Here is a 60,948-nt window from a genome sequence, read left to right on the forward strand (position 1 = left end):
CCGATGAAAAAATCCGAGAAATTCTTCGTAATCGTGATTACGACAAGAAATTTGGGTTTAATATCGATATTGACTCTTTTTCGATTCCGAAAGGGCTTTCTAAGGAAACGATTAGGTTAATTTCTTCTCTTAAGGAAGAACCTGATTGGATGCTTGAATTTAGGTTAAATGCGTTTGAGAAATTTTTGAAGATGAAAGAACCTAATTGGTCTGATAATCGATATCCATCTATTGATTTTCAAGATATGTGTTATTATTCAGCTCCGAAGAAGAAACCGACATTGAATAGTCTAGATGAAGCTGATCCTGAACTTCTTATGTATTTTGATAGACTTGGTGTTCCTTTGAATGAGAGGAATAGATTAGCTAATGTTGCAGTTGATGCTGTTCTTGATAGTGTTTCAATTGCTACTACTCATAGGGAAACTTTAGAGAAATCTGGTGTGATTTTCTGTTCGATTTCCGAGGCGATTAAGGAGTATCCTGATTTAGTTAAGAAGTATTTGGGGAGAGTTGTGGCTAGTGATGATAATTATTATGCTGCTTTGAATTCTGCTGTGTTTAGTGATGGTTCGTTTTGCTATATACCGAAGGATACTAAATGCCCGATGCAGATTTCCACGTATTTTCGGATAAACGCTGTTGAAACGGGGCAGTTTGAGAGGACTTTGATTGTTGCTGAGGATAGGAGTTTTGTTGAGTATTTGGAAGGTTGTACTGCGCCTTCGTACGACACGAATCAGCTTCACGCTGCTGTGGTGGAGCTGTATTGTGCTGAGGGTGCGGAGATTAAGTACTCGACTGTGCAGAATTGGTACGCGGGGGACGAGGAAGGGAAGGGAGGGATTTATAATTTTGTCACGAAGAGAGGTCTTTGTGCTGGGGATAGGTCTAAGATATCGTGGACTCAAGTTGAGACGGGTTCTGCGATTACTTGGAAGTATCCTAGTGTTGTTTTGGAAGGAGATGATACTGTTGGAGAATTCTATTCTGTTGCTTTGACGAATAACTATCAGCAGGCGGATACTGGGACGAAAATGATACATAAAGGGAAGAACACGAGAAGTCGGATTATTTCGAAGGGGATTTCAGCTGGGAATTCGAAGAATTGTTATAGGGGACTTGTTCAAGTTCAATCCAAGGCGGAAAATGCAAGGAATTCCTCTCAGTGTGACTCGATGCTTATTGGCGATCAAGCAGCTGCGAATACGTATCCTTATATTCAGGTAATTTCATTTTCATGTAATCTGCTGTTATTTGCTCTGTCTATGTGCCTATGTTTTAGCAATCTCTCATATGAATCTCGGCGCTTATGAGAATTGGGTATTTTCTCTATGGATATTATGTGTTTTTGAGTGTTTTGAATAATGTTAAGCTGTTGGTCTTAATCTAAGTATAATCTGCGGCGGCGGGGATTGTTGTTTTGATCTGTGCTATTCAAATGAGCTCTAGATTGTGCATTTCATAGTTATTAAAGACGCTAGGGGTCCTGGAGCCTAGGCGCAAGGCACAAGTGTTCTGTCTTTTCGTAGTTAACCTTTCTCAATTCTTTTTTGCTCGAGCCAATGTTCTCCGTCTTCAAAGTTCCTTTCAGTTTTTGTACTCAAAAGCAATTAGTAAGCTGCCTCAGCTTCAGGAATATGAGAACTACTTCTGGCACATTTGCTGTTTCGATATACTTAAACGCATTTGGCTATGGTATCTTTGTCTGTATAACTGAGAGTTTCTGTTGACATTTGTGAACACTTGGGCTTGTTAAAGCATAAGTTGGAGTTAATGATATAATTATGGAGTAAATTACACCCATGGTCCCTCAGAGCTGGTCTTACTTTTCTTGTGGCTCATGAACTTCAAAACCGGACATAAAAGTTCATGAACTTTACTCTTTACCAGCATAAAAGCCCCTTAACTTTTGACCACTGCAATAAATGATGTTCTAAGCAATTTTATTTCTTGAATTGTTGGTTTTGAGGTCATTTAGGTCTTGTTTGGTTAAGAGAGAGAAAATGACTCTTTAAGGAAAGAAAGTTCAGAAAATGACGATTTTGGAAAATGGAAAACGTGGTTCCATAGGAAATGTAGTTCTAAACAACTTTAAACTTGGACTTTCGATTATGAGGTCGTCAACAGTCATTTTCGGGTCGACTTTTATGTTGGTAAAGGGCAAAGTCTTCTTTTGTCGTGTGTTGGAGTTCATGGGCCATAAAGAAAGTAACGCCAAAGTTGAGGGGACATGGGTATAATTTAACCTGTAATTATAGGTCACTAGTGCATTCAACTATTATGAAACTCCTATTCGGTAGCATTTCCACATTGCCTAGCTATTTTTTTTTAAGAAATAATGTTTCCCTGTGTTTGTTTCCGTTTTTGTGCAACATAGATTATAGCCTAATGTCTAATTGTTGTTTTCATGTCTACATATCCATCTTCCATTGTCAAGTATCTTTATTGATGCTTATCGCTATTCATCTTTAAAGATAAAAATATGCTTTAGAAACAATGTCAACATTCAAATTGGAGCTGATGCGAAAAAAGGGGTGCGTAGGAGGTCCGTTGCACCCCAGCCACCGGAATCCATTCTAGGAGGGATGGTTCCAGGCAGCCCTCCATCTAGGAAGAGGGTTTGAAGGTGCCTTATAAAGATGCTTGTAAATATGGTCCCAGAAACATTGTCAGAGCGCCAAACAATGTGCTTAAAGGACCAAAATGCGTGTTCTTTACTCTTTCTTAGCATTCATGTGTTGATGTTGCTTCTTTTGCCTTGTTTATGCTTGCTTAAGTTTTCACAATCATATTGAATTTATTATATGAATATGCCCTTGGTAACCATTACCGGTCCGGTAACAATGGGTAAATTACACCGACTCATTGAATTTTGAGGTACCTTTCACAAAGGTCACAATACTTCGTGTTCTTTCAATAAAAGCACTGAACTACATATTTTATTTCAGTAAGTCATTCCGGCCAATTTGTATAAACACTCTCTGGAATGTTGGCGTGTCACAAAAGATAATTGATCATATGCCAACTAAGTGTAGTGTCACCTTGTCTAACTTTTATAGTTGATGTGGTAGAAACGTGGAAGTGGCGTGTATGTCCCGTGGCACATCCTAAGCCATTAAGTTTTTTTAAAAATCACATCCTTCTCCAACATGGTGCTTAGTTGTCATATAGTTAACCGCCTTTTATGTTACAAATTCTCCGGAATTGCTTTATTGAAATGAATTGTAAAGTTCAATGATTACCGAAAGAAAATAAACTTCAGTGACTTTTGTGAATAGACCATAAATTTCAGTGACCATTGGTGGAATTTACCCGAGTAACAATGGAACTATTTCTTTATATTGAAGCCTTTCTTAGCATTTGTTCTAGCAGATTTATTATTTTCATCTTGCACAGTTTCAATCTAGATTCAGAAAATTAGAAACCCTCATAGCATTATCTGATGGTCTAATCTTGTCGAACAGGTGAAGAACCCCTCGGCTCGTGTAGAACACGAAGCGAGCACTTCCAAAATCGGCGAAGATCAGCTATTCTACTTTCAGCAAAGGGGAATCGACTACGAAAAGGCCATGGCTGCCATGATTTCTGGGTTTTGTCAGGATGTGTTCAATGAATTGCCTGATGAATTCGGCGCTGAGGTGAACCAGCTGATGAGCTTGAAGCTCGAAGGATCCGTGGGTTAACTCGTGACCCGAAATTTAGTTGGAAATCTCTGTTTTTGCTGATAATGAGTAGATTATTGCAGAAGATTGGTAAGTTACATTTTGTAAATGCAGCATTCAGATAAGTTTTACACTTAGTAGTTGCAGATTTACTTGCAAAACCATGATCTGTTGCGTTTTAGGAACCCGGAAAATGGGAAATAAAAGCAGGGAATGAATGAATCCTTTGTAGCATTTGTGTATATATAATGATAATAAAGACTATCATGTATAACAAACTTGAGTTGAGACTGTAAAAATTGAAGATTGGCAGTGAATTTTTAATGTGTTTTTACTCTGTTTTGTGAATTACTGAGTTCTGTTGAACATGATATGGCTTGTGCAGTCCTTCATCTTATGGAAAGATGAAATTTTCAGCCCTTTCGACTTGCATCGAAACGCCTAATGACGATGACCCCTTCGATTTTCAAAATAACCAAAATAACCTTTTTGTACTCTTAACTTGCTTAAACTACTGTAGCTAATTCCAGTTACGGATCCAAGATTCATTGAGAGTGGTGTTTATCGTGATTTATGAGTGCTAAATTGATATTTTTTTTCAATGTTTTGATATTAAAAAACTAAAGTTCCTTTCATAGTTTTCATATAATTTGTGGAGTTTTCGGTAATCAGTGGATGTTCAAAACCCCCCTAAACTCCCCTATAGCCGTTCCTGACTAACCCTTTACTTTCACGTGTGGTGACATAATCTACATGGTAATTTAAATAAGTTGAGGTGGCAGAATACCAAATATTCTTGAAAGGACTGATTGGTTATTTGCCAAAGTTAGGGTGGCAATTGTTTCTAGTGTTATTTTTGTTAGTAGTATAAATTAGACATGATACCCATTTGACTCCCTAAACTAAGGTTTTAAAGTCAATTAAGACTTTAAACTATCAAAACCATCAATCAGGCCTCTGAATTAACAAAAAAATCATCAATTGAGTCACAATTTTAAACAAAAATCATCAATTAAGACTTCATAGAAAATCATCCGCTTGAACAGTTTCAGACTCTTTTCCCCAAACACATTTTGAACCAACACAGAGATTATTACAGTTGTATCAAATAGTCACAGTTTTTTATTTTAGGATAGGATGAGGACTCAATTGATGATTTTTGCTTAGTTCAGGGATCTGATTGATGATTTTGAGAGTTTATAATCCTAATTAACTTTGAAATTTTAGTTTGGGGATCCAAATAGATATAATGCCTATAAACTATTATTTTGTTATCTTCTATTAATTGTTATATTCTGTTTTCCATTTAGAATCATTATGGTTAGCTTATTTTGGATGGTAGCTAAGTTGTTACGCCAGTTGTAGAATATGTAACCTCCTCTTTATTCTCTCTCACGTTCATACCATCTCTCTTGTAAACGAAATAAAAGAAATAAATAGATATTCCGATTCCGATTCTTAACATTCCGGTTTCGATTTCAATTCTGATTCCGAATTTTGAACCGAATACCCTTAAGAAAAAAACACACGCAACTTAGAAAGTTCAAGTCGTAGCTCTAGATCAACGATTCAAGTCTCTTTGTAGAGCAGCCGGAGAATAACAATCATTATGGTTAGCCTATAATGAACGATATCTATATTGTTATGTCAACTGTAGAATCTATAGTTGTTCTGTTGAGCTCATCTGCTATTTAAGGCCATACAATTATTATTGTAATCTATCAACGAGAATATATATATAATTTCCTTCTCTAAATCTACCATCTCTTCTTCCGTATCCTACTCTATTTTCTTCCCTCATTCTTTCCTTTCCTTTTAATTCTATTTAAGATATTAATTTAGAACACGAGTTCTAACACAGAAAGACCGTGTTAAGCAAATTAAGGTAGTGGAAAAGTCATCTCCTTTCAGTTTTTTTTTCAAACTTCCATTTCATGAAAGTTAAGATGGTGAAAAATCGTTTCAAGCAAGTGAAAGTGATAAAAGTAGCATTTTGATTGTTTAGAGAGTTGTGAGGAATAATCTTGGAGAAGTTTTACAATGTTTCGGTACCAATCGATTCTGAATTATTCAGATGGTAGCAAGTCATCAATTATACTGATGTGTTACCATCTAAGCGGTCCGAGACCAATTTAATGTCTGATATTGTTGAGATTTAGCAACACCGTAGAACGTCCCTGTGAGGCGTCGTTGGGATCGGCCGGGGGCACTCCGATGACTAAGTCAGTAAACTTCTCAAGAGAATAAACTGTAATGACAAAGCAAGGCTAAGAAGAGTGTGTAAAAAAGTGTACCTCTGTTGTCACGCTACAAAGGTATTTGTACAAGTTTGAGTGATAACTGTAATAACCTTCTCTTTTAATGAAGAGTAATGCTCCTTCAATGTGGTTTAACTTCATCTTCTAACCTCCAAGCTTTGGCAGGTTCTCAGCTATCATTAATGCTAGTTTAAATGATAATGAGTTACGCCGTCTAATCCTCTGCTTCTTCTAGAAGGGTGTTGCCATATGACGTGAATCCCCTTTGGCCCTTCTTGGGCGGATCCTTGCAAGTAACCCTGGTACGACACCATATTTCTAACTAAGGCGGATCATAAATGGAGCTCTACGAGACGACATCGTATTCCTGTTATGCGCTATGTGGTGGATCACCAGAAGGAATGCTCAAGACGACATCGTATCCTTATCTGTTCGCTATATATCTTGGAGGCGGGTCTTTTCTCCCTTTAAGCCCTCTTTGCTAGGGAATATCTCCAGCTTAGTCCTTTATATTTCATGGCGGATGTTATCAGAAGCCTCCCCTAAATGGTCTCTTAAGTTCTTTAGGACTTCTCAGCTTCCTCGCATGCTATTAGCATTTATTGTTCCTGACAGGCGCCTTTATCTAGGCCAATGACGTTCTTACAGGTGGCAGTCCTTGACACAGATTTCAAAACTTTTTAATCATTTCACTAAATAGAAAAATCTTTCCTTCCAACTTCTATCACTTTTACCATTACTTTCTACGGTTTTCTTCAGCCATCCTCAGAAGCTTTTCCTCTCAGAAGCTTTTCCTCTCTTCTTCGATCTTTCATGTAAGTTCATCTTTTTGATGTAGTTTCTCCATTCTTCCTTTGAATTTCTGTTTGCTTTGATGCTTCTTTCCTCTTCTACCTCCTGTTCCGAGAGAACCTCAAGTTTGAATTGAAACTATTCCCTAGCTCCCTCTTCATTTCGTATTCCTACTGCGTCCATGAAAACCTAGAATCCTACCTCCGGAGAGGAAGCGAGTTCTTCTGCTCCTAAAAAGAAAGGGGCAAAGGCCCCTAAAATGGAAGTGACTTCTTCTAGTTTTAGCTTTTCCCTTTTGATAACCCTTCAGTCCCTATATCCTTGGCTCCGAGCAGCTTCTTGCATGGTTCCCACGCCCTATCAAAGTCCTGCATCCCCTCCTAGGGGTTATTTTGCAGTTTATCAAAGCCATATCGAGAGGGGCTTTAGTTATCCAGTCCCTAAGATGATTGGGGACATTCTTGAATTTTTCCTCATCCCTATTTGCCAACTACATCCAAATGGTTGGTTAGATTTAATATTAGATACTTACTTGGCGGCGAATCTGGGCTTAATTCTGAGCCCTCGCCTTTTCCGAACTCTTCACACCATATCCAAGCGCGGGGTGGAAAGTCACCTTACCTTTTCCAAATTAAAAGGGTACTCACCTTTTCATAGCAAGATGTCGAACGTCCATCGTTGGGAGCACAGATTTTTCTTTGTGAAGATAGTGGAGGGCGTACCTCTTGGATTTCCTGCCGGATGGAACTATAATCTAAAAAAAAGGGCGAATCAAAAATTTTACCTTACCAAGGAGGAGAAGAGTACCCTGCGGATCCTTCGGTCTCTCAAGCATGATTTTTGGACGTATGACCAGGCTTTGACTATTATGAAGTCTGGCGAACCCCTGGCAACAATGCCGGACGGAGAGATTCGCTACAATAATTTCTACGCTTTTGAAGGTATCTTCCTTTTTTGATTCGCCTTATTGACTTGTTTTTGTTCTTCGCCCCTTCTTACAGGGGGAGAATTAACGCCAAGGATGTTATTGCAGAGAGGTGTAAGCTTCAAGCAGCTCTGATCGCCCAGGAGAAGGCGAACGCTGCGCTTAGCAAGAAGGATGGGAAACGTCTTGCAACCTCCGGGGCTCAATCCCCTCCTTCTTCGAAAAAAGCCCGGGTGGCCAGTCCTCAGGTGCGGGCTTCACAAGCCGGTGAGCCGGATCAGCAGATGGTTCCGACCAAGACTCCCAATGTCTCCCTATTCTCTTCTTCCTTTTCCCATGTACGCCTTTTCTTTCTATATGCTTTCTATAGGGAATTTTGAAATTTACCTTTGTCTTTAATCTGTTCTTCCAACTTTCAGTCCTCGAAACCTTATCTCAGGGGTTATTGGCTGTCCACTTATGGTCCGGGGTTGGTTCTGGCTTCGGAGCACATAATTCATGACATTAAAGAAGCCATTGGCAAGCTCCCTATTGTTCTGGAGACAAGGGCCAAATACAAGACCTTATCTCACCTTAAAATGATCAAGCGTCGGGCTCTGGCGGTAAGTGCTATTTCTGACTTTGACATATTTTTATGATTTTCTTCCCTAACTTACTCTTTCTTTCATTATCTATCTCAGACTATTGATCACTGCAACGCTGTGGAGGCGGACCTTGCTATGAATGCAGTGAATGAAGCTCGCCTTAAGGAGCTAGAGGATGAGGCCTCTCTCGCCAGATCCAATGCCCAAGAGGCAAGTGCCTTGGCGAATGGTTTAAAGGAGAAACTTGCTGACCTGGAGAAGAAGCTAGAAGAGAAGACTTTGGAAGCTGCCAGGCTGTCTGAGGAGCTGAGGGCGGAGCAAGAGAGGCAGGAGAAGGACTGGGAGCGTCTGGAGGAAGCTTGTGGACTCCGTGCCTATTATTATGGCGAGCGCATCCTGGTGGCTCTTTTGAAAGACTTTCCGGATGCTGGCATCGATGATCCCCAAGTGGAGGTGCCTTCCGAGAATGAGGCAGTTTACTATGCTTCCTTGGAGGATGCTAGGGTGGTCATCTTCAAAGAAGCTTTTGCCCCTCCTGCCATATCAAAGAAGAGTGAAGGGATCATTGATTTGGATGACTTTATTTAGGACGCGGAGGACATTTTGGAGGATGGCGACACTGCGCCTAGTGAAAAACTCCCTAAGGCGGATGAGCAAACAAGAAGCCAACATGATATTGTTCCTGAACCTACGTCGAAGCCCGTTGAGGCTAATCCAAGCTCCTCTCCTCTTGATGATAATATTAATGACCTTACTGCTTAGGGTCTCTCTTTGATGTAAAAATGCTACAATATCTTTTTGCACATTTAATATTTCATTTGCTTCTCCTCAAGAAGTTTTTGCTTTTGGATGCATACCTTTTTATTTAGTTATATGCTTTCTGGGACAGACATAAGTGCCTAGACTTATTCTCTGAACTGCTTTTTAAGTACACCAATCTTTCAATCTTTCAAACTTTTTCTGAATTTTTCAAGTTTTCAAACTTCTTCTGAATTTTTTCAAGTTTTCAAACTTCTTCCATCGTATTCCGGGGTAGGTGGCCAGCCATCCCCCGGTAAGCTTGTGCTAAGCTTTTAAAGATTTCCTTTGCGTAGGACAATCCGCCCATTAATAGGATATCTAAATGACCACTTTACAACAAAGAAGTGTTTATCCGTTGCGGGACATTTATAATTTTGGATCCGCCCTATGAATGGACTTTTAAAAGATTCTTTCACGGGGAAGAGAATCTGCCCTGATATGGAGGGACTTCGTATACAATCTCCTCACTGGAGAAAACATTGGAGAACACAACCATCACATTGCGTTTGCCTAAAAAAAATCTCTTTACAAGAGATACAATGACGAATGGAGAATCTATGCCTTCCCTCTCAGTTAGAAGACATTTATGTGCTAAAAAGAAACATACGAGTAACAAATTAATTTCACAAAATCAATCTTATTCATTGAGCAAGAAATGGCTTGCCTTTATTACAATGGTGAATAGCCTCTCTTACGAGCCTCATTAAAACCTTATACAAGAAAAAACCCATTGAGAAAAAATCTTATTCTAAGGAAAAAGAGTACTTAAGGCCCCTTTTCATTCTACATTTGAAAGTATTTGCGGAGATTCTAGATGTTCCAAGTTCTTGGTATCTCTGTTCCATCCATCTCCTCAAGTTTGAAAGTGGCAGCTCCAATTTTAACCGCTACACGGTATGGTCCCGTCCAGGTTACGCCTAACTTGCCTTTTCCATCTGCCGACTGGATTTTATCCGCCTTCTTCAGGACTAAATCCCCTTTATTTAGCTCCATTAGGCGAGCATTTTTGTTGTGGTATGAGGCGATTCACTATTTATAGGCGGCGATTCTTGTAGAAGCTTTATCTCTCTTCGTTTCAAGATCATCCAGGCTTTGTCTAAGCCTTTCTTCATTCTGCTGCTTGCAATAAAAGGAGTCTCGCCCACTCGGATTTTTGATTTCGATGGGGAGAACTGCTTCGACACCGTAAGTAAGAGAGAACAGAGTTTCCCTGGTCGCTACCCTGGGGGTTGTACGGTACGCCCATAAGACCGACATCAATTCATCCGCCCAACATTTCTTCTTCTCTCCCAATCTTTTCTTAATCCCCTTGACAAGCGTACGATTTGTAACCTCAGTCATCCCGTTTGATTGTGGATAGTAAACGGAGGTGAAATTGTTGGTGATTCCCCAATCTGAGCAGTATTTCTTGAACTATTCACAATTGAACTGCGTCCCATTATCCGTGATGATCGTATGAGGTACGCCAAATCTCCCAATAATGTTGTCGTGGAGGAAATCTATCATTCGCCTGGCAGTGATAATTGAAACAGGTTCGGCCTCCGCCCATTTGGTGAAGTGATCTACCGCCACTATTACGAACTTGTATTACCTTTTAGTAGGCGGGAAGGGCCCTACTATATCAATGCCCCAGGTGGTGAATGGCCAGCCTTCTATGATTGGTCTTTGAAGCGCCTTGTGTACATGTGTTTCATTTGCGTGAATTTGATAATTGTGGCACTCGTTCACCATTTTCTTGGCATCCTTCTCTGATGTGGGCCAATAATATCCTACTAATCTTGTTTTTCTAAAGACCGTAGTATGTGCCTCGTGTGCTCCACATATTCCTTCGTGCAATTCCCAGAGAACATCTTGTCCCTCTTCCGTAGTTATACATTTTAACCAAGGCTGGCTAAATGATTTTTTGTATAACTGATCCTCCATAATAGCGTGATGAGCGGCCTTCTTGACTACCTTCCTAGCTTGGTTCTTGTCTTCAGGCAGAATTCCTTCCTCTAGGTATTTTACTATGGCGGTTCTCCAATCATTCTGAGCCAACTGGACGATCGCCACTTCTTCTTTATCAAATGCCGGTTTCGTTTTGATTGAGAACGAACATGTGAGGTCTTGCCATTGACTTTTGGTGGAGGCTGTTTTGGCTAGGTGATCCGCCTCCATATTTGATTCTCGCGGGATGTGTACTATTTCCCACTTCACGTCTTTGCCCTCTAGTATAGATAGGATCCGCTTTGCTTCTTCCACATATTTTACCAAGATTTCATCTTTGACCTGGAAATTCTTCGTTACCTGGTTCACCATCAACTTTGAATCGCTGTATATCACTATATGCTCTGGTACAACTTCCTTCAACAGTTGTAATCCGAGGATTCATATTCTGTCGCGTTGTTAGTTGTGGTGAAGTCTAGTTTGGCTGTGTAGCAGATTCGAACATACTCTGGTCCCTTTATTACTACTCCTGCTCCTGCTCCCTCTTCTGAAGAGGCTCCATCTGTATGCACTGTCCATTCTTCTTTTCTGATTTTTGGCGAGCTTGTGAATTCTTCTAACAAAGTCCGCCAGAACCTGGCTTTTCAGCGCTACCCTTCCTTCGTACCGAATGTCAAACTCGCCTAGCTGTATGGACCACTCCATCAACCTGCCGGATGTTTCTAGCCGCTGCAACACCTTCCTCATTGGTATACTCGTTCGCACTATGATGGTGTGTGCTTGAAAATACGGGCGCAGGCGGATGGAGGTGACTACTACTGCCAACGCCATTTTGTCTAGTTTCGAATATCTTGTCTCAGCATCTTAGTTTCGAATACCTTGCTTACATAATATATAGGATATTGTTGTCCTTCTTCCTCCCTGATTATGACCGTTTATATTGCTTTTTCTGTAACTGAGACGTATAAATAAAGGTCCTCACCTTTAGTTGGCCTACTCATCAGCGGTGGTTTAGACAAGAACCCCTTTATTCCTTCGAAGGCTTGTTGGCAATCATCATTCCAATCGAAAGATTTTTGCTTCTTAATTACTTCATAGAAGGGTGGCATCGTCTAGCGGAGCAAGATACGAATCTTTCCAGAGCAATGATCCGCCCATTCAGGCGCTGCACTTCTCGAAGGTTCTTTGGTGGCTTCATTTCTAACACCGCCTTTACATTTTCAGGATTGGCCGTGACTCCTTGGCGATTAATGATATAGCCCAGAAATTTGCCAGATGTGGCACCAAACGTACATTTTTCCAGGTTAAGCTTAATGTTATGAATTTTTAATACATCGAGTACCTCTTTGATGTCCGCCGCATGTTCCTTCATGGTTTTGCTTTTGATGATCATGTCATCCACGTATATGGAGAAGTTATCACCTTTCTTATCCTCGAAGATTTTGTTCATCATGCATTGATATGTGGCCCCTGCATTTTTCAAGCCAAAAGGCATCACTTTAAAACAATATGTCGCCTGATGCGTGATAAATGATGTCTTGATTCTGTCCTCGGGATGCATAGGTATCTGGTGATAACTGGATTTCATATCTGTGAAAGAGTAAACCTCGTGCCCTGCCGTTCCATCCACCAAAATGTCGATACATGGTAGTGGATAATTGTCCTTTGGGCATGCTTTGTTCAAGTCCGTGAAGTCGACACACATTCTATATGCTCCACCAGCTTTTTTTACTAAAACCACATTCGCTAGCCATTCAGTATAAATGACTTCTTCCATCGCATCCGCCTTTTTGAGCTTTGCGATTTCTTCCTCTATCGCCTTCTGTCTTTCTGGCCCATGATTTCTTCTTTTTTGTGTGACCGGTGTAACTTCCTCCATTGTATTGAGTTTATGAGTAATGAGATCCGAGCTTACTCCTCTTAATATTTCACTATCACCTGCAAAAACCTCCTGGAATTCAACAAGTGTTTGCATAATTGCCTCCTTAATCTCTAGGTGCAGCCCTTTTGCTATTTTTACTCTTTTTCCTTCGGAGATAAGGCATGTCTCGGTCTCTCCTAGGGCGGCTGCGTTCATATTCTCCTCCTCTTCTTGTTCATTGTTATCTTCTTGTGGGCGTATGGTTAGAGATGTCGTATAAGTTTCTTGAGCCATTTTTTGGCTCCCCTTGACCATTATTCTGCCTTTTTCAGTTGGCACGTACATAGTTAAATGGCGTACCGATATTAGGGCGGCAACTTCGGAAAGGAAAGGTCTTCCTAAAATAACATTATACGCCAACTGGCCATCCAGTATGGTAAATTCTTGCTCTCCCTTCCACGTCTGGTTTCCGTCCGTGATCTCACATTCCAACATTACCTGTCCCTTGGTTTGGACAGTATGCCCGGTCACCCCTAGGATGTCCACAATAGTAGCTTCAACTTGCATTGGATCTATTTTCAATTTGGCGAATGCGCTTCTTGTGATTACATTGCACAAACTCCCAGTGTCAATCATGACACGCTTCATATCCCATCCTTCAATGTTCATCATGATTACTAGCGCATCAGCGTGAGGACCATTAGGCGATCCAACTTCAGCAAAAGGTTTATTGAGAGTCGCCTTATCAGAATCATGTATCCTTGCTCTTTTAGCGAGTGGTTGATATTCGGGTCCTCCTGCAATAACGTTGATCACTCCTTTACCCTTGCCTGTGGCGCCTTCTTTGTCTTTTCCTTCGCCTTGTTCGTTTTGAACGAACCTATCGAGCACCCCTCGTTCAATTAACTTCTCAATCTCTTTATCTAGCGCAAAACATCGATTCGTATCATGTCCCTGCCTTCTATGGAACTTGCAATATTGTTTTGCATTTTCCCCATGGAGATGTGCTGTTCCCCTTTGAAATCAGGGTATGTGACGTCCCTTTTGAATATACTCTTCTCTAGCCATAATAAGACTTCATTTTTAGGAGTGTTAAGCGGCGTAAAATGAGATCCGCCTTTGGAGGGACGCTTGTCCTTTTGATCCGTCCATCGGCTATCAGTCCACCTACTGTCTCGTCCCCTGGATCTGGAGTCCGCCCATCTATTTTCACGTCTGCTAGATCCGCCACGATCTCTTCTTTCTAGTGAATTATGGCCTGACGATTCATTATTTCTATTGATGTCATCAATTTCCATGAATCTTTTGTAGCGTTCCACTAATTCCACCATTGTTTTTGGTTTGTGGATAACCAATTTTTCCTGCAATTGTTTACACCTCGTGTTTTTTATTATGGCCTCTACCGCTGTATTTACATCAACGTCTGTTATATCCGTACATAAGTCGTTGAACCGATTGATGTAAGTTCTTAATGGTTCGCCTTCTTTATGCTTTAGATCTTATAGTGTCCTGCTAGATACTTTGCAGGGGATACTGCCTGCGAACTTTGCACAGAATTCTCGGCTTAATTCTTCCCAACTATTTATGGATCCAGCCGCTAGGGATTCGAACCATCCATAAGCTGATCCGCTCAACGTTGTAGAAAACATTCTACAAAGGATCCCTTCATTTGCTCCCCCTAGGTGCATCAGTTCCCTGTATTTTCTCACGTGTGCCTCAGGGTTCTCCGCCTTCTTGTATTGCGGCAAGTTGGAGGTTTTGTAGCGGCCGTCTGTTTTGAATCCCATGATATAGGCCGTGAAAGGCGAATGCCTATTTACTTGATGGGCGTATCGTTCTTCATTCTGTTTTTGCTTTCGGGATTCTTCGTGGAATCGCGCCTCTACCGCCGCCATAAACCTGTCTGGAGAAAGGGATCCGCCATCTCGACCCTTGTTGTTGTTTTCTTGTGAGCTGGGCGAACGTCTGTGATGTGATCTCGATCTATCCCTCAGTTCAGAATTATTCCTCACTGGATCTGCACTAGTAGTGCCCCCTTGGGGTTGTTGTTGCGTGGGCACCCTTCTAGCCCGCTCCGTTACATCGTTTCTATTGAGGATATCGCGCGCTCTATCAGCCGATTCATTACCTAGTTCCCGTCGAACAGATTCCACCATTTGGTCCAAAAATGACTCGGGAGACCATTCATGTGAAGGTTGCACCGTACCGTCAGGAGGTGGTATAATTTGTTCAAGGGGACTGTCATTGTGGTCTTCATTAGGATGGATATTCCCAGTGGGATTATTTGAAGACATCTTTGAATGTTCATCGTGTAACCCTATTAATGTTAGGATTCCACGAGCACCGCACCAATTGATATTGTTGAGATTTAGCAACACCGTAGAGCGTCCCTATGAGGCGCCGTTGGGATCGGCCGGGGGCACTCCGATGCCTAAGTCAGTAAACTTCTCAAGAGAATAAACTGTAATGACAAAGCAAGGCTAAGAAGAGTTAGTAAAAAAGTGTACCTCTGCTGTCACGCTACAAAGGTATTTATACAAGTTTGAGTGATAACTGTAATAACCTTCTCTTTAATGAAGAGTAATGCTCCTTCGATGTGGTTTAACTTCATCTTCTAACCTCCATGGTTTGGCAGGTTCTCAGCTATCATTAATGCTAGTTTAAATGATAATGAGTTACGCCGTCTAATCCTCTGCTTCTTCTAGAAGGGTATTGCCATATGAGGCGAATCCCCTTTGGCCCCTTCTTGGACGGATCCTTGTAAGTAACCCTGGTACGACACCGTATTTCTGACTAAGGCGGATCATAAATTGAGCTCTACGAGACGACATCGTATTCCAGTTATGTGCTATGTGGCGGATCACCAAAAGGAATGATCAAGACGACATCGTATCCTTATCTGTTCGTCATGTATCTTGGAGGCGGGTCTTTTCTCCCTTTAAGCCCTCTTTGCTAGGGAATATCTCCAGTTTAGTCCTTCATATTTCATGGCGGATGTTATCAATGTCATACTATTTTTTTTAAGTACAATTTGTTTTTGGGACAAAGACCAAATTTAGTCCCAACATTTTAAGTGAAGTGCAGATTGAGCTTAACGTATGAAATGATGTAAATTTAACCCTAAAATTTCCAAACAAAATTAATTTTAACCATAGAAAATTAGAAAAAAATTGGTTAGATTGACATTTAACTGTAACTTTAGACTTTTTAAATATTAATTATATCTTAGATATTTAATATATTATTAACAAATTTACAAAAATTAAAATTTGAAAAAGTAAATCTGTTACGCATAAACTAACAACAATTTTTTTTTATCAAATTTCTAAAATATTTACTAATTTTTAATATAGTTACAAAAAAACCAACAAAAAAAAATATACGAAACTACTTCGATTTATCAACAAACTTGTTTCGAAGGTCTAACGTGACAGTGAAATAACAATCAAACCAGTCTTTTTAAATTTTCAATAACAAATAGTTAAAATTGATTTTTTTTGAAAACATTAGAGTTACATTTGTACCATTTCATAAGGCTAAATTTATACTTCACTTGAAACGTTGGAGGTTAAATTTGGTCATTATTCCATTTTGTTTTATTAAGACCCCTATTCGCATAGACACATAAAATGTCAGCCCTGTGTCACGGGGCCAACTACTTGACACCGTGTGGCGCTTGCTTCTTCCCCGAAAGCTAAGCCAGCCAAGAGTCACACCTTACAAGATCTGCAATAGGCACATGTACGGGTCAGGAACAAGCCATATATCTATTAGAGAAAAGGGACAAGCATCACAGTAATAACATACAGGCAATCCACACCAGTCACATATCACAGCAAGCAACAGCATACAGAAAGGAACACAGTATATGAATAATGCACGTGGGCTTTTATTAATTATAAGGCAACCATATTACACCCTCAACATCCTAACATTGGCAGTGGGGGAGAAGGGGATATCCTAGGCTAATCCTAGTGTCAAGTCCCGGGGAGGATAGTCCTTCCCCCTCTATAGTGTGTCTTATACTAACTCGGGTCCCTTTTCCAACGGACATTACAAAGCCCCGTACACCACAAACCTGAGTGACTTAGTACACTCCCCCACTCTTGGTCCTATTACATATACATTCATATACACTCTCACTCTCCCCATTACAACACTTGTTATTACAACTATTATTACAACAATCCTCCCCATTATATTAGCCCAACTCGCCCACTCCTAACACTCTCCCCCACTCAGAGGTTCGACGTCCCCGTCGAATGAGCTTTGACGAAGTCTTCAATCTTCTGCTTGAAGGGTTGGAGGTCTGATTCCTTCTCCCAGCTGATTTCTTCTTCGCCTTGTGCCTTCCATTTGACGAGATATTCTTTGTACGAACGTCGGCTTGTGGTGGCGATCCTCTCTGCTAAGATTTCTTCGACTTCTCTGCTTGATGGTGCCTTCTTCATGATTGGGGGTCTGGTAGACTTGTTTCTACTCTCGTCTGACTTATCTGGATGGTATGGCTTCAAATTGCTTACGTGGAAGACCGGGTGCACTGACATCCAACTGGGTAGGTCCAGCTTATACGATACTGACCCTACTTTCTTTATGACTGGCACTGGACCTTCATACTTCCTCACTAATCTCCGATCCCGATTGCGTAAGAAGCGGAGTTGTTCTGGAAGTAATTTGACCATCACTTGGTCTCCCACCTGGAACTCTAACGGACGGCGACTTGAATCCGCCCATTTCTTCATTCTTTTGGACGCCTTCTCTAAATGAGCTTTAGCAATTTCTTCGTTTTGCTTCCACTCCTTTGTGAAGAGGAAGGCCTTGGGGTTCTTTCCTCTGTACGGCATATCTACCGAATGGGGCACTAAGGGCTGTTGACCTGTAACAATTTCAAAAGGAGTTTTATTAGTAGATGAGCTTTTCTGGCTATTAAAGCAAAATTGGGCCACATCTAATAAGGAGGTCCAATTTCTCTGGCTCGCATTGACAAAATGTCGAAGGTACTCTTCCAACATGCTGTTGAATCTTTCAGTTTGGCCGTCCGTTTGGGGGTGGTAGCTAGTGGACATGTTCAAATTTGAGCCAAGCAATCTGAATAATTCTGACCAAAAACTGCCCACAAATCTCCCATCTCTGTCACTCACGATACCACGTGTCACGGGGCCAACTACTTGACACCGTGTGGCGCTTGCTTCTTCCCCGAAAGCTAAGCCAGCCAAGAGTCACACCTTACAAGATCTGCAATAGGCACATGTACGGGTCAGGAACAAGCCATATATCTATTAGAGAAAAGGGACAAGCATCACAGTAATAACATACAGGCAATCCACACCAGTCACATATCACAGCAAGCAACAGCATACAGAAAGGAACACAGTATATGAATAATGCACGTGGGCTTTTATTAATTATAAGGCAACCATATTACACCCTCAACATCCTAACATTGGCAGTGGGGGAGAAGGGGATATCCTAGGCTAATCCTAGTGTCAAGTCCCGGGGAGGATAGTCCTTCCCCCCTATAGTGTGTCTTATACTAACTCGGGTCCCTTTTCCAACGGACATTACAAAGCCCCGTACACCACAAACCTGAGTGACTTAGTACACTCCCCCACTCTTGGTCCTATTACATATACATTCATATACACTCTCACTCTCCCCATTACAACACTTGTTATTACAACTATTATTACAACAATCCTCCCCATTACATTAGCCCAACACTTGTTATTACAACTATTATTACAACAATCCTCCCCATTACAACACTTGTTATTACAACTATTATTACAACAATCCTCCCCATTACATTAGCATCACAGTAATAACATACAGACAATCCACACCAGTCACATATCACAGCAAGCAACAGCATACAGAAAGGAACACAGTATATGAATAATGCACGTGGGCTTTTATTAATTATAAGGCAACCATATTACACCCTCAACATCCTAACATTGGCAGTGGGGGAGAAGGGGATATCCTAGGCTAATCCTAGTGTCAAGTCCCGGGGAGGATAGTCCTTCCCCCCTATAGTGTGTCTTATACTAACTCGGGTCCCTTTTCCAACGGACATTACAAAGCCCCGTACACCACAAACCTGAGTGACTTAGTACACTCCCCCACTCTTGGTCCTATTACATATACATTCATATACACTCTCACTCTCCCCATTACAACACTTGTTATTACAACTATTATTACAACAATCCTCCCCATTGCAGATCTCTGATACCACGTGTCACGGGGCCAACTACTTGACACCGTGTGGCGCTTGCTTCTTTCCCGAAAGCTAAGCCAGCCAAGTGTCACACCTTACAAGATCTGCATTAGGCACATGTACGGGTCAGGAACAAGCCATATATCTATTAGAGAAAAGGGACAAGCATCACAGTAATAACATACAGACAATCCACACCAGTCACATATCACAGCAAGCAACAGCATACAGAAAGGAACACAGTATATGAATAATGCACGTGGGCTTTTATTAATTATAAGGCAACCATATTACACCCTCAACATCCTAACATTGGCAGTGGGGGAGAAGGGGATATCCTAGGCTAATCCTAGTGTCAAGTCCCGGGGAGGATAGTCCTTCCCCCCTATAGTGTGTCTTATACTAACTCGGGTCCCTTTTCCAACGGACATTACAAAGCCCCGTACACCACAAACCTGAGTGACTTAGTACACTCCCCCACTCTTGGTCCTATTACATATACATTCATATACACTCTCACTCTCCCCATTACAACACTTGTTATTACAACTATTATTACAACAATCCTCCCCATTACATTAGCCCAACTCGCCCACTCCTATGGTGTACGGGGCTTTGTAATGTCCGTTGGAAAAGGGACCCGAGTTAGTATAAGACACACTATAGGGGGGAAGGACTATCCTCCCCGGGACTTGACACTAGGATTAGCCTAAGATATCCCCTTCTCCCCCACTCTTGGTCCTATTACATATACATTCATATACACTCTCACTCTCCCCGTTACAACACTTGTTATTACAACTATTATTACAACAATCCTCCCCATTACATTAGCCCAACTCGCCCACTCCTAACACTCTGCATCTCTTTTTATTTTTATCATTTATTTATATTTCTCAAAAAAATACATTAAAGGCAATTTGGACCTTATTTTCCACAATATAGGTGGTAGGTAAATTACACCCATAGCCATTGAACTTTACCCATTTTAATATTATGACCACTAAACTTTAATTTTTAATGAGATAACCACTAAATTTTATACTTTTTAACACCGGTGACCACTCAACGTCTCAAAACGACCATTGATAGTTTCAAATAAAAAAATTCGAAAAGTTAATAATATTTTAAGAAACTTTAATTTTTGAAATTTTTTGTTTTGAGTCATTTAGGTGTTGTTTGGTTAGGAGAGAGAAAATAAATTTTTAGAGAGAGAAAGCTTCAAACGAGGTGATTTTGAAAAATAAAAAATATGGTTTCATGGTAAATGTCTTCATGAACAACTTTAATTCTTGAATATTTTCATTTTGAGATCGTTAATGGTAATTTTAAGGAGTTAGTTAAAGTTGAGTGGCAACCGGTGCTAAAAGTGTAAAGTTTATGGCCATACCGTTAAAGATTAAAATTTTGTGGCTCAATGTTAAAAAGGATAAAGTTTAGTGGCCATGAATGTAATTTACCCTAGGTCATCTATAATGTCTGTCAAGGAGATGAGATCAACGGTGGTAGATGAATCATCTTCCATTCCCTAAACTCTTAAAACCCTAAAATCCTACCAACCTCTCAGTTCCCTTTCCTCACCGCCGAAATGGGTAGAGTCATCCGTGCTCAACGTAAGGGTGCCGGCTCCGTCTTCAAATCCCATACTCACCACCGGAAAGGTCCCGCCCGATTCCGCTCCCTTGACTTCGGCGAGCGGAATGGATATCTGAAGGGGGTGATTACTGAAATCATTCACGATCCAGGTCGTGGAGCCCCGTTGGCCCGTGTCACCTTCCGCCATCCATTCCGATACAAGCACCAGAAGGAGCTTTTCATTGCTGCTGAAGGAATGTATACTGGTCAGTTTGTCTACTGTGGAAAGAAGGCTAATCTGATGGTCGGGAATGTTTTGCCGTTGAGATCTATACCAGAAGGAGCTGTTGTCTGCAATGTTGAGCACCACGTCGGTGATAGAGGATCCTTTGCTAGATGCTCCGGGGATTATGCTATTGTTGTTAGTCATAATCCTGATAATGGAACGAGCAGGTATCTGTTTTTCTCTTAACTGTGAATAATTGTTGCTTCGAGCTCTGATTTGTGTCTGCTTACAATTATTAGTTTCCGTTTGTGCTTACTGTAGATTTTAATTTCGATATGTAGGAGTGTGATCTTGAATTGAGTTTATGTGGATTTTTGTGTTGTTTATTCTTATTATTGATATTTGAGAATATTTATTTGTTAGGTATGGGCAAAATCATTTAGCATTTGTTTGGAAATTTGAAGTTTAATGGAGGTTAGAGTTAAAAGGAGTTAATGGGAAGGAGATGGAATTAATGGAAATGAAATTAAACGTTAATCTTGTTTGGGAGTTTAAAGATTGTAAATGAGAGGCAAAAGTTTAACTCCGATTGAGAGTTTAAATATGAAGTAGAATGGAAGTTTGAGTTTATTCTGAAAGACAAATTTTTTAATGAAATTTCCGTTAGTTAGATTATCAATGGTGTGGTGTTAGTTGGATTATAAATGCAAGGGAAATGATAGTCTTGTCAATGGTGTCGTGTTAGTTTGATTATCTCTGCAAGTCTGTGTTATCATGATATAAATGCACGGAAATTGATAATCTTATTAATGGTGTCGTGTTAGTCAGATAATATCCGAAGTCTGTGTTATCGTGTAGGAAATTATTACCTTGAACTATATATTGTTCTTTAAGTATGTTTTACCTTGAAAGTTTGAGTTTATTCTGCAAAATGAAAGTTAAAGTTTATCCTGCAAGACAAATTTTTTAATGAAATTTCTGTTAGTTGGATTATCAATGGTGTCTTGTTAGTTGGATTATAAATGCAAGGAAAATGATAGTCTTGTCATTGGTGTCGTGTTAGTTTGATTATCTCTGCAAGTCTGTTATCATGATATAAATGCACGGAAATTGATAATCTTATTAATGGTGTCGTGTTAGTCAGATAATATCCAAAGTCTGTGTGATCGTGTAAGAAATTATTACCTTGAACTATATATTGTTCTTTAAGTATGTTTTACCTTGAAAGTTTGAGTTTATTCTGCAAAATGAAAGTTAAAGTTTATCCTGCAAGACAAATTTTTTAATGAAATTTCCATTAGTTGGATTATCAATGGTGTCGTGTTAGTTGGATTATAAATGCAAGGAAAATGATAGTCTTGTCAATGGTGTCGTGTTAGTTTGATTATCTCTGTAAGTCTGTGTTATCATGATATAAATGCACGGAAAATGATAACCTTATCAATGGTGTCGTGTTAGTCAGATAATCTCCGAAGTCTGTGTTATCATGTCAGAAATTATTACCTTGAACTGTATATTGTTCTTTAAGTATGTTTTAGCTATTGTTATTTTGTACAAATTAGATTCCACTATTCCTTTGAAATTTTGGTATTGGTTTGTATAGGGTTACTACGTAGATTGTTTGAAAGCGTCTTTGGACTGTGTTAACTTTTTTCTTTCCAAGTATTTTAATGGATCATTGACTCGTAAACGTTGTTGTCGTGTGACCGAGAGGTCACGGGTTCGAGTCTTAGGAGCGGCCTCTTGCCAAAAAATTGGCAGGGGAAGGCTTGCCCCCAGTACACCCCTGTGGTGGGACCCCTCCCCGGACCCTCGCTTAGCGGGGACGTATAGTGTACCGGGCCGCCCTTTATTGACTAGGGCTTCATGTATCTTAATTTATGAAGGTTCCTTGTTGAAAAGGCCTGTATGTATATGAATTCTTTCGCCTAGATTTTACCTCGACCTCTGAAATACTTATAGGGTCTAAATTTAATATCTCGAGTACAAGTATTCACAGTTTCTTGCGTCCTTAATTGCTTCGTTATGGCCCTGATTTCTGTTTCTCAGAATCAAGCTTCCATCTGGAGCGAAGAAGATTGTCCCAAGTGGTTGCAGAGCTATGGTTGGTCAAGTAGCTGGTGGAGGAAGAACCGAGAAGCCAATGTTAAAGGCAGGAAACGCATATCATAAATACCGAGTGAAGAGAAACTGCTGGCCCAAGGTTCGTGGTGTGGCTATGAATCCAGTTGAGCATCCTCATGGTGGTGGTAACCACCAGCATATTGGGCATGCTAGTACTGTTCGTCGTGATGCACCACCCGGCCAAAAGGTTGGTCTCATTGCTGCAAGGAGGACTGGTCGTCTTCGTGGACAAGCTGCTGCAACTGCTGCCAAAGCCGATAAGGCTTAGTATCAATCCATCTATGTTGTTTTTAGACAGTTTTGCAGTAATTTTTGAAGTTTTGTTGCCCTTTTAATTTTTGATATTGCCCCCTTTTGTGGATTGAGGATTCAATTTTTAAGTTTTGACAACAATTCAGTATCCAACATTCGATATCGTTTCTGCATTAAATTTCCTTTTCGTCTCTTGGTTTTTTAATTTCCTTTTCTAGTGTTTATGCAGTCTAACGATTTAATTCATAGCAAATCTGTTTCTCATTACAATCTTCGATTATCTAAGGGTCTTTTTTCAGGTCTTTCCTAAACAATTTCTGTTGCAGAAGCTGTGTTTATCTTTCGAGCAGATTTTCCATGATTGCAGCGATAGCTGAAGGAAAGTTCGGCAGAGTAGTTCTATTAAGACACGAGTATATTCCGATTAATTTCTGTCTTTTAATTTTTGAATTGTCTTCTGTGTATCTTTGGAAAACAGTAGTTGTTACTGCTTTTCAATTGCAAAATACAATGGCTGTTGACTTAGTTCACAGAACACACTGGTTTTGGTGTCCTTATGCAGGTTATGCAACTAATATTCTTTATACAATGAAGTTTAAGATGGTATTAAAGTTTCCTAGTCGGATGCTAGGACACCCATTGACAGGTTACTACAGGTGTTTAGTCATAGATTTGTTCATGGGCCCGGGTACTTATCTGCCCCACCCAGGTCTATGTCCTCTGGGCCGGGTTTGGAAATGACAATTTATCTTTAGGTCCAGTACGGTTCAGACTTGCTAAAACTAGTCTTTTTTTGGATGAGTTTGAGATTTATAAAAATAGCATTTGCTATTAATATCAATTAATAAATTTATATATTAATATTTATTTTTTACTGTAAATATAATTTTTTATTATTAAAATATTATACAAACATTGGCTGGGCTTGAGATTTTTATTTTTGACCTTGAGCCTAACCTTACCCGAGCCCGCCTAAATTGATAGCGGGCTGGATTTGGTTAGGTTGATCATTTTTAGATAAAAGTCTGTTGGGTCCGGTCCGGTCCATGAACAGGCCTAAATTTAGTCCTACAAACTTCATGCATTAAATGAGTCATTTATTTTTTTGGTTCATGTCATAAGATGTGGCTAAGTTGCCGCCACAAACCTACTGCAACTCTCCTCCTTTGTCCGGACTTGGGACCGGCTGTAAGTGTCATCAAGTGACCCTCACAGGCGGAGTTTTTAAATGAGTCATTTATAAGCGTGAGTCAATAATTTCTTTTGGGACGAGTTTGATAACACAACTTATATTTCAGTTAAGTCACTTATTCTGGTAAATTAAAAGATTTAACTTAAAATTTTAAGTTGAATATTATTAACTAATATTTTTAAATTCAGTACTTATTTTTAGTATTTATCTAACAATTATATCATTTAATACTTTTAGTATTTATAATATTCAAAACTTAAAATTTGCCACTTAATTTTAAGTTTTATCAAACACAATTTTATAGATGAACTTAAAAAAAAAAACTAAGGTTCTCACCATTAGTAAAACAAAAAACTTTTAGGTTGACACTATCAGTTTAACTGTTAATGACCTTAAAATATAAAATTTTAAGAATTAAATTTGTTTAGTATCACTTTTGGGTGGCAATTTCTGACACGAAAACACGAAAACAGAGCCAACCCGACTGACACGACACGATTGACACGAAAGTCATTTTTCTAGCATTTATAACATATAAAACCATATGGAACATAAATATGAGATAACACGATTTTGACACGAAACACGACAATTGCCAGGTCATGGAGCCATGTTTTTTATTTTTCAAACCACCATTTTTAGTAGACCTGGTAGTTATCGTGTTCGAGTCGTGTCATTTTTAGGTTCGTGTTAAAAAGATTATACCCAAACTCAACCTAGAAACTTTTGTGTCACAATCGTGTTAACTTAGTATCGATTTAACGCAACACAAAAATTTGCATATCAACCCAAAAATGACATTTTATCTATTAAGCTAAATTCAAATACTAAAATTACATGTCGTGTGTATTTTTACCACTTCTAATTTTTAGAATTGTCTGCATTCATTCAGTTTCTCTCTCCTAACTAAACAACACTTTACTATAAGATTAAAAAGTTGATGAATTCTCTTCTCTTCTCTACAACAAAAAAAAAAAGACAAAATAATAACCGCCTCCTCTTCTCTTCTCCTTCAAACTTTCTTTCTCTCTTCTGGTTCTACTTTAAGGAGGAAAAAGAAAGTTTGTCTTCCTTCTTCTTCCTCACATCGGGTTAGATTTTTTATTTTTTTTGTTCTTATTTTCTTTTAGTTGGTGTTCATATATCTTTTCAGATCTCTTTATCCATCTGAATTGTATATGCTCCTGATAATTCTTTCATTTATATCTTTTTCGGATTTAGCAAAAGCGGAAACGATTTATTTTATCCGTAGATCAATATATCTATGTGGTTGCAACAAAAAAAGGACTCACGTCCAAATATTCGGAAGGGCTTAAAGGATAAAGATTGGAATGCAGACGCTATTTTGTAGATTTGGATTTCTAGGAAATATATGATTTATTTTTTTTTTGTATTCTTTTTACCTTTAATGGTTTGTTTTGCTCATTGTAGTCTTTTTTATTCCATCGTGGATCCTGTGAGGTGTTATTCCTTACTGTTTTATTATACTTGTTCTTCTTTTTCTATCTAATAAAAGTATAAACATTCCCATAAAAAAAAAATGATGAATTAAAGTTATTTAAAATATCATAATTTTTGATTTTTTTTTTATTTTGACAATATTAACGATCAAAATGACAGTGTCAATCTAAAAGACGAGTACATCATGCCTCTCTTTTTAACATAAAAAATCACAGACACTTATCTGTAAATCCGCGAAATACGAAAATATATTTTGAAATTATCCCTTAATAAAACTGATACATGCATGCTGCTAAATACCTTATGTTGACCTTAATTAAATAAAACCTTGGAATAAAATATTAGTTATTTATTTATTAAATTTTATTTGGTGAGTGACGTCGGAAAATTATCAGTTGAGGGTGCCGACTTGTGGGAAAAGGAAATAAAAGGTTGACAAACTATTAATTTAAGATCTATCTATGTCTTGTCTCTTAATTAATTTATGGAATTATTTTCAATTTATGCTTCATGCCGGTGCATTATTTCTCTTATTTTATGCTTCTTATTTTGCCTGTTGAACCATATTATAAGATTTTCTAATTTACGGCTATTGACTTATGATACAATAATTTAATTTAAAAACAATAACTCTTTTGATACTGTCTATTCATACAATTATTAATAAAATGCTTATGTCAATTTCATTCGATACAAAAAAAAAAAAAACCGCATAAAGGTAAGAGAAAAACTACTGAGACTAAAATAAGTGATTAAAATATACTAACGCTAAATAATAAATAAAACATATACTTTTTAAAATTTTAAATTCATAGAGAAGTATTTATAATCCTATCTTCGTCATTTAAATCCTTTCGAACTTTCAAACCTTGAGTTTTTTTTTGTAACCATGTAAATGTAGTGATCTATGGATAAGATTTATCGTTTCTGCACAGTTCTAACTGGCTGATAAATCTAACTCTGACACTCCTAGCATAACTATTTTTAGCTCCCAGATATAAATTTCTGGCTCCGTCACTGCTTGCGGGTGACAAAACAATCCTTCATCTATGCACCGCAGACTACAATTCTAATCGGAAATTCCCTGTACTCGACAAGGTGGATCACCGTCGTGAACGGGAATCCCCGCTCCATTTGCAACCCTATCCGTTTGAAATTGATCAAATCCATCAATTTTAGACCTTTAATTACACCATTATAACATTAGAAGTAAGAACTACTCTTGAAATTGTTATTATAACATTAGATTGGTATAAGTAAAACTACTCTTGACTTAGGGAGTGTTTGGTTGCTCATTTTCATACTCCAGTTTGCCTTTTTACTTCAAAAGGGAGAGTTTTAGGTGTTTGGTTAGTGATCACTATTTGCCTTTTGCACCTGAAAAGTAGCATTTTACAAAAGCATGGAATCCCTGTAACACTCTGCCAATACCATGTAGATATTGTCCGTTCTGGTCCAAATCCAACACCTTAGGCCTCATAGTTTTAAAACACGTCTACATGGTATTGGGTAAGGTGTTACAATTGGTATCAGAGCCGATCACGTACGATGTGTTGTTCGGAGACGAACCAGGCGGAAGCTGGTGGACCTGTAACGACCTGGGTCAGAGTGGGTGGCGCTAGGGTAGAAGGTCTAAGCAAGGATCGGTCCTAAGGGATTGCGACAGGGACATGAATGAACTGAATCCCACATCAAAAAATGAGAGAGAGCGACTGAAGTTTATTAGTAAGATGAGAATCCAATACATGTAGGCGCGTTTTAAAGCCGTGAGAGGCAAAAAGTATTGGATTTGAGCCAGAGTGGACAATATCTACATGGTATTAGACAGAGTGTTACAATCCCGCTTTTTGGAAAAACAACATTTTCTATCAGCAAACCATAACGGTAAATAGTAAACAGCAAACAGTAGATAAAACAAACACACCCTTTAAGTATTTTTTCTTTCGCCCCTTTTATTTATATATATATATAAATTAATCACTAATGTATTAATTAAAGCTTTAAATAACCAACTAGTCAACCTTTATTTCCACATTATTTTTCCACCAAACACTAGTTCCTCACATGCACTACTACATCATTCATATGCCATCTCACTAAACCCCACCCCACACCTCCCTTAATTCCCCCTATAAATATATTCCCCCAAATTTATAAATCATCATCATCATCATCGTCCCCTCTTCTTCATCTTCTCAACTTCATCTTCCCCAAATTTCTGATTTTCAATAATTTTCTTCCATGAGTTTAATAATGATGAAGAAGAAACCATCCATCAATGGCTACTCAAAGCTAGAAAAAGAAGACCCACAAGATATAATCCATAGAAGAGCTCAGTTCTTGATTTACAAAGCTTTGAAGCAAGCAGATTCATCAAGAAAACCTTCTTTTTTGAGGATCAGATTTTGCAGATTGAAGATTAAAATTGGGAATAAGTTGAAGAAATTGAAGAAAAACATGTCTGGGTTTAATTTTATTGTTAGAGTTAGGATTTATAAACGAATTGTTCATCAATTGAAGCTTTTGTTTTGTAACAATGGAGATTTTTCCGTTCCTACGCTCCCCTCAATAGTATCTTAGTGAGGGATGCACGAGGTCTGTTGCATTTTCGGTTATGGATATTTATTTGGGGAAGAGTGGTTTCGGGGGATCTTTTGTCTAGAAAAACGGTTGGAGGGTTGTAATTGTATTCGTAGATTTGGAATCATGAATCCGCCACTGATTGAATTCTTGTTCAAATTTCTGCTTGTTAAGGATTTTGGGAATCCATTTATTGGTGTATACGTATATCTATCATGCTATAGAAAATGAGAAGGATACCCGTTTGTTTTACCTTGCTGTTTACTGTTACAGTTTAATGTTTGTTATTGGAAAAAACTGATTTTTCAAAAAACACGGATTCTCTGCTTTTGTAAAAGGCTAATTTTCAGGTATAAAAGACAAACAGCAGGTCACTAACCAAACATCTAAAACTCTCTCTTTTGAAGTGAAAAGGCAAATATGAGTATGAAAAGGAGGAAACAAACACCCCCGAAATTAGGAAAAATATGTTCAAGACTTTTTTTTTAATTTGATAAATTTTATACCTTTCAATTTAAACATACGTTGCATATATTTTAAAAATAAGATAAATTTTTGATAAAAATATAAAAATAAACCTTGTGATTTGTCCGATTTGTAAAAACATTCCTTTTTGACTGGAATTCCCCGAGCTAAATTTTAAAGGAGTGAGGAATTGAAACTCAAACCTGACAAGCAGAGATTCAACTTCTTACTACTCGGACCAACTCTTATTAACTTTTAAATTAACCTCTGTTAATTTAGTAGTTATGTAACATTCATTTTTTTTTTTATCTCCCATCTTTACTTAACCTCATTTAACAAATAAATAAATATCATGATAATTATCTAATATACGTAACACTTGGCTTATATGAAATTAAATTGACTTAACATTATTTGTTTTTCATTTTTTTTATTTTTTGATTCGAGGATCGTCGGACACCCTTTAGATGGATCCTTTATCAATTAAAATTTTCTGCGTATCTTAAAATTCAAACTCGAAATCTAATTTAAATGACTTGAAATGTTTAACCACTCAAACCAGCTTTAATTGACGCTAATGAGGACTTTCAGTGAGAATTTGATTTGAAAATATTTAATGTGGCTTTATTCCTACAATTGTGAAAATGTTTTTAAAAAAAATCCAATTGTTTCGGAGTATTCCCCAATTAGCCAAGATTTTTCGTAGACTTTTATTTTTTTTAATTATTAATTTTTTTGGAAGATTTATTATTATTATTAGGATTAAGGTACAAAAATACCTCTAACGTTTTGGATCAGGAGCAATTTTACCTCTAACATCTAAAATGATGCAATTTTATCCCTAATTTTGATAAATTAGATCAATTTCAAACGCTATTATAAAACACAAATATTTTTGTTCCTTATTCTGCACCACTTGCATAACAATTCGTTCTAAAAAAAAGGATTTCATGATTTTATAATTAAATAATAGAATTAGAGATTAATATTTATAAATTCGGTAAATTTTTAATGTTTTTTTTGTCTAATTCGTATTGACAAAAGACAATATTTTTTTTCACATCCTGTTTGATTTTTCACTGATAAAATGACGCACGTGCGAAATACAGATGACAAAATTCATGATTGATAAAACAGTTTGATGAATTATTTCTCAAAATGACCAAATTTATCAACATTAGGGGTAAAATTGCTCCTGACTTCCAACGTTAGAGATAAAATTGCATCATTTTAGACGTTAGGGGTAAAATTGCTCCATACACAAAACGTTAGAGGTATTTTTACACCTTAACCCTTATTATTATTACTTCTTAATTTTTTTTATTATTAAGATATTATCTACACTTAAATCACTCTCGTTGTGATTTAAGTGTAGATAAACACTGAGGTCCTCGTCTACCAAGACATTGGACCGCCAATATTATGCGTCGGAGAAAATTGGGATTATTCATTGTCCGACAGTTCCAATTTAGAGTACTATAACTATCAACTTGTCAAAAACGAATTATTTTTACTCAGTTTTAAATACCAACTCGTAGAAAACGAGATCCAATAGAACAACTTATTATTACAAAAACAATTTAAAAAGATGAAAAATTAATTTTATTATGGTTAGGGGAAGAAAGGCAGCAGATGATGATTATGTATCACATGATCGATCATGACTCAAAAATCTATGGTTTGACTGTCAAATATTATTTAATTTTATTAAATGATTTTAATGAGGTTGGATTTAGGCTGTAATGTTAGGAGTGGGCTGTTTTGACCTTTTTATTAATAAATAAATAAACAAACTATATATTATATATAGGGCGAATTTCAAATAAAACTCCTGTGGTTTCACTAATTTTATCGTGGTTTACTTTTTTGTCAAAACGAGGATTGAAGTTTCACACTTGGATTAATGCTATTAAAATCATCTTTAACGATCTGAAAATGAAAATTTTCAAGAATTAAAATTGTTCAATGTCATATTTTCTATGAAACTACATTTTCGATTTTCGAAAATCTATCTTTTTTGGAACTTCTCTCTCTAAACATTAACTTTCTCTCTCTTTGCCAAACTTCATCTAAATAATCTCAAAATAAAAAAAGTTGAAGAATTAAAGTTGTTTAGAATATTTGTAGTTCTTAAAATATGTCATTTTTGAAGTCGTCAATGGTGATTTTAATAGTAACAATCGAAAAAGTCCTTTGCTAAAGTTGAAAACCTCAATCTTCATTTTGACAAAAAGTAAACCACAGTCCTTTATCTGAAAATTAGTGAAACCACATCCCTTATATATAATAAGGAAGTGATAAATGATAATTATAATATTATTTTGTTGCATTATTCATGTAAATAAACGTTTGCATACCAAATATCTTGTTGCTTTCTTTGCAACTAATATTAGATTTTAAAAAGGATTAGTTTGAAAAGAAAAACTATTTTTCTCAAAAAAAAAAAAACTATGAAATATTATCACAATCTTGTAAAAAATTAACATAATTTGAACAAAAAAAACTGAATTAAATTAAAAATTTAATGCATATTTACATCCTTAAATTTGGCAAGTTTTGTCCATTGACACCTTGAACTTTTAAAATAACCTATCACACACATATAGTTGGCTTTAAAAACATGTCACACATCTATAGTTGGCTTTAAAAACCTATCATACACCTATAGTTGACTTATGCAAACCTCCTGCACACAAAATCGTTTATCTGTCATCTTTGACAGATGATGCGGTGTTCATTCTGTATGCCACATTATCTGTCAAAGATGACAAATCAACGATTTTGTGTGCATGAGGTTCGAATGAAGAACCTATAGATATACACAATATGTTTTTAAATGGAACTATAAGTGTATGATGAGTTATTTCAAAAGTTGAGAGTGTAAATAGATAAAACGTACCAAGTTTAAGAGTGTAAATATATATACTTTGTTTTTTTTTTATAATAATGCATATATATTCCATTAGATAATCAAATGCGAGTACAACATGATAATAGTAAGGATTAAACCCTTACCCATATATAGGACAAAGCCTAATATATGATCCACAAAGGGAATAGAAAGACTACAAAGAGCAAAAAATACCATAAAAGGTACATCTAAAATAACATGACAACAAATCTCATACTTCTCTCGAATCCAAATCCACCTGAAAGCAGCTTCAAACCAATCATCATCATCTAGTTTCTTCCGACTATTCGGATCTGAGTCCTTTATATTGGTGCAACCCCGTAGATCTATGGATCTACGTATAAGATAAGACGCTTCCGCTTTTGCTAAACTCGGAAAAAGTGTAAATGGAAGAGATATAGCTCACAGATGCAAATCAAGCGGAAAAATTCAAAGAAAAGTATGAACTTCAACTGAGAAAAAAGAAACAAAACACCAATAAAAGCTAAAAAAGTAGGAATAGAGCCATAGATGGGAGGAGGAAGAAGAAAGACAATCTTCCTTCTTCCTCCTCGTAAATATATATACTTATTAAAAAAAAAAGAGGGTAAATATATATTAAGGGGATGTTTGGTTACATACTTTTCACCTATCGTTTACCTTTCACTTTAATAGGCAGAGTTTTAAGTGTTTGGTTAGATACTTCATGTTTGCATTTTACAACTGAAAAGTAGCTTTTTACAAAAGCGGGAAATCCCTGCGTTTTAGAAGCTTCTTCCAAAGGTAAACTGCAAACCGTAACAACAACCAGCAAACAGGAACAACAAACAGCAAGTAGCCAAACGAATCATAAAACTAAATTAAATACTATATAATACTTGAATAGACTTTAATATACTATGACCATGTTTGGTAAAGAGCGTTTTGGGATAAAAAGAGCGGTTTTGACCAACTTTAGAGGTTTGACCACTGCAACCGCTAATTGGAGTGTTTGGTGGAGAGAAGTTTGGGAGAGAGTTTTGGGATGAAAACGCTAATTTAGAAAAAGCTCTTAAAAGGAGATTTTTCAATTAGCGTTTTGCATATTAAAATTAATGGACTTCTTTAACCCTAATATATTCTCCCTCTTCTCATGCGCCAAAATTAATGCCCTTATTCGTCTTTTTGCACAAACCGCTATTATCAATCAGCTAATTTTTACTAAACAGATCTACACAAACAGCTAGTCAAATCAGCTAATGTAATCAGCTAACAGCTAACAGCTAACAGCTAATTCCCAAACAGGACCTATATATATATATAATGATTAAAAAATATATATTTTGATAGACTCCAAAAATTAGTTTCTTTTCGGAAGCATTAAAGGTTTTTTTTTTTAAAGGTTCAGAAGCATTAAAGATTAAAAAATACTTTAAGTGTTTGACTTTGCGAATTGATAAAATAAAATTCTACTAATATTTTAGTTTCAATCTGTTGTTGTTTTAAATAAATAAGTTTGGATGAATCAGTTGAAAATTGTCAGTCATGGATTCAATTAATTATAGTCAAATTCCTAGTTTTTAAACTTCAATTTTACTCAGTTTAAAGTTTAAACGCACCAAAAAAAAGTTTAAACGCACCAATCCATACATATAATCCAACTGGCATCTCTACAAGGAAAATAGAGCACATGTGATGTGATGGGGCTGCGCTTGGTAGGGCGGTCTCAGGATCGATCCTCCACAACGGCGATTGGGAGGAGTTTAAATACCGTAATCCTTGGACCCGCCCCGAATCCGGATTAGTCGGCCAATGTGGTTCGGAGTACTGGATGGTTTAACCCAAAAAAAAAAGTCTACTAGATTTACAAATTTATCAATTCGTGCACGATGGATTATAGATTTAGGAATTTATCAATTTGTATATTTACAAACATTAACTAATACTATTAGTACATCTTTTGAAAAAAAAAAAAAAAAATTATAGGTTGGGACCTAAGCTAGCCGCCGCCGTCGCCCCCCCGCTCTACTTTCGCCATGGATGAACCTCCTTGCTCGAGCTTCGCCATCGCGCACCTTTTCAATCGACAGTCATATGAAAAGTTCCCTAAACCCACGATCCCCGGCGCAGAAGCCCCGCATCGAGGTGGGATTTCACCGGAGCTGGTTCCACCTTCTGGGAAGTCCTTTGCCGCCGCCGTTACAGGCTCGATTTCCTCTGCTGTCATCCCGGAGCCGGAGATGCCTAAAATATCCGAGGAAGGAGGATTCAAATCTATTCGCATACAGCAATCGATTTATGAGGAACGAGTCCGGTCCTGCCAACATTCAGTCATTGGCCGACTGAACCTCTCAAAAGGGGATAAGCCCTGGAAGCACGTAGACCTCAAATTCAAACTGACTCAGGTATGGAATCTATCTATTGACTGGAAATTGATATCTCTGGGGAGGGGATTTTATCACATTATCATGCCTTCTGCTATGGCTTTACAATCTATCTGGAGCCTAGGCGCAATTCAGTTGAAACCTGGAATTATGCGCTTCATACCCTGGTCCCCGGGTTTTAACCCAGAATCGCACAAATCCACCTCCGCACAGGTCTGGGTCCGGCTATACAATCTTCCCTGGAAATACTGGAACACCCGCATCATCGCAAGTATAGCAAGGGTTATTGGTATCCCAATCAGATTTGATCAAAACACGGTCAATGGAGAATTCGGACACTATGCCCGAGTTCTAGTGGATGTTGATCTCTCAAAGGCGATACAGATGAAGCTTCGGGTAGACACGAACTCCCTTTGGCAATGGGTCTATTTAGAATATGAGCACCTTCCTGCTTTTTGCACTGTTTGCTCTTTTGTGGGTCATTCAACAGGTCAGTGCAGAAGGAATGCTAGCAACGAGAACCACAGGCACACTCGGTTTGTTCAGAGAGAGGGAAAGCAAGCTTCTAAAAAGGTTGATACTCCGATCCCACAGGAGGCTACCCAGAACACAGCTAATGACACACCCTCTTCTAGCGAACCAAAATCTCCAAGGCCACAGGAAGGCACATGGCAAATGGTTCTTCACAAATCGGCTACAGCAGAAACTGAGAAGAACTGGGGGGATTACAGTGATGATGGATCCAAGGCATCCGATAATGAGGACCACAGGCAATACAGTTTGGCTGCTAATATTCCAAAACAGATCATCACAAGGGCTTATGAATGGCAACCACCCGAATCAGCTCAGAAAGAACTGGTTATAGCGACAAACATGCCGCTACAGCAGGAGACAGAACCAAAATGGTCGACGGTCAAAAAGAAAAAAACTAAGCCTCTACATACAGCTCCAGAGGCTCGTTCCAAAAGGCTCAGCAGGCCTCCTTCTCGATATCAATGATCATCCTATACTGGAACTGTAGGGTGATCAGCAACCCCAGGACACAGAGGGCACTAAAACTTCTTTGCAATTCTAATAAACCGGATCTCCTTTGTCTGGCTGAACCCATGGTGAGTTTTGACCGAGTCACTTCTTCTTTTTGGCTTTCAATTGGTATGCAGTTGCTATTTGTAAATAACAGTAACTCAATTTGGGTTTTTGGCGCAACACCGATAATGGATGTGGATCTTATGGTGAGCCATGATCAGCATATCTCTATCTCGTTTGGACAGGTCCCCACAACCATCTCCTTTGTGTATGGCAATACCTCGGCAACTGGCCGCCAAGCTCTCTGGGCGGATTTACTGGCTCTCAGGGATACTACTGATGGTAACTGGCTGGTAATGGGCGACTTTAACGCTGTGGTGGGCGCTCACGAGAAAACGGGAGTCAGTCTGGCTGTTTCGGCTTGTAGAGATTTCAGGCAGTTTATTGACTCTGGGGGCCTATTAGAGGTGGAAACAGGTGGCTATCAATTCACTTGGTCTAATGGGAGACGTGGCAACGCGCATGTCGAATGTCGGCTTGATCGAGCTCTTGTAAGCGAGAGTTTTGTGGATGCCTGGACCAGAATTTCTTGTACGGCTCTACAGCGGTACCGATCAGATCACTGTCCAATTCTATTGAATTACTCTAATGGCCCTAGGCGAGTCTCCCGCTTTAGGTTCTTGAGCATGTGGACGACACACCCTTCACTGAAGGAGCTCATCGCTTCTCATTGGCGAGATACTGATATTTTGCTCCCGCCTGCGCAGCTACTGATGCATAAACTGAAAACGCTTCGGACTGCACTGAGGCACTGGAACCGTAATGTTTTCGGAAGAGTCGAAGAGAATATCAGGGTAGCTACTGATCAGTTAAAACAGGTTCAAATGCACATTGCTGCGCATGGACACTCAGATGAATACCAGTCGCGTGAGGCGGAGGCGCAAGCTGAGCTCGACTCGCAACTTTACCGACAAGAGCTCTTGGCTAGAGAGCGTAGTAGAATAACATGGCTGGAGGCAGGTGATAGGAATTCTTCCTTCTTCCACAGGGTCGCCAAAATAAAAAAGGTTCAGACAGGGCTATCAGCTTTGCAGATTGACGGTACAATTGTCAGCGACGATACGCTTATCGCTGACCATATTATTCAGTTCTACTCAGGACTATTTTCCGCCTCATCCTCACAGTTAAATGAGAGGCCTATCAGGGAAGTTATTCCGCAGCTTGTCACGGATGAGGAAAACTCGCTGCTAACCAGGAAGCCGCTGGAAGAGGAGATCCGAAGCGCGGTTTTTGCAATGAATAAGGATGGCGCCCCGGGTCCTGACGGGTTTGGCGGGCTGTTCTACCAGCGGTTCTGGGAGATTGTTAAACAAGATGTGTGTAAGGTGGTCTGGAGCTTCTTTAGCAGCGGTTACATTTTACCGGGTATGAATTCTAATCTGATGACTTTGATCCCAAAAACGAAAGGGGCAAACCAAATCTCTCAATTCAGACCTATTGTAATGGGGAATTTCTCCTACAAAATCATTTCCAAGATCTTGGCAGACAGGCTAGCATCAATTGCTCCGAGAATCGTCTCCGATAATCAATTTGGGTTTATTAAGAGCAGAAGCATTCATCAGTGCATTGCCGCGGCCTCTGAGGGTGTAAACATGTTGGCAAAGCGTTGCTTCGGGGGCGCAATGGCCCTGAAAATTGACATCAAAAAAGCATTTGACACTCTGGACTGGAATTTCTTATTAGCAGTGATGGAGGCTTTTGGGTTTTCCTTGCAATTTAGGGACTGGATCTTAAACATCCTCGCCTCCGCTAGGATTTCAATCTTAATTGCGGGTCAGCCTAAAGGGTTTTTCAGTTGCTCTTGTGGGGTTAGGCAGGGCGACCCCCTTTCGCCAATATTATTTGGGATAGCTGAGGATTTTTTCAGCCGTTGGCTTGCAAAGCTGGAGCGAAACGGCAGCTTCACCCCTATGAGATACACTAGTGCGGTGGCTTTTCCCTCACATCTTCTATATGCTGACGACATGCTGCTGTTTGGGAAAGCTTCGAAAAGGAATATGCGCACCATAAAAGCTTTGTTTTAGCTGTATGGGCAACTCTCAGGTCAGATGGTTAGTTGGGAGAAATCTGCAGTTTACTTTGGAGATCACGTTCCGTCCACCAGAGCCACACACTTGGCGGATATTTTGGGTATCCAAAGGGCAACTGCGCCGTTTATTTATCTCGGGATTCCTCTTTTTGTCGGAGCTCCCAGGGGAAAGTTCCTAAAGCCAATTGCGGATCGTTTCCTAGCCAAGTTCAGTACTTGGAAAGGAACCTCGCTTTCCTTCGCGGGGAGGCTCACTTTAATTAAGTCGGCTCTAGCAGGTGCGTTAATCCACTCCTTCATGCTCTACCGCTGGCCAATCATGTTATTAAACAGACTGAACAGGGCTGTTCGGAACTTTTTATGGACGGGAAACAAAGACACGCGCAAACTGATCACGGTGCCATGGTCTATCTGCTGCAACGGCTTTGAGAGTGGCGGGTTAGGCATAAAAAATTTTGTTGCCTTCAACTCTTCGCTTAGAGGGAAATTCTGTTAGGAAATGATTCAGAGCAACACATTTGTCTGCAATTTGCTTCGGTTCAGAATGTTAACGCCATCAGGGCTCCCACAGGCTTACATAACCAACTCGACCATCTGGGTCTCCTGCAGGGACATTTATGCTAAAATCCGGGACAAGGTTAAATGGTGGATAGGGCCTCATTCGGATCTCAATTTCTGGACAGACGCCTGGATCACCCCCTCAGTGGCGGATCAGCTGAACATCCCTCGGCGCCTGCAGAACAGGCTTTTTAATTCAGTGGAAGATTACCTGATAGATCAGTCTTGGGCTAACATTGATGACCTCCCTTTGGATGTGCAGGAAAATATCAGGAGAACGGAGAGAGGCTTTGATGGTAGAGACATGTGCGTCTGGACTATGGCAGACTCGGGCATTCTCACGGTCAAATTGTTATACAAGTCGATCATAGACCAGCCCATGACGGTTCCCTGGGGCCGTTTTATTTGGAGCAAACACATCCCTCCTAGCAGGTCAGCAATCTGCTGGAAGCTCCTGCACAACCGTATGGCAACACATAATGTTCTACAGTCGAGAGGTTTTTCGCTGGCCTCTAGATGCGAGCTGTGCAAATCTGATGTAGAAACGGTTGATCACCTTTTCCTCCACTGCTCATTAACCTCTGAGCTATGGAATCGAATTGCTACTATGTTTGGTTGTGTGATGCCAAATGCTGTTACCTTCTCCTCTTTCTTCTTGTCTCTGCAGGACCTAAAGCACCAAAGAGATTTACGCATCCCTTGGAAGGTGGCCATAATCACTTGCCCCTGGATCATATGGCGCACTAGGAACAGAGCAATTTTCGAGGCAGATCTCCCTTCAATCCAAATGGTTACCGCGCAACTCTGTCGATGTCTGCAGGAGATCGGCTTCCCTGCTAACAGTACGCCGTTGCGCCCTCCGCCGGCCCCAGACTACGTGTTTGTGCGTTGGGTGGCTCCTCCCGCTGGTTGGACAAAATGCAATACTGATGGATCAGCAAATGCAGACAGGGCCGGTTCAGGGGGAATTTTCCGCAATTGGAGAGGTTTTGCTAAAGGGTGCTTTGCCTTCCCAAACACAAGTACCGACGCTATGAAAGCTGAAATGTTGGCCGTAATCTTCGCAATTGAAATGGCCTGGGAGAAGGGCTGGCATCAATTGTGGATTGAAACAGACTCGGTGGTCACGATGTCGCTGCTCCGACAGCGTTCAACAGCGGTTCCTTGGTCCCTCCGTCAGCAATGGCTCCACTGTCCGGCGATTTGTTCAAACATGGAGATTCACATTTCGCATATATTCAGAGAAGGAAACCGAGCAGCGGACTGCCTGGCTCGGTATGGTGCAACGGCACAGAATCTTATATGGTGGGCTTCGGCCCCTTCGTTTTGTAGGCCTTTTATTTTTTTATGACATTTGTAACATTGCTCACCTCCGCCACCTCTAACTCTTCATTGTAACCATTTTTTTATTTATTTATATAACGGGTTTGTCGAAGCAGGATAGGGGGTGCCGACCTAGTCGGGATGTCCGATTCCTGCTTTGACCTTCGTCCCAGCCTTTACGTAAAAAAAAATGTGAGTCAAAATATAAAGGCATAATACACATTTAGCTTTCAAATTCAATTAGGACCCCAAACTATCAAAATCATCAATCAGGTTCTTGAACTAAGCAAAAATCATCAATTGAGTCCCAATTTTAAACAAAAATCATCAATTGAAACCTCAACGAAAATCATTTGGTTGAACAATTCCAAACCATCTTCCTCAAACCTATTTTGAATCAACACATAGATTATTACAGTCTTTATTAAATAGTTACAGTTTCTAACTTTAAGATAGGATGAGGACTTAATTGATGATTTTTGTTTAGTTCAGGGACCTAATTGATGATTTTGATAGTTTAGGGTCCTAATTGACTTTAAAACTTTAGTTTAGGGACTCAAATGGGTGTAATGCCAAATATAAAAATACTTTAATGTATTAATAAATAAAAAGGATAAGGTGAAAAAATATATGTATCCTTGATATTTAGGAGGAATTTTATCTCGAACGTCTAAAATTTTACAATTTAATTCATAATGTTGGCAGCCAAGAGTAATTTTACCTTTAATATCGGTAAAACGGATCAATTTAAGAAATAATTTATGAAACAATCTTCTAAGTCACAAAAATTAGCATCTACACTTACGGGTAAGTTACATACGTGGTGTACAACATTTACCCTATTTCCTAATTTGGTGTACAACTTTCAATTTTGCACACAGAACTGTACAACTTTTTAGTGACTTCCCACTAAAGTGTACAACCAGTAGTTGTGACCGGTCAATGCAAAATCAATGCGCCACACCAGCAATTTGACCTTCCTAAAAATCAAAAGTTGATCGGTCAATACGAAGTCAACGCGCCATATCAGTAATATTGACTTTTAGGGAGGTCAAATTGCTGATGTGGCGTGTAGACTTCGCGTTAACTGGTCATAATTACCGGTTGTACACTTTAGTGAGAGGTCACCAAAAGGTTGTACAACTTTGTGTGTAAAATTGAAGGTTGTACAATAAAATGTAAAAAATGACAAATATTGTACACCACGTATATAATTTACTCATACGTTTATATGTGCATCATTTTGTTGCTCATTAGTAATATATCACAAACACAAGAATAGATGTGAAAAAAATAAAATTAAAAATTATAATGTAATTTGTACGAGTTGGACAGAAAAATTTAAATACTTCATCGAATTTAGAAATATTAATCTCTAATTTTACTACTAAATCACAAAAATATGTGAAAACTTTTTAAAACTAACTGATATGTAACTAGTACAGAATAAGTATCAAAACATCTTTATTTTATAATTATTTATGAAATTGACCAAACTTATCAATATTAGAGATAAAATTGCTCGTGGCTGCCAATGTTAGGGGTAAAATTGCACCATTTTCGACATTAGTGGTAAAATTACTCATAATTGTCAATGTTAAGGGTATTTTTGCACTTTATTCCTAAATGTTAGGGGTATTATTGATCCGAATATAAATATACAATCAGGGGCGGAGCCAGAGGGGGCGGGGAGGGTCGGTCGACCCTCCGGCTCCGCCGGAAAACCCCAGAGAAGGGTTTTTCTATCTGGCTCCGCCAGGAGCCGCCATGGCTGGAGCCCCTCCGGCCATGGCGTTGCTTCAATCGCAGAAGGTATCTTGTGTTTTTATTGTGATTAATTTTAATTTTTGGGTAAGGGAAATAAACAAAAAGAGAGAGTAAGTTTCAGAAGAAAAATGGTGGAGAAGAAAGATTAGGGAAGAAGAAGGAGGTTTTGATTTTCATTTAATTAATTTTGCCGTTCTACTTTAGTTGGAATTTGGAGCATATTTACTTTTTACCATATAAATACAATTTCCAAGAGTTAAAGGTTTACTGTTTTTTTTTTATCTTTAACTTTTAATTTGTTTGAATATAAAAGTGTCCACTATCCTACTTATATATATAATTTATAAATCAATTACTTTGATGTTTAAATGAGTTATACACTATTTAGTTTTCAATACTAAAATAAAAATTATAGAGAAATTTATATAAAAATTAAGATTCAAAAAATTATTTACGTTAATTATAATTTAAATTATATCGAACTTAATAAATCATTCTTTTTAATATATTTTGGAATAAAATGTAAAAATACCATTAACGTTTACTGTCAGGAGCAATTTTACCTCTAACATCTAAAATGGTGTAATTTTACCCATAACTTTAGCAGTCAAGAGTAATTTTACCCATAATATTAACAAGTTGGGTCAATTTTAAACATTATTATAAAATAAAGATATTTTGTTCCTTATTCTGTACCAATTGCATATCAGTTGGTTTAAAAGAAATTCATATTTTCTATGATTTAATAATTGAATTGAAGATTAATATTTATAAATTTGGCGATATATTTTGATTTTTTTGTCCAACCCGTACAATAAACAACATTTTCAGCTAATTTTTTTTCTTACATACATTAAAGCCCCTCTGAACATTCGGTGCTGGCTCCGCCACTGTATACAATTATCAATTTTACCTCTCGTAGTGCAAATTACTATTGAGTTGTTATAGCAAAAGAAATTAAACCGTGATTTCGTATATTACCCACTCTTGTCTAACGGGAAGCCATCTAGTCTTATTAAACAATTTTTATAGTTCCTCTCAACTCCGAGAGCAAGTCTAATTGAGACCCCACTCTCTTTTAAGTTATATGGTTTGGTTAATTCTAGTAAAAAAAAAAAATCATTACTTGATCCGAATCTAAATTGGGCTAATTACAAATCTAGCCCAACTAAAAGGGTCCATTTACATATCTAACCCACTTTGCTTTAATATCACCAAATTAGACACTTTCATCCACTTTGGACAAGAATACCCTTATTTCAATTCATCTTCTTTCTCAGATTCTGAACGTCTTTCTCGTCATCCCAAACGGGCGAAAAGACGGTGGTTTATAGAGAGAAGAGATTTTATTTCGTTCAACCTTTGAAGAACTAGTGTCTGCGGAAGAGGATTAGGAAGGAAATCTTAAAAAAATAAGAAAGAAAAAAAAATCTAACAATTGAACTGCTGTGATGTCGCATTTGTGACGAATTCGTCGCAAATGCGACAAGATTTGTCGCATTTGTGACGAATTCGTCGCAAATGCGACAAGATTTGTCGCATCTGCGACAACGGTTGTCGCATTTGCGACGAAATGCGACAACGATTGTTGCATTTGTGAAGTGGTGTCGCATTTGTGACGAAATGCGACAAATTCGTCATAAATGTGACAACAATGGAGGAAATTGACGGAAAATGGTGGAAAATAGAGGAAATTGAAACAATACCATTACAGATAAAGAAAGAGGCAAGACTAGCAAGAAAAACATGTATATAAGCTAAAAACATACCATTTCTACGGGAAATTGAACATAATACTTCAATAATCACTAACGATTGATATCAGAAATTGAAGAACATGAACCGAAGAAGAAGAAGAAGAAGAACCAATCGAAGAAGAAAGAAGAAGAAGAAGAATCGAACGAAGAAGAAGATTCGATCGAAGAAGAAAGAAGAAGAAGAATCGATCGAAGAAGAAGAATGGATCGAATAGAAATATGGGTATTCTTGTCCAAAGTGGATGGAAGTGTCTAATTTGGTGATATTGAAGCAAAGTGGGTTAGATATGTAAATGGACCATTTTAATTGGGCTAGATTTGTAATTAGCCCATCTAAATTTCAGTTGACTTCTAAGATTTTGGATTTTCGGAGAGTAAAAATTATACAACGCATGTAGTGTATAAGGTTGTAAAAAATGTTAGACGCTAATCACACTGACAAGGTTCTCGGGATTTAATCGCGGATTAGCAGGAGATTAATGGTATTTGTATTTTTATATTTTCTTATTTATTAATAAATAAATTATTATATAAATACAATTAAAATATTTATTATACTATCTAAAAGCAATAATGTAAAACGATTTATTAAAAAAATAATATTTATATTAGTAATATATATCCTTTTCTTTTATAGGGTATATCCTTAAAAATGTGCAACAATATTTTAAAAATCATATCATTAGAACAGCTCAAAAAAAAATATCCATAAATAATATAAATTACAAAAAACTATGAATTATTGTTCTTAATGTTTTAAATCATATCATAAAACAAAAGCATAATACAATTAAACAAAAATATCTGAAAATATTAAACACAATTCACTAACAACTATACGATAATTATCAAAAGTGAATTATAATAAATAAAAAAATAATATTTATTTATTTCAATTACTTCTTAAGGGCTGCTCAGGCATCCAAAGAATGGATGAAGGATTAAACGGAAAAAATCGGAACAAATTTTCTGTTTCGAGCTACTAGACGGTACAAGGTGCGGTTTACTTCACACTGGTAGTGTATCACCGTAAAAGCATCATTTGAATTGAAATTTGACCCGGATCGGATCAACCGGTTCGACCGCTCATCATGTTGGATTTTTTTTAATCTTCATCAATTCAACATGAACTGAGGTCAACCCCGGACCCGAGTTGACCCCGATTTTTTTATTTTAAAAATTATTCAAAAACAAAAAGGAAAAATTAAAAAAATAAAATAAAAACCATCACTTTTGGAAAACTTTAAATCTTAAGTTTTATTACTTTTATAATTCACTGAATTTTTTTTCTTTCTACCTAAATAATAAAAAATAGTAACTTTGAAATACTAGTAGTTTGATGCGGAAAAATTGTTATAATCAACTAAAACATTGTGTCATGAATCTACAGAGCTTAAAAACAATTCCAATTTCGAAGTGATTTATACCTAATTTATAATTTTAAATTAACTATATATATATAACATCATTTGGTCTGATTAACTCTGAGTTATGTGGTTTAATAAAAAAAACTTTCGTTTTCAAATTGGAATTATTCCATATGTGAAAAAAATCAAGTTAAGTTTTGCTATAAAAAAGAAAGAAGATTTTCGCTCCTACTAAGAAAATGTTATTGCATCGAAACTTAATTTGGATTGACAATCTAGTATATGAAAAGAAGGAGATAGACGCCTTATTCTTTTACACTCCATATTTCATTCTGGTACATAGAATTCAATCATGTATCAATTAGATCTAGAAATGAATCAATGGCATTTTTTTTTTTACTTTTTTTTTTAGGTAGAATTTTTTGATTCTTCAACTCATTTTAAAATACTTCAATTGCTCGACGATTAAAAATAAATAGATTATTATGATTTGAAGAAAGCCACTATGGTGAAATAGGTAGACACACTGGTCTTAGGAACCTCAATTGATCCCTTCGTATTGCTTAAAGACGAAGTAATAGATAGAAATGATATGATTTGAACCCGTGATATTTTGTACCCAAAACAAACGCACTATTGACTTATAATCCAATTATAAAATCCGATTTAATGTTATGTTGGATTCTGATAATATTAAAAAAATATGGGCTATTTAAAACGTTTTTGTTATAAACATGCTAATAAGAAAATTAGCCCAAGTAATTAAATGTGTATGAATTCAATAATTAAAGAGAGAGCCCATAGTTCTTGGGCTGGGTAACTAATCCACAACTTGATGGCCCATCACTTTTTAAATGGAATTAATGACAATATATTGCATATTTTGAATTTTAAATAGGGGTGGGGAACAAGTGTTGGTTTGATTGAAAAAACAAAAAAACAAACCGAACCGAATCGAACTAAAAAACGAATCAAATTAATTTAGGAAATTTAAACCGAACTAGAGCCGAATTAATTTGGTTTGATTCCAATAAATTATCAGAATATCTTTCTGAAAACTGAACAAAGTTGAGTTTTCATCTGTTTTAAATGGAAAATATGAGAAAAGACATGATGGTCTAATACAAACGTATCGATATGCTCCGTATTAAGATAATTAACGCAAGAGAATACATATCGAGGTTAGAGGACTTTATGTAGACATGGAGTATTCCTAGTTAGTATAGGATATTGATTGCATACCGATGTATTTTAATTATAAGATGTCTAATAAATCATGTGTAGAAATAATTTAATATAAATTCATCTCTTTTTTCGTGTAATTTTTTTTATTACTTTAATCAAATAAAATATTATATTATATTATCTTATAATTTTAAATATTAGAATAATAAAACAATCAAGAAGTGTTATATAAATGAATTTTGTACCGCTGCCGAAGGCTGGTTATGGGTTCGGTTGATAAATGATTTTGAATAAAAACACATCATTTCATGTAAAGGCACAATTATTCATAAATTGATCACTTTCAAAAGTAACGTAACATAATCATGACCGTTCATATATAGAAATAACCGTCTATTAACAATCAAATTGTCCGATAATACTATGAATAAGTGTCTAATAAATAGGTAAATAATCTTTTTGCTTTTCTGAAGTTTCGTTCTATTGCTTGAACAATAACTTGCAATGAGAAGTATTGACGGTTTAAGGAGGGTCAAAAAGAGATTTAGTATCTACTGGTCGTTGAAAACTCCCAAATTTTGAATTAAATGTACCTAAATATTTAAAACTCCTGTCAATATATATCAAGATTGTAAAAAACACTAGGCACTAGTCAGGCAGATACGGCTCTCGAGGATTAATCGGATTGGTATTTGTTTTTCTTATTTGTTAATAAACAAACTATTATATATCATTAAAGATATGTCAATAACAACATTGAAACAACAATATAATATGACTTGCATAAATAATATAATTCACCAAAAACTATGAATCAATCTCATTAAAGTGTTAAATCATATCATAAAAAAATAGAGACATAATTAAACAAAAAGATCTACAAATTTAATAATAAACACAATTCATCAATATGCAAAAAGTGAATTATAATAAAAAAAAAAGTATAAATAAAAAAGCGTTTTTTGTTTTGACTACCGCCCAGGTGGTGTTTAGGCGAAACCTAAGTAGTCTCCATGCGGCCTAGGTACTACCTAAGCGGTCAAAAAATGGTCACCGGACCAAAAAATGCCCAAAGAGTCTATAGACGGAAAAAAAATCCAAATGGATTCTCGATTTTTTTTTTTGCGACTAGCCCTAAGCGGTCCGGACACCTTTTCTTGAACACTGATTACCTAATCCTTTTATAAATCAATGAGTGAATAATATTTTCTTATTGATTGTTTTTTAAATATGAATTTTGTTGGAATCAATTAGATGGGATGTGTTTGGTTAATCACTTCTCATGCATTTAACACTGTTCAACTCTCAGAGGGTGGTTCCTTCTTTCCTTCCCATTTCTCCAAACGCACCTTAGCCTTCTCTACCTGAAAAATAGGATCCATATCTCATTATAGAATGGACGCTAATTTTTGGTGCAACGTTGTATCAAATTCTTTTACGAAATAATAACATTTTCATAAATATAAAGTATAATCGGACCATTTTATTAGAATGACTTTTTTGAGTTTAAAATGACAGTGTAATAAAATTGCCCTAATTGTTTTACCTGGAAACCAACATGTGGATAACATGTCATTAAAATCTTTATAACGACTCGGTGGGGAGTAGGTAGCGTCATGGTAAAAGGTATGAGCAAGAAGCGGTCTTAATGGATTATAATGAGACAGTAATGAACTGAATCACGTGTAAAAAAATAGAGAGAGTGACTGAGATACACCCTTACTGTATGTTTATAATACATGCAGACGCATTTTTAAACTATGGGATCCAAAAAGTAAGATTTGGTTCAAAACAGACAACTATCGACATGATTTTGGACATACTGTTATAATTGGTATCAAAGCCGACTCATCAAGTACAATGTGTTTGTACAAACCAAACGGAAGCTGATGGGTCTATAACAACCCAGTTTAGAGTGAGCGACATCAGAGTAGAAGGAGTGAATAAGAACATGCCCTAAAAGATGAAAATATTGAGCTATAATGAACTAAATCCCATAACAAAAATTGAGAGGCAGTGGTATAAACGTTTTTAAAGCCGTAAGACCCCACAAATTTGATTTGGACTAAAGTGAATAGTATGTACATGATATTGGGACCAGTTGTTATAATCTCGTAATCTGAAAATAATAATAACAAAAAAATAGGAATACCTCTTTGTTCCAATCAGTCCAATATGTTACCCATATTAATATGAAGGTCTGCATTACTGTTCCTCCTATCATTCCCGACCATATTCCCTACAATCATAATTATTATTCACATATTAATCATTTTGAGGATTATATTAATATAATTGCACATGTCAAATCCATATAAATAACGTTATTTTATTTACTTCTAAAATTGCATTTTTTACGATTCAAAATTAGAGAAATTTTTTTTAGACAAATTTATATACGAATTCACTTTAAAAAACTATTTACAATTACATTGAAATTATAATTTTAAATTATGGTCCTGTTTGGTAAAGAGCGTTTTGAAATAAAAAAAGCGATTTTGATCAATTTTAGAGGTTTGACCACTGAAATCGCTGTCAAACTAATAAAATTATTATTTTTAATCTATTTTAAAAATGACCGTTTATAGTTTTTATAATCAATGTATAAAAGAAGAATTTTCAAACTTTTAAAATACAAATAAATGAGTTAAACACTTCTTAAAAAGGGCTTTTGTGTAGCTTATGCCAAAGCGGCCCATGAAGCCCACAAGCCCAAAATCTAATTAACCTGGCAAAATTAAAAGGAAAAGGTACAAATCACCGCATTTTATTCGGTTTGAAAACTCAAAATTTTTGTTAAAAATTATTGTCGTGATTATTTATCTCGAAAAAAAAAGATTCGAAACAATTAAAAAACTAGCTTTACAAATTACATCATAAATAAGTTAGGTTATAAATGAGCCAACCTTCTCATGAGCGGCTCAACATTTAGCTTGATAAAAATTTCGGCTTGATTTATAAATGAGTCGAGCTTGAGCACGGTGAAACTTGGTTCGAAAACTCACGAGCAATCTCGGTTATAAATTCATGAACAAGGTCAATTATAATGTTCCTAAACATGTCTATGAGCAAGCTTGATTCGATTATTTATTTATTTAATACTAGTATTTCTATGTAGGGAGAAATGTAGAACAAGGGCTTTGTGAGAACTTTAGTTTTGTAGGTTTCAAAACTATATAGTTTTGTGTTAAGAAATTTCTAATAAATATAATTAATTAGCTTTTCACGAGCAAAGTTCATATATAGAATTAACAAGCTGCACGAGCAAAGCTTGTGAACATGATGTTCAACTCAAGCTCGTCAATATTTTGACAAGCTAAGCTCAATCAACTCAAAGCTCGGATTGACTCGGCCGAATTACATCTTTATATATAAAATATGACTTTATAAATTAACTAAAGGGTAAATTTCACCCATAGCTACTGAACTTTACTCATTTTAACATTGTGGCCACTGAATTTCAATTCTTAACAGTATGATCGGTGAACTTTACACTTTTTTTTAACATTAGTGGTCACTCAACTTTCACTAACTTCTCAAAATGACCGTTAACAACCTCAAAATGAAAATATTCAAAAATTAAAGTTGTTTATAACGACATTTACTATGAAACAACATTTTTTATTTTCCAAAATCACCTTTTTTGAAGCTCTCTCTCTAAAAATTCACCTTCTCTCCTAATCAAACAACACCTAAATATCCCCAAAACAAAAAATTTCAAGAATTAAAGTTCTTTAAAATACCATTAACTCTTCGAATTTTTTAATTTGAAGCCGTCAACAGTCGTTTTGAGGCGTTAAGTGACCACCAGTGTTAAAAAAGTATAAAGTTCAATAACCATACCGTTAAAAAATTGAAATTCAATGGCCACAATGTTAAAATGCGTAAAATTCAGTAGCCATAGATATAATTTATCCATTAACTAAATCATAAGTATTGTTTGACCGAAAAATTAAAATACGCAGTAAATTACCTTTGCACCAAGATTATACTTGAAACCAAGTAGACAACCAAGTGGAAGTCCAACCACATAATAGCATCCCACATTAACATAAGCTACAAAAGCTTGCCATCCACATCCAACAGCTACACCTGATCACATTTATTAAATGAAAATATGTATTTAGATCCCTGGTTATATTGATTTTTATATATTAAGCTCGTAATCTTTCAATTTAACACATTTAACCATCAATCAATTATAATTGCACAATCAAGTCCTTAATTACCATTAAAGTTAATTAGTCCCGAACATCAAACTTTATTTGTTTCATTTGCAGTTGAACTTGTATATTTTTTATAGTTCGAAATAATGTTTTTACAGTTTTTCTATAACTACATTAGACAGATAGAAAATTGTGTTCAAACTGTTAAAAGCACAATTTCGAATGAAGATGAAATGGATAACGTTTCTAGGATTAGACATCTGTCAGTAATCCGACAATAAGTGTCCCAATATCGAATTCAAAAGTTTTAACATTGTTTGGCCTTCACTCATAAAGGCTCAACAATTATTAACTATGTAAAGTGTTTGCAGGCGGTGTGAATCACTCGTCCAGGTCAAATTCGACGGGTTCTATCTCTGAATCCGGAAACGGAACTCGTGTTTTTGATTCAATTTTTTTAAAAAAACTTATCCGAGGGATCATTGGGCTTTTTCCTTTAGCGTGTTGTCCAACCATGAATATTGTTCGAGTTTTTGATTGTGGAAGGGATTAGAGAGAGAATTCAGTTTTTAAGTGAAAAAATGAAAAGGGCAAAAATGTCAAAGAGGGGGCGGTGATAAGTAATTTAGGGGCCGTATTTAGCAGTCTACTAATTATTCTACGACTCATCCAAAATGTTAGTCTTTTCCCCCTAATCTATTATTTGGTAACGTTTTTTCCTTTAATCTATCAAATTTGATGAAATTTCATCTAATGTAAAAGTAAATTAACATATTTGTAAAATTTTAACAGTTTCGTTAAATTTTCATGGACCAGACGTCTGTTAATGTTAGTATTAAGGTTTTAACAGAACGGTTAAGTTATCATCCACATTGGTTGAGATTACCCCAATTTTGATATATCAGGAAGAAAATGTTACCAAATAATAAATCAACGGTAAAAACCAACAATTATGGATACGTCATGTTGTAAATATTAACAAATAATAAGTCAAAGTACAAAAATCAATATTTTAGATAGGTCAAAGAGTCAATCATGCTTTAAATCTACTTATAAATGACATTACGTTTCATAGTTAATCAGGATACTAACACGCTCCTCATACTTACGGTTGGACATCTGAAATATGAAATTCGTAGGACTTGACATCTACGGATAACCCAATACCGTATTCCAAAATTGTATAAAAAGGTTTCAATAAGCTTAGGCCAACTCAAAGATTGTCTCGCACTCAGGGGAGTAGATGAGGGTGTACAAGGAGCGCTAACGCACATGATCTCAAAATTATAAGGACCCCAAAATTTAAGATGTGCTTATTCAAATATAGCTTATTTCAAAAAAATATAGATATTAGCTTAAAAAAATAAAATAATAATATAATGTAATAATATTTATTTACACTTTTTCATTACATTGAGTGTGTATGTGATTTAGATATTCAACCATTCAAAATTTACAACCTTAATACAAAATTTTATTAAGGGTAAATTTTAAAAAAAACCCCTATGGTTTCACTTTTTTGCAGAAAAAGGACTGTGGGTTTTTCTTTTCAAATACATGACTGTGGTTTATTCTGTTACACTATTTACGGATTTGGTGAAGATGCCGTTTATTTGCTGACGTGGCGAAGGACAAATATGGGTTTTTAAAAAAACTGGGGTAAATTTTAAAAAAAAAAAACCTGTGGTTCCACTTTTTTGCAGAAAAATGACTGTGGTTTTTTCTTTTCAAATACAGGATTGTGGTTTATTCTGTTACACTATTTACAGATTTGGTGAAGATGTCGTTTATTTGCTGACGTGGTTGAAGGGCAAATATGGATTTTTTTAAAAATTGACTATAAAAGGCCTTGAACAACCATGTGAGATTTGCATTCATGTGAGATTTTATAGTCAATATTGTAGCCACAAAATAGTTATAAAAATTCATTGGTCAATATTGTAGACCCAAAATGGTTATAAAAAATCCATTGGTCAATTTTTTTAAAAACTCATATTTGTCATTCAGCCACGTCAGCAAATAAACGAGATCTTCACCAAATCCGTAAATAGTGTAACGGAATAAACCACAGTCCTGTATTTGAAAAGAAAAAAAACCACAGTCATTTTTCTGCAAAAAAAAAAAAAAGTGAAACCACATGGTTTTTTTTTTTAAAATTTACCCCAATTTTTTTAAAAACCCATATTTACCCTTCGCCACGTCAGCAAATAAACGACATCTTCACCAAATCCGTAAATAGTGTAACGGAATAAACCACAGTCCTGTATTTGAAAAGAAAAAAACCATAGTCCTTTTTCTGCAAAAAAAGTGAAACCACAGGGTTTTTTTCGAAATTTACCCTTTTATTAATTAGTAAGGGTTTAAGAAAAATTTAGCACAGGGACCCCAAAAAGTTTAAAACGGCCCTGTTCGCACTTATAAATAATATTTCACGTAATTAATTATGTAAAATATTTCTTACCGGATAAGACGGGTTGAACACCATTAAGAACGAGAGTAACAGCTAGTAAAGGACAAAGTTCAGAAACAGCAGCAGCAACAACTTCTCCGCTAGTAAAAGCGTAGCTTATTACATGGCGGAGAGAAAGCACAATGATAGCTTCTATTACTGCAATTACTAAAGATACCGAATTCACCATTAAAACTGAGAAAGCAGCCGATTTGGGATTTCCAGCGCCTAATTCGTTGCTTACTCTTACACTGTATAATCGTATAATACTTAATTAATATTTTCTATTAAGCTCGATAAAATATTACTTTATAATCATATAATATTATAATTAATATTTGCTATTCAATAACTGAATCGATAACCAATTACTAAATTGAATCAAAGTTAAAACCGAACCGAACCGAATCAGAATGGTCAAATAACCGAATCAAATTAAGATTTCTATTCAGTAATTGGTTACCGATTATTTTACTCACACGTAATTAAAATGTATTAAATAATAATAATAATACCTTGCAGCCGCATTGAATCCGACTGAGACCATGAACAATAGCCCATTTACAGCCGAGCTGCAAAAAAAAAAAAAAACAAACAAACAACATACATAACATTAGTTTTGATATATTAATTAATTAATTAATCAGTTTATGATTTAATTAAGGTTTAATATATCGATAGCTCCTCAATTTGGTTGAAAAAAAAAATTAATTGATCTCCTAAATTTATAAAATGTTTTATTAATCTGATAAATTCTTTTAAAACGACCTATTAACCATCCGAATTTATTTATCAAAAGAAAAAACCATCTGAATTTATTTAAAGTAGTCTATTGACCCCTTTATGTCATTACTTTCTCTCTCTATAATAATTATAGATAAATGATTAGTTTTATCATCGAAATTTATATAGAAATCTGTACCTAACGCATATTCGACAATAAAAATGCAACTTAAATAGGGGTATATTTGATAAACGTCCATTAATGTGAATGGATTGAATCAAAACGTCATGTATTATGGAAAAAAAAATCTCTAAAAAAACGAATATTATGAAACGGGATGAAGAAATCGGCTGGGAGAAGGAATCAGACCTCCAACCCTTCAAACAATAGATTGAAGAGTTCATCAACGCCCACGTCGAACCTCTGAGTGAGGGAGAGTATAAGGGGGAGAGTGCCATTGTAATTCTTGGGAAGAAAGCGATTGTAATCCCAAACTTGTAATGGGGAGAGTGCACATGTAATGGGGAGAAAGCGATTGTAATCCTAAACTTGTAATGGGGAGAGTGCACATGTAATGGGTGAAGAATGGAGGAGAATGTATAGGCAACCGAGGACAGTGATGAACGAACATCGTAACGTCCACTAATCCGGATCTCGATTTGGTGTAAGAAACACTATAGGGGTGACTAGTCCTCCCAGGTATCAACCTAGTTCTTCCCATCTTTAGTAGTGGCCCCCTCCTCCTCCTACTACTACTGATGGTTCATTCTGTATGTATATTGGCTGTCTTTGAATTAATAAAATCATCAATGCATTTTATGTGATGTTGTTACTTGCTCTTATGTGTAACTGGTGTGAACTGTCTATATACTATAATGTGAATGCTTGCCTTTTTGTCTTGCCCGGTTTATGAATTATCCCTAACCCGTAAATGTGCCTCTTGCAGATATTGTGAGACATAGCTCTTGGCTGTCTTACCTCTAGGGAGGAAAAGTAAGCGCCACGTGTAGTTGGTCCGTTATATTATAATATATATTACTAATTTATTATCTTTTCTAATGGAGGAAAGAATCTTTATTTGAAGAACCATTGGAGAAGACACCGTAAAAGGACATTAACGAAAAGGAAAAAGAAAAAAAAAACACTTTTTAATTCCAATTTCTCCAATAACTTATGCTAAATCAATCAATCAATCAGAAATTTAATTTTAATAATCTTAGGAAAAAATAAATTGAAATTCTAATTTTCTTGATTAAATTTCTAATCTTTCAATTTTACATGTTAAATCATTAACTAATTATAATTGTCTACATTCTATCAAAAAAAAAAAAATATATAATTGTCTACATCAATCTTATTAATAATATAATTGGTTGCGATTTTGTAAAAATCAAATTCGATAAAAAAAAAAAACATATACAGTCAGGAGCAATTTTATCCCTAACGTTTAAAATGGTGCAATTTTACCCATGATATTGGCAGCTAAGAGCAATTTTACCCCCTAACGTTATCAAGTAATTTTAGAAATAATTCATCAACTTGTCTTCTCGGTCATAAATCTTGTTATCTACACTTCACATTTAACTCATTTTATTAAACATATAATCAGACGTGAAACAAAAAATTAAAAAATATACTTTTTATTTTACGAGTTAAACAAAAAAATTCAAAACATTTTACCGAATTAATAAATATTAACCACCAATTCTATTATTCAAACACAAAAAATATGAAACATTTTTTTTAAACGAACTGATATGTAATTGATGTAAAATAAGGAACAAAATACCTGTGTTTTACAATAATATCTAAAATTGGTCCAACTTGTTAACGTTATGGTAAAATTGCTATTGGTTTCCAATGTTAGGAGTAAAATTGCACAATTTTAGATGTTAGAAATAAAATTGTTCCTAACTATAAATGTTATGATATTTTTACAATTTATTCTCTTATTTTATCCTATTTTATCCGTGTCTAACATTTTGGATAAATTACATCCATGGTCACTAATCTTTACCCATTTTAATATTGTGGTCACTGAGCTTCAATTCTTAATAGTATGACCACTAAAACTTTACACTTGTTAACACCGGTGGCCACCAAATCCTCAAAATGACCGTTAACGACCTCAAATTGAAAATATTCAAGAATTAAAGTTGTTTCAGAACGACATTTACCATAAAACCACATTTTTTATTTTCCAAAATCACCTTTTTTAGAGCTTTCTCTCTCTAAAAATTCACTCTCTCTCCTAACCAAACAACACCTAAATGACCTCAAAACGAAAATTTTCAAAAATTAAAGTTCCTTAGAATATCATTAACTCTTCGATTTTTTTTTTAATTTTCAGACCGTTAACGGTCGTTTTGAGGTGTTGAGTGACCACCGGTGTTAAAAACTGTAAAGTTCAGTAACCATACTGTTAAGAATTGAAGTTCGGTGACCACAATATTAAATGGGTAAAGTTCAGTGGTCATGGATATAATTTACCCCTAAATTTTTTTTTTGAATCAAACCCCCTAATAACTTAAATTTTTTATAATTTTTCAATAATCACATTAGACATATGCTAAAAATTACTTTTAGAATATAAGATTTTCAAATTCCAATAAATAAATAAATAAACACATTTCGAAATTAAGTTTAATATTCCTTTATTTCCTTTTGCAATTTCTCAAAAAAAAAAAAAAAAACTTTATAACAATTAATTATAAAGCAGTTGAGAAAAAATTGTTGGAATCATTATGAAATTATTAATTTTTTCCGTATAGTGTTTAAAAGAAACTTTTGTAACCAATAATCTAGAAATAATAATTATCTTACCAATTGTCAATTTTGGGTCCCCAAACTTTAATTTGTGTGATCTGTAATGTTAATTACATCTTGGGTCCTTTAACTTATGTCTTTCTAACAATTTAACCCATCCATCAAGTTTATTTTGTATAAAAAAAATCGATTTTTGCTAAAGTGTAGTTAAATTTTTAATTTTGATGACAAGTATTAAATTTTCTTTTTGTATTAAATTAATCCAAAATGATACTTGTCAGTTTGAGAAAGTAAAACGTGTTAAATAACTATCAATCATATATGGACACGTACTATTTTAAATTATGACTCTAAATGCCAAGTTAAAAAAACCAAATACCAAATAGATAGTCGAAACATGATTTTAAACTTAATTAATTCTGCAAGTCAAATTAAAGATTAAATTGACCCTTTAGATAAATTGTTGAATGTTTACTAACATGTTGTTGAGTTCTCACTACTCATGTCCATTTGAACCAAGACTAGAGTAGAATTTCTAATTGGTTGGATGGTCAAGAATATAAGTTATGCATATATGCAAGGACGGAGCGAGGGGAATGCATAAAGTTTATTGCACCTAATCGATGATCGAAAGTCATCTTAGAAGATTTTATTTAATATGGTTTCAGACCACACTGGTGTGGAACCGTTCTGATATGGATACATTAAGACTACTGTTGACGTGTCAACGTCTGAGCAGTCCAGAACTAGTCTGGTCTGAACCTCTACAGAACCTCTCCATTGGAAGGAGTGGTTCTAGGTGGCACTCCCCTAGAAAAAGAAGTCCAGAGTGCTACAATTGCACCCGACGATTGTGAGTTATTAATATATGTAGTGGTTGATGGAGAGGGGATGACAACCACATTTTCCACCCTAGGACGGAGGCTTCCAAGCGGCCCTCCACCTAGAAAGAGTTATGCATTTATGTAAGGACGAAGAGAGAGGAATGCATGAAGTCTATTGCACCTGATCAACGATCGAAATTTGTCTTAGAAGATTTATTTTAACATGATCCTAGATCACACTAGTGCGGGACCATTCTGATTTTTACAAATCAACCCCAATATTGACGTGTCAACATTTGAGCAATACAGAATGAGTGTGGTCTAAACTAGTGCAAAGCTCTCCATTGGAAGGCTTGGTTCTAGGTGCCCCTCTACCTAGAAAAAGAGAGTATAGGGCGCTACAATTTTGATCTAGGATCGTGAGTTAGGGGATGCACGAGATACGTTTCACCCCTAACAAACATTGTTTCCACCCTAAAAGGGAGGCTTCTAGACAACCATCCACCTAGAAAAAGTGTCTGTAGTGTTACAGTAGCATTCTCGAACCCTCTTCTTCGGCTTCGCCATTGCATATATATGATTAAACAGATGAAAAACAAGAAATCACACAATCTTACCAAATAGCAAGTGAGTCCAAGGCAATCTCGGGATTCTCAAGCAAGCCAGCAATCAACACCAAGATCTGATAATACCAAGTCTCCAAACACAACATCACAGCCGATGCAACAGATAATTTCACAAACTCCCAAATCCCTGAAAATGCTTGTAAATCAAAACCTCGCCATGTCTCCTTACACCTACTACTCCTAAGTATATAAACAAACTGTCCAGTCACAATCACCCACCAAGACAAACTCAACACCAAAGAAACACCAAAAAGACCCAATCCCATCTTATAAACTGCAACCCAGGTCAACAACAAGTGAAGTCCAAGTGTTCCGGCTGAAATTAGGGCACTTGGGTTCACTATACTCTGTGCTTGGAGAAACTTTTGAATTGGGAAATTTACTGCATAAGCAAATATTTGAGGGATTAAACCATAAACAAAGACGGCTGCTGCTGATGCAACATTGGTTGGCTCGCCGAGTAAGAGTAGTATTGGCTTGCATAGAAGGTAAACTACAGCCAATGGTATTCCGGTTATGGTTAGCACAATTGTTGCTCTTTGTAAGTATATGCCAAGCATTTCTTTTTTGTGAGCTCCATATGCTTGACCACATAGAGTTTCCACTGCACTTCCCATCCCTAACTACAGTTAAAAATAAATACGAATCAAGTCGCATTAATTAAACAATAACGATGCTACTAATATTATGACACCTAACTTCATTTCTTGACATGAAATTTTTTTGAACTTTATATTCTGTAAAATTAAAATCCAAATCAATTAAAAGTTCATTAAAAAGATAATGAAATGACGGGGTAAAACATGTATTTAACTATAATTTTTGTGATATAGATAAAAAGAGAGAGTCATTAACCGATTATATATACACATATAAGTTTATATATATATATCATTTTACTTGTTCATATACAAATATGGTCGTACATTTATATTTAATTTTAAAGTTCAAAATATTTTAAAAATCTTTTATTAATGAACTAATTATCCATCCCACTGGTATCATTTGGTGAATGACTGGCCAAATAAATTTGGCTTACACCGTAGGCATCATTAGATTTAAGTAGTTTATTAAATCCTAAATTGGAGATCAAAATCATCGTAAGATTATATTTTAATAAGTCTAAATTTAACAGTGATCGAACAGAATAACATCATTATTAATCATTCATGTGTATTTGTAGGATTTGATAGGAAGGATTAAAGAGAAATTATAGAGATTCTACATTTTGAGATATATATCATCTAACATATGAAATTTCTTTCTTACCCATGAAATGTCTTAGGTGTTCGCTATGGTTACTTTGTTTTTTACAAAGTACCGTTACTTGGTGTGGTTTTCACCATTGGATTAATTTTATGATCTATCATCCAATGGTGAAAACCACACCAAGTAACAGTACTTTGTAAAAAAACAAAGTAACCATAGCGGGCACCGTAATATGTCATTCTAATTCTGAAAGAAAAAAAAGATTTTTTTTCTTATATTTGAAAACATCATATTTACTCCTTTAACTTAATTTTTTATTCACTTCTTTAACTTATTTAGAGTGATATATTAACTCGGTAAAAGTGACATATTAACTAGGTTTAATATCTTCCTAGTTTCCCAAAGTTATTCCAATACTGTAACTGATCTCTGAACTTAGACTTGTGACAACTAATCATCTCAACTTGCTTATTTAAAACAAATAACCCATCAAATAGGTTATTTCAGGAGTTTTTTTTTGCCATTTAATTAATATATCAGTACATTAGTTAGATGTAACAACTGATATTCTGAAATCTTTTATTTCTGATGTAATATTATGTTGAATGTTTTTTTTTTCGTTTAGGGGTTATTTGTTCTAAGTAAGCAACTTGCGGAATTATTTGTTCCAATTGAGTAATTTGAGGGGTTATTTGTTCTAAATAAGCAAGTTGAAAAGATTAGTTGTCACAAGTCTAAGTTCGGAGGATCAGTTGTAAGATTGGAACAACTTAGGGGGCTGAGAAGATATTATGACTCCCTATATTTGCTTGAAATGTACCTACTTCAACTTGTTAAAATTACAATATGCCGCTTTTAAGTAATTTCAAGAAATAAATATGAAGTTTTCGAAATATGGAAAAAAATTAGCTTTTTCTTATGGTAATAAAAGTACACCCATGGCTCTCAACTTTACCCATTTTAATATTGTGGTTACTGAAACTTCAATTTTTAACGGTATAGCCACTGAACTTTAAACTTTTTAACATCAATGACCACTCAATTTTAACTAACTCCTAAAAGTAACAGTTAACGACCTCAAAATGAAAATATTCAAGAATTAAAATTGTTCAAAACAACATTTACTATGAAACCACATGTTTTATTTTCCAAAATCATATTTTTTGGACATTTCTCTCTCTAAAAATTCACTCTCTCTCCTAACAAAACAACACCTAAATAACCTCAAAACAAAAAATTTCAAGAATTAAAGTTTCTTAGAATATAATTAACGCTTTGGATTTTTTATTTTTAGACCGTCAACGGTCGTTTTGAGGCGTTGAGTGGCCACTGGTGTTAAAAAGTGTAAAATTCAGTAGTCATACTGTTAAGAATTGAAGTTCAGTAGTCATAATATTAAGTGGCCATGAGTGTAATTTACCCTTAATAAAAACTTAAAACGAGAAGGCTTAATACATACCTCTCCAGTCCTTGAATTTCCTTTTTGTAGCTGAGTCTCTGTACTTAGTGATCAGCCTCTCATCCAGCTAAACTCAACGATTGCAACACATTTAGTCTCTTTTTCTCTATATAGCACCTACATGCCTCATATTACCATGTAATGTGTTACCATCGTTGAGTTTAGGAGACTGAAAGATTGACCACTAAATATAGGGGCTAAATGATAAAAATAGACAAGTTAAGGGACTGATGAGGTATTAAGCCAAACAAGAACGGTAGCTATCACCGACGGAATTCCGTCGGTGATACCGTAAGAGATCTGTAAGGGATGTATATATACCATGAGGCCATAGGCGAGAAGTTGGATGCCGCTATTGCCGAGAGAAGCAGCGGCGAGTTGAAGATTTCCAAGGTGGCCGGCGAAAGCTCTGGTGGCTAAGGACATAAAATTGTTGATCGAGTAAACAAAAACCGCCGGAGCAGCTAGCCGGAAAAGGAGTTTGAGTTCAATCTTTGAAGCTAACCAGAGACGATTGAAGTAAGGCAAGTGAGTATCATTTAGGACTTTTTCAAGCCTTGAATCTACTTCAAAATTACTATTTTGGGGCTCTAAAATGGGTTCTTGAAGTTCATCTTGATGAGCTTCCATGGAGGTTTTTTTTCTTTGGGGGGTATAAATGAATTAGTTAGGTGGAACACTTTTCTATACTAGCTTATATATTGAGAAGTTCTAGGTGGGTTTAGTGAACGGGTAAATTACATCCATGACCACTGAATTTTATCCATTTTTACATTATGGCTACTAAACTTCATTTTTTTTCCAGTGAACTTTACACTTTTTTTATATTGGTGGCTACTCAATTTTAACCAACTTCTCAAAATGACCATTAACGAGCGTTAACGATCTCAAAATGAAAATATTCAAGAATTAAAGTTGTCCAGAACGACATTTACCATGAAACCACATTTTTTATTTTTGAAAATCACATTTTTTGGAGCTTTCTCTCTCTAAAAATTCACTTTCTCCCTCCTAACCAAACAACACCTAAATGACCTCAAAACAATTAAAGTTCCTTAAAATATTATTAATGCTTTGGATTTTTTATTTTTAGCCGTCAATGGTCGTTTTGAGGCGTTGAGTGGCCACCGGTGTTAAAAAGTGTAAAGTTCAGTGGCCATATCGGGAAGAAATAAAGTTCAGTAGCCATAATATGAAAATAGGTAAAGTTCAGTAGCTATGGGTGTAATTTACCCTAAATCAGAAAAATAAGATAAAAAAAATACAAAAATAGATTTAGTGGTTTATCAAATTTGTCAAGGCAATTCACTGTTTTAAAAGTTTATATATATGGATTTGTATTTTGTACCGTTTACAAACTTAGTTATCCTTCAAAAAATGAAGTAATTTGAAACAATTAAAAAGACTGATTTTGTAAATTATCCAAAATTCAAGGTCTGATTTATAAATTAACTAAACCACAAGTATTGTTTAGTTGAAAAATTGACTCACAT

The 60,948-nt window shown here is 36.2% G+C and overlaps 4 protein-coding genes across 6 annotated transcripts in view; 3 read left to right on the plus strand and 1 right to left on the minus strand.

Annotated features, from left to right (window-relative positions):
- LOC136232173 (iron-sulfur cluster assembly SufBD family protein ABCI8, chloroplastic) overlaps positions 1–3,995 on the plus strand; it is a 4,304-nt gene extending 309 nt beyond the window's left edge. The window contains exons 1-2 of the mRNA XM_066021213.1: positions 1–1,226; positions 3,468–3,995. The exon at positions 1–1,226 is cut by the window's left edge and continues 309 nt beyond it. Of these exons, the coding sequence (XP_065877285.1) occupies positions 1–1,226; positions 3,468–3,686 (1,445 nt within the window). The 3' untranslated portion in view covers positions 3,687–3,995. The remainder of the gene's footprint in view (positions 1,227–3,467) is intronic.
- A 16,547-nt stretch (positions 3,996–20,542) lies between these two features.
- On the plus strand, positions 20,543–23,400 carry LOC136232775 (large ribosomal subunit protein uL2). The gene is made up of 2 exons (XM_066022169.1): positions 20,543–21,060; positions 22,883–23,400. Exons 1-2 carry the CDS (start codon positions 20,621–20,623, stop codon positions 23,223–23,225), a joined length of 783 nt encoding a protein of 260 aa, XP_065878241.1. The 5' UTR covers positions 20,543–20,620; the 3' UTR covers positions 23,226–23,400.
- A 4,617-nt stretch (positions 23,401–28,017) lies between these two features.
- On the plus strand, positions 28,018–28,593 carry LOC136233508 (uncharacterized). The gene has a single exon (XM_066023184.1). It carries the CDS (start codon positions 28,104–28,106, stop codon positions 28,440–28,442), a length of 339 nt encoding a protein of 112 aa, XP_065879256.1. The 5' UTR covers positions 28,018–28,103; the 3' UTR covers positions 28,443–28,593.
- Positions 28,594–46,028: 17,435 nt separating this feature from the next.
- LOC136232706 (protein DETOXIFICATION 40-like) lies at positions 46,029–60,610 on the minus strand. Of its 3 annotated transcripts, none has more exons than XM_066022070.1 (7): positions 59,777–60,599; positions 56,779–57,410; positions 52,363–52,419; positions 51,860–52,098; positions 49,206–49,324; positions 47,385–47,471; positions 46,029–46,596 (listed from the first exon to the last, which is right to left on the minus strand). In XM_066022070.1, the coding sequence occupies exons 1-7, from the start codon at positions 60,083–60,085 to the stop codon at positions 46,531–46,533; spliced, it is 1,509 nt and encodes a 502-aa protein (XP_065878142.1). In that variant the 5' UTR covers positions 60,086–60,599; the 3' UTR covers positions 46,029–46,530. The 3 variants fall into 3 exon arrangements, with proteins under 3 accessions (XP_065878142.1, XP_065878144.1, XP_065878143.1); XM_066022072.1 differs by lacking the exon at positions 59,777–60,599 and adding an exon at positions 59,456–59,730; XM_066022071.1 differs by lacking the exons at positions 46,029–46,596; positions 47,385–47,471; positions 49,206–49,324 and adding an exon at positions 51,070–51,659 and having other exon boundaries at positions 59,777–60,610.
- Positions 60,611–60,948: the final 338 nt, after the last annotated feature.

This window comes from Euphorbia lathyris, chromosome 6 (assembly GCF_963576675.1).
Source record: "Euphorbia lathyris chromosome 6, ddEupLath1.1, whole genome shotgun sequence".
In the NCBI taxonomy this organism is placed as follows: Eukaryota; Viridiplantae; Streptophyta; class Magnoliopsida; order Malpighiales; family Euphorbiaceae; genus Euphorbia; species Euphorbia lathyris.

What these genes read in the sequence shown, in the direction of transcription:
- LOC136232775 (XM_066022169.1), top strand. Translation starts at nt 20,621, where the DNA reads ATGGGTAGAGTCATCCGTGCTCAACGTAAGGGTGCCGGCTCCGTCTTC. An exon ending in CCTGATAATGGAACGAGCAG is followed by an intron (nt 21,061 to 22,882) that starts GTATCTGTTTTT and finishes TCTGTTTCTCAG; the next exon opens with AATCAAGCTTCCATCTGGAG.
- LOC136233508 (XM_066023184.1), top strand. Translation starts at nt 28,104, where the DNA reads ATGAGTTTAATAATGATGAAGAAGAAACCATCCATCAATGGCTACTCA.
- LOC136232706 (XM_066022070.1), bottom strand. Translation starts at nt 60,085, where the DNA reads ATGGAAGCTCATCAAGATGAACTTCAAGAACCCATTTTAGAGCCCCAA. An exon ending in TTCTCGCCTATGGCCTCATG is followed by an intron (nt 57,411 to 59,776) that starts GTATATATACAT and finishes TTTTAACTGTAG; the next exon opens with TTAGGGATGGGAAGTGCAGT. An exon ending in TGTTCAACCCGTCTTATCCG is followed by an intron (nt 49,325 to 51,859) that starts GTAAGAAATATT and finishes AAATGTGATCAG; the next exon opens with GTGTAGCTGTTGGATGTGGA.